The sequence below is a fragment of the Phascolarctos cinereus genome, unplaced genomic scaffold (genome assembly GCF_003287225.1).
Source record: "Phascolarctos cinereus isolate Bilbo 61053 unplaced genomic scaffold, phaCin_HiC Scaffold_5;HRSCAF=322, whole genome shotgun sequence".
Lineage (NCBI taxonomy): Eukaryota > Metazoa > Chordata > Mammalia > Diprotodontia > Phascolarctidae > Phascolarctos > Phascolarctos cinereus.
The window spans coordinates 152,903,375-152,972,398 of NW_027555958.1; the positions used below are offsets into that span (position 1 = coordinate 152,903,375).

Here is a 69,024-nt window from a genome sequence, read left to right on the forward strand (position 1 = left end):
TAGAGGTAGCGGATGGTACAGTGGATAGAACAGTGGGCCTTTCTCTCGGCAACTAGAAGAATTTGCTATTTGTCATTGCCATTATTAAAATTTACTACCATGTGTTTTAGAGTTTAAATCACAAGGTTGGTTTTCATTTTTTACTTATTTTTCTGGAGGTATTCTCTAGATTCTTTCAATTGGTGCTTTGTATTGTTTTCAAAAATTCTGAGCAATTTTCTTATTTTAATTTGTGCATTATAAAGTTTTTTATCACGTTCTTCTACAAAATCTATGTTCCTAAAATTTTCTAGGCACATCCTGTTTCTGAAATCAAAAGCTTTTGTTTATGAAGAAATCACGTGTTGTTTCAGTGCTATTGCTTTTTTCTTCCAGATTATCCTTCACTTCAGGATATTTCTATTCCAAATCTTATTTCTTCTTCCACTTATTTTGAGAGACTTGCCACCATAGATTCAAGTTTTTCTATTTTGCTAATTATTTCCATTGTGCAGGCCTTAAATTTTGCCATGTAATTTCTTATCACTTCTTATTCTCTTCTCTTCTGAAGTATTCTAGAAGAACTCATGGTTCCAAAATTTCCTGGGATCCTGCAGGGTTCTGTGTTTTTATCACATATATGTATACATGCATGTATATTTAAGCCTTCATGTATGTATACATACATATATATTTACATATGAGTATATATGCACGTATCTATATTTAAGTGTGTATGTACACATATATGTATATTTATGTGTATATATACATATGTATGTATTTGTATGTGTGTATAGACACAAACAGTCAATCCTCAACATCCATGCATTTAACTCACACAACTTCAAGCATTCTCATGCTTTTATTAGTAACTTCATTTTCACTTTGGCATTGGCAAGTGCACACATTTGAGGTTATGTGCAGTAGAGAAAAAAGTGAGAGGCATGATGCCCACAGGTTTGTGGACCAGCCAGTATCCTACTAAGCGCTTCACTGGTCTTGTTCACCCTACAGTTGTAAAAAATTCCCCAGGCATTTGCTGCATACTTTTATTGTTTGCCTTTAAAACTCAAGTTTTGTGCTGCAATTATGCCTGCAAAGTATAGTGCAAGTCTTCTGAGCTCTGAGCCCAATTGTGCAAAGTCCATAATGTGGCCTATCGAGAAAATAAAGGTGTTAGATAAACTTCGTGCTGGAATGTCTTCAGCGACTGCCTGCCTAAGAGTTTGGTGCTAAGGAAGTGATGATTCATTATATCTGCAAAAAGGAGGAAAGTATTTATGTTACTGTAGATTTTATGGTTATGAAAAGTGAACAATGTCTTTTTATTGAGAGTTTTAACACAAAAGGTCGCAGAATTCTAGGGAATTACTAGTGAGAAAAAAATGTTTTGCATGTTAGCAATTTTATTCTGCGTACTCTATTTTATGGGCTATTTCATGGTTACTGTGTTAGGAAAGGTGCAAATTATCAGAATTAATGTTTTGTTATAAAGAATTGTATGCAGAAAAAAATTTTTTTTAGCAATTTAGTGAAAGATTAGTTTTTTTGTGGTCACAGAAACCTAACTCCCCATTGAACATAGGTTCAGTGTATCAACATTCACATTTTTTTGACTTCTGCATCATTTTCCAGGAATGCTGCTCCCACAAAAGTTGAGGATTGATTGTATATACATACATACACACACGTCTGTTAATTGTTTCTATATTTTGGATACCAGAGCCTAATAAGAGAAATTGGATACAAAGATTTTTCCCCAACTGAGTGTTTCCCTTTTTATCCTGGGTGTATTAATTTTTTTACATGCAAAAGCTTTTCAGTTTCATGTAATCAAAGTTCTCAACTTTATTTTTTGCACAATTACCTCTAGCCTTTGTTTGACTTCCTACACATAGTTGTGAGATATATATATATAATCTGCTTCTTTTCTAGTGTATTTTTAGTATGATTTTCAATATGAAGGTCACATATATATATTTAGAATGTATTGCGGAATGAGGTGTAAGGTATTGATCTAAAACTAATTGCTGCTAAAGTGCTTTCTAATTTTCAAAGCAGTGGGGTTTTTTTCTTTCTTTTTTTTTTATCAAACAGGGAATTCTTTCCTAAGTGATATATCTTTTCCATTTTATCAGACACTAGATTATTGAGTTCAATTATCTCTGATTCTCCCTCATCTAGTCTGTTTCACTGATTTCTTTTTCTATTGTTTAACCATTATCAGTTGCATTTGATGACTGCTGTTTTATTATATAGTTTGACATCTGGAAGTACTATCCCACTTTTCACCTACCTCTTTTTTTATCATTTCCCTTGATATCTTGATCTTTTGTTTTTCCAAATGAATTTTGTTATTATTTTATCAAGTTCTATAAAATAACCCTCCAAAAAATTGATTAGTATGGTATTAAAAGTATAAATTAACTTTGGTAGTTTTGTCATTTTTATTTTATTGGCAAAGCAAAGCCAGATGTACTGAATATTCCTGTAGCTTTTTAAGTTGTTCTTTATTTTTTTAAGGAACACTTTTTAAATGAATCTATATACAAGACTTCTGTATTCTTTGGTAGACTGACTCCCAGATACTCTATGCATTTTGGGGATATTTAGAATGGGGTTTCCTCTTCCATTATCATAAGGGAGGCTAGGTGGCACACTAGATACAGTGCTAGGCTTGAATCTGGCCTCAGGCATTTACTAGCTGTGTGGCCCTAGACAAGTCACTTAACCCCATTTGCCTCAGTTGCCTCATCTGTAAAATGAGCTGGAGAAGGAAAGGGCAAACCACTCCAATATCTTTGCTGAGAAAACCCCAAATGAAGTCACAAAGTGTTTAAAACAACTGGATTTCTATTGTTGCCTCTTGAATTCTGTTATTATTATATAGAAATGGTTGATTTTCGAGGATTTATTTTATAGCCTATGACTTTGCTGAAATTAACTCTCTCAGGTATCTTGGCTAATTCCCTGGGATTTTCTAATTAAACTATCATATTATCAGCAAATAGGGATGGTTTTTATCTCTTCTTTGCTTATCTTTACACCCTGAATTTCTTTCTCATCTTATTGGTATTGCTAGCATTTTCAGAACTCTATCAAATAATAGTGGGGAGAAGGGACATCCTTGCTTTATTCCTATATTTATTAGGAATGTTTCTAGTGTATCTCCATTGAATAGCATGCTTTTCATTTTAAATCTATACTTTTATGATATTAAAAAAAGGTCTCTCTAAGCCTATATTTTGTAGGGTTTTTAGCATAATTGAGTGCTGTACATTGTCAAAGGTTTTTCATGAGATTATCAAGGGGTTTGGAATTTAAAAAAAAACATTTATATGATTATGTTTATTGTTTCCTAACCATCCTTGCAAAACTAGTATAAATTAAGGTTGGTCAAAATAAATTATTTATTGGATAAATTGCTAGTCTCTTTGACAGAATAATTAAACATTTTTTAAATTTATAGTCATCAGGGATGTTGGTCTAAAGTTCTATGCTTTGTCCTTCCCTAACTTAGGTATGAGTACTATATTTGTCTCATGAAAGGAATTTGGTAGTGTGCATTCTTCCTCAATTTTGGAGAATAATTTGTATAATGTTCTATTGTGTATTATTCTTTTTTCCCATTGTGTATTATTCTTTATCAATCAATCGACATTAAGTGTCTACTATGTGCCAGGCACTGTGCTAAGCACTAGAGATACAAAAAGAGGCAAAGGACAGTCCTTGTCCTCAAGGAGCTTACAATCTCATGAGAGAGACAATGCAAACAAATATATACAAAGCAAACGATATACAGGATAAATAGGAAATAATTAAATCAACAGAAGGAAGGTATTACTAGTTTTAAGAGGGGTTGGGAAAGGTATCCTGGAGAAAATGAGATTTTAGTTGGGATTTAAAGGAAGCCAGGAAAGTCAGGAGTGGAAGAGGGAGCCAAGTCAATCAATACAAGTCATGCCCCAATTGATAAATGGTCAAAGGATATGAACAGGCAGTTTTCATAGGAAGAAATTAAAACCATCTATAGTCATATGAAAAAATGCTCTAAATCACTACTGATTAGAGAAACGCAAATCAAAACAACTCTGAGGTACCACATCACACCTATCAGATTAGCTAACATGACCAAACAGGAAAATGATAAATACTGGAGAAGATGTTCTTTGGAACATTATGTTAATTGGAACATTAATGCACTGTTGGTGGAGTTGTGAACTCCAACCTTGTTGTGATCCAACTTTGACTCTTCATTATTTTTCATTTCCCCATATTCAAGCTGTTACTAAAACTTGTTGATTTCACCTTTACATCATCTCTCACATGTATACTCCCTCTTCTCCCCACCACCCTGGTACAGAACCTTATCACCTTCTGCCTAGATTGGTGCAATAGGGCAATAATGCAGGTTGGTCTGCCTGCCACAAGTTTCTCACCACTCTAGTTGACTCTGTTCAGCTGCCAAAGTGATTTTTCCTAAATAGCACAAATATGACCATGTCACTCCTCCCTGCTCTCCCCACCACACACACTCAAGAAACTCCAGTGGCTTCCTGTCACCTCCAGGATCAAATATAAAAGCCTGTTTGGCATTCAAACCTAGTCCCCCTACCTTTCTAGTCTTCTTACACTTCACACCACGCTTTCAACCCCCAGACTCTTCAGTTCATTATGACAGGCCTCCTTGCTGTTCCTCACCCAAGACACCATCTCTAAACTCAAGGCTTTTTCTCTGGCTGTCCCTCATACGTGGAATACTCTCCCTGCTCATCTCTACCTCCCAGCTTCCGTGGCTTCTTTCAAGTCCCAGCTTAGGAAGCCTTTCCCTATCTCTCTTACCTCTAGTGCCTTCCCTCTATTAATTATTTCCTATTTATCCTACATATAGTTAGTTTGTACATAGTTTTTTGCATGGTTGTCTCCTCCATTAGACTGCGAGCTCCTGGAGGGCAGCAACTGTCTTTTACCTTTTTTTTTGTAACTCCAGCCCATGATGTTGTTATCGTTCAGTTGTGCCCAACTCTTTGTGACCCCATTTGGGGTTTTCTTGGCAAAGATACTGAAGCAGTTTGCCATTTCCTTGTCCAGCTCATTTTACAGATGAGGACACTGAGGCAAACAGGGTGAAGTGACTTGCCTAGGGTCACACAGCTAGTAAATGGTTCAGACTGGATTTGAACTCAGGTCATCCTGACTCCAAAGTCAGCACTCTATCCACTCTGCCATCTCCAACCCACAGTAGATGCTTAATAAATGTTTCCTGGCTAACTGACTTAAGCAAAGACTGGATGACCATTCTCTGGATACTGTAAAGGGGATTGTTGTCCAGACCTAATTGGACTAGGAAGGTCCCTTCCAAGATGGAGATTCTGTAATTCTGTGGCAGAGAGAATGTTGGACACGGTGGAGGGATAGTTCTACCACCACAGGTTTGACTCCTGCTTTGGCATCTACTAGCTGTGTCACCAAATCACTTAATCTGCTTCTTCGTTTGTAATTCTTCTTGACTGTATCTCACCATTATTGTGGAAAAAGTGCTTTGCAAACCTCAAAAATATAAAGCATATATTAATGGGCAACAGGATCCGTTCTCAGACTTGTCTGGATCGTTGAATTGACCTCCCAGTGAAGGATGTGTCATTATTATCGTCGTCTTGAGGAAAAATAGCCAAGTGGCAGTGTTGAAAGACAGGTAGTTTCTTCGAGGCTATAGATAATGAAAAAATATGTTGAACATGTTTATCTCTGATATTGTGACAGCATCAGGTGGCCTGACCAAATGATCTCCAAGGGCCCTTCTAGCTGTGTCTTCTGAGGAGGTGGGGGAGGGGAAGGAGGAAGGGAGAAAAGCATTTATTAAATACCTACTGTGTTCCAGACCCTTTAAGAATATAATGTCATTTGATCCTCACACCAATTCGGGGAGGCAGGTACTGTTTGTTATCATCCCCATTTTACAGTTAAGGAAACTGAAGCGGACCAAAGTTAAGTGACTTGCCCGGTCAGAAAGCCAGTGTCTGAGGCTGCATTTGAACTCAGATCTTCCTATCTCCAGGCCCAGCACTCCGTCCACTGTGCAACTTAGCTACCTTCTTCTGATATCTGAAATATTAAACAGACCAAAAGATGACATGGAGAGTATTTGTTGGCGCTTCATTAGAACAGTGGGGCGGGCTGAAATCGCCAGCTTTTGCTGCACCTCCCTCTGCTCTAGCTTTGATTTTTGTCCTCAGACCACTGCAATTTTCACCTTCCACAGATTTAACTCCCTTAACCCTTCCCCGGCCACGTCTCCCTTCCTCGTGACTCTCATTTCCGGTGTTCTAGCCACCCCAGCCCCAGCATAGCTGACACAGGAGAAATAGGCTGAGGAGCCCATCCCGTTTTTCCCATTTTCTCTTCGGGCGGGCCCTTGAATACCCTTGGCCCAAACCTCTCCATTGTGTGCGCTCCCGTCCTTGTGCACTGTGGGAGTTGTAGTCTTACCTGGCCCTCGCTCTTCTCCCAAAAGCACGTTCCTTCTAGCACTGGGAGAAGGAGCCAGGAAGACTACAAGTTCCGTGGTGCCTTTCGCGTCCCCCTTCCCCCGCCCAGAACACCCTCCCGCCCCACCCCCACCCCCATGCAGCTCCTTCCTCCCTCCTCCCTGGGGCCTCCCTGCAGCTGGTCTGCGAGTGCTCGCGTTTTCCCGCACTCGAGTCAGCTGTTTTCCCCTAGGCACTCGGCAGGGTTTCTCCTTGCAGAGCGACCGCGCACCCAAGCCTCCTCTCCCTCCCGCGCCGTAGTCCCCGAGGGTGGGGGAAGCGCGCGCGCGCGTGAGTGCGTGCGTGCCGGCGTGCGGGAGCGCGCGAGCTCGAGCTCGGTTTCCCCCGGGTGGGCGGCGGCGGCGGCGGCGGCGGCGGTGGAGGTTGAAGAAGAAGCAGCGGCGGCGGCGGCGGCGGGAGGAGGCGGAGGAGGAGGGAGCAGCGGCGAAATGGCGGAGACCGTAGCGGATACCCGGCGGTTGATCACCAAACCGCAGAACCTGAATGACGCCTACGGTCCGCCCAGCAACTTCCTCGAGATCGACGTGAGCAACCCGCAGACAGTGGGGGTCGGCCGAGGCCGCTTCACCACCTATGAGATAAGGGTCAAGGTGAGGCCTTTTCCGTCCTCTGCCCTCCCTGCCCTAGCTCTTGGCCCAGGCTGACGCTCCCCTTTTCATGTCTCCCCTGCCCCCCCCATCCCACGGGGCCCCTAGTCCGCAATGGGGCGTGGCGCTGCGGGAGCGAAGGCGGCGGGGGGTCCATCCGTCGCTCCGTCCTTTCTCTCCGGACCCTGATTGTTGACATCAGGCCCCGTGGGAGTGGGGGTGTCCCCGAAAGGGCACGTTTGGCGTGGGGGTAGGAGAGAGGGGGAATGTCTTAGAGTCTGCGTCGGGGCGAGACCCCCCGCGTTGGAAGGGGAGGGGCTCCGGCTCACCCCACCCCACTCCTGGAGCCTCCTGCCCTTATCTCAGAGATGACTTTTAGGTTTGGAAGCAGTACTTCTCCGGGGGTGGGGGAAGGGGAGAAATGTCTTTCAAATCGACAGCTTCTAGGAACTGGGGTGCGGTAGGAAAAGAGCGGTATTTAATTTGAAGCCACCCCCGCTTTCTTGTCCTGGAGACCTGTTTCCCAGTAGTTGTCAAACTGGCTGCTCCAGGCCCTTCCCTTGAAGTTGGGGTATTGGTGTACAGGCCTGGAAAGGCCTTGGGGTGTTCACACCACCTCAGACCAGCAAATCGAAGGAAGTAATTTCACGGCTTTTGTTTAAAAAAAGAGAGAGAGAGAGAGAAAGGAAGGCTCACCAATAGATGCTGCTGATTGGGGTTTGAATTGAGGATTGAAGGAATGGAGTGAAAAGGCCCGGGACCCTTTAGCTCTTGGCCACCATGATGGTTAGGGGCCTAGGGCAAGAGTATTACACATCCCACAATCCAGGAACTAGAACTATTAAGTATTAATATATTTCCTTAATGTATTAAGGAAAATCTGCTCATTTAGGTAATATACACACACATTCTAATTTCGAGATTTGCACTTCACTGAATGAAAGAATCAATTGAAGTAGAAACACACACTTATAATTTCCTGACTAGTATTTGTTGGGGATAAATAATTCAGATGATTTGAAAGATGCTAATTGAGAACTGTGCTTCACTCTCTATAGTTTAGGATTAAAGAATTTACAAGGTAAGTATCTTTAAAAATTAATTGCATAAACTAATCTAGCTGTTAAAACATAACAAATTAGTTGATTAAAATGAGGTATAAGAAAATTTTGGCTTTAGATGAACTAAAATTTACATAAATAAGTTAGCATTAAGTTGTCATATTAATGGAAGTCTTTAAGAAGATGGCTTCAGCCACTCTTGGACTTCATTCTCCTATTTTAATGTTTCTGACTAATGTAAAATTTTTACCTAGGAAACATCTGCTTTTATTTTAAAATGAAACTTGCAGTTCAGTATTTCTAATTGTCTTGTTCTTTCTATTTGCTAAATAAATAGATGAAGTTTTATTGAACTTCAAGAATCTAAATATCACTTTCCTCAAATGGAAGATAATATGGTACATGTTGACATTAACCTAAAAACAGTTTTATTGAAGTTTTGTATTTACATCAGTCTTTTCTGGAGACGTTACTTCATCCTCCCTTTCCAAAATGAATCCTTCTTTATAATTAAAAAACAAAAAACATTTGGGGTAATAGTTGCATTCAGTGACATATAGCACATTTAGCCCCAATGGTAGTGTTTCCCTCACCTCCCCACTTCTGTCCCTCAAAGTATGTTTCATTATTTGTTCTCTAGGATTTCTTTCATTGATCTTTTCATTTACCTTGTTATACAATCATTATGTATGTTGTTTTTCTTATTTTGCCCTGCATCAGTTCATAAAAATCTTCCTATGTTTCTCCAAATTTTTATATTATCATGTATAATCATTATATTTGTATACCATAGTTTTTTCAAGGCATTGCAGAATTGATGGGTATCTACTTTGTTTCCAGCTCTTCGCTGTGACAAAAGTGCTTTTATAAATATTATGTTATATATTGGACCCTTGTTTTTTGTCTTTGATTTCTTACATGACAGTTAATTTAACGTCATGTGACAGTTTAACATAGTTGTCCCATTTGCCTTTATTCACCAATGAGTTTGCCTTTTTCTGACAAAAATCTCAGCAATCTTATTTCTGAGCTTCCATAGCTAGTATATCCTGCCACACAGATGAATCAGAATTTTCTTTTTATACTTCCTCATTTTTAAGACTGATAGTTCCCTTGAAAGTATTTGTTAAGCCTTTTTGTACTAAATGGAACCTTAAATTTTTTCTATTGTTAGTCATAGGATTCTTTTTTTTTTTAATTCTGTAAGGACCACAGCTTTTTATTCCCTTATGATTTCCCTTTCCTGTTTACCTTTTTATGCTTGTCCTGAGTCTTGTATTTAAAAGCCAAATTTACTATTCAGCTCTGGTCTTTACATTAAGAATGCTTGAAAGTCTTCTTTTTCATTTAATGTCTATTTTTTCCCCTGAAGTTTTGCTGAGTAGATGACTCTTGCCTGTAATCCTAGTTCCTTTGTCTTCTGGAATATCATATTCCAAGCCCTCCAGTCCTTTAATGTAGAAGCTGCTAAATCTTACATTATCCTGACTATGCCTTCACTATACTTGAATTGTTTCTGGCTGGTGCCAATGTTTTCTCCTTGACCTGGGAGATCTGGAATTTGGCAATAATATTCCTGGGAGTTTTCAGGAGGTGATCAGTGGATTCTTTCAATTTCTGTTTTACCCTCTGGTTCTAGAATATCAGGGCAGTTTTCCTTCATAATTTCTTTAAAGAGGATGTCTAGGCTCTTTTTTTGATCATGACTCTCAGGTAGTCCAATAATTTTTAAATGAGATCTCCTGGCTCTGTTTTCCAGGTGAGTTGTTTTTCCAATGAGATATTTCACATTTCTGTTTTTTTCATTCTTTTGGTTTTGTTTTATTGTTTCTTGATTTCTCATAAAGTTATTAACTTCCATTTGCTTAATTCTAAGTTTTGAGGAGTTATTTTCTTCAGTGAGCTTTTGTGTCTCCTTTTCCATTTGACAGTTCTGTTTCTAAGGAGTTTTTTCCTTCAGTGAATTTTTATGCCTCTTTTACCATTTGGCCAGTTCTGCTTTTCAAAGTCTTCTCCTCATTGACTTTTTGTATGTCTTTTACCGTTTGGCCTACTCTGTTTTTTAAGGTATTATTTTCTTCAGAATTTTTTGGTGTCCTCTTTACCAAGTTGTTGACTCTTTTTTCATGATTTTCTTGTTATCATTCTCATTTCTCTTCCCAATTTTTTCTCTACCTCTCATACTTGATTTTCAAATTTTTTTTTAGCTCTTCCATGACCTGAGACCAATTCATATTTTTCTTTGAGGCTTTGGACGTATGGGTTTTGACTTTGTTATCTTCTTCTAAGTGTGTTTTGATCTTCCTTGTCACCATAGTACCTTCTTATGGTCAGGATTTTTGTCTGTTTGCCCATTTTTCCAGCCTATTTCTTGACTTTTAATTCTTTGCTACAGTGGGGCTTTGCTTCCAGGGTGGAAGGTGCACTGTCCAAAGTTTCAGGGTTTTGTTCAGCTGTTCTCAGAGATACTTCTAGGGACCTGTAAGTTTTCAGTTCTTCTAAGTAGTATGATCTAAGGAGAGATGTGTTTACTACTCTTCTGACCTATGCTATAGTCTGTGAGCGACCACAGGCACTCTTTTCTACTCTGGCGCTGTGACAAGAGTCCCCACACTACTGCAGCTGAGAGCTTTGATTTGTTAGTGCGCATCCTTACTCTGAGATTGCCATCCAGGACCGTGACCTGGATCCACGTATGGTTAAAGCAACAGAGTCCTGCCTCAGTGCTGGCAAAAAGACTCCTGTAATCTGCTTCTAACCAGTTGTTTCAAATCCAGCCTTAGATGCTTACTAGCTTTGTGACTCTGGGCAAGTCAATTAACCCTATTTGCCTTAGTTTTCTCATCTTAGTAACATGAGGTGGAGGAGGAAATGGCAAACCACTCCAGTATCTCTGCCAAGAAAACCCCAAATGGGTTCGCGGAAGATTTGGACACAACTAAAAAATAATTGAACAGATAAACTTGTACTGATAATGGTTTGTACTATCTCACCTAAGTAGGATCATGGAATTTGTAGCTGAAAAAAACACTAGTGATCATCTAGTCCAGTACACATTGGTGTTCAGTAAATATTTATTAAACACCTGTTATGTGCCAGGGACTGTGCTAAGTGCTGGAGATACAAAAAGAGGCAAAAGATAGCCCCTGCCCTCGAACATCTTACAGTCTAATAGGGGAGACAACATGTGAACAAATAAGTACAAAACAATATATATACAGGATAAATAGGAAATAATTAACAGGGAAAATGTGGGAATTAAGAGGGGTATGATGAAGGCTTTCAGTAAAAGATGGAATTTTAATTAGGACTTAAAGGAAGTCAGGGAGGTCAATAGTTAGGAAGAGGAGGGAGAATATTCCATGTATGGGGTAAAGCCAGAAAAAATGCCCAGAGCTGAGTGATGGAATGTGTTGTTTTTAAAATCATTGTGTTGATTTTAAGTTTTACATGGTGGATCTCTCAGCTGGCCAGTGCTACCATGTTCCTCCTCTCTCAGTGACTTGCTAGAATTATCATTAAGGAGGGACCTACTGCCAGCAATGTCTTCTTTTTCCCATGCTCTAGTTCTTAACTTCTTCAGTGATTGTAACTACTATAATTATAAGACTTTAGGGAAATGACAATTGGCTAGTTTTCACCAAAAGAGGATGAACTGTTGAGTTAAACCATTTCATCCATCACAGATGAATCCACCATCAATCCACAGAGTTTGTGCCCAGAGTTGCGCAGCTAATTACTTTTACAGCCAGAACTACCAGGTCTGAGGTTTGAAACCCTCCCAAGTCAGTGATCTGTGTATTGCTATGACATGCTGCAAGTCTTCCATTCTCTTTGTGTTTGAATTCTCTAACCCAAGATACATCTTTGGGAGGCAAAGAAGTCAGGACTACTCAGAAGTGGTTAAAAAAAAAGTTGCCACAAGCTCCTAATTGCAACAAGTATATGTAGCTTCACCTATGTTAAAAAGAACTTGAGATGAGTGAATGGTGGTGACAAAGAAAAAAAATGAGAGAACATCAAAGATTAGAAGTGCTGAGCAGCAGACACTAGAAAGTGAGTCAGTGACAATGAAGAGAAACAACTGAACAATTCAGTTATCTGGGGATGGGAAAGAAGCTAGTTGTATGTTGCTAGCTCCTAAAGCCATAAATTACCATTCTGCAGGGAAAGGAAAGGGAACTTATATAGCACTTATTCCAGATATTATCTCGTTTCATTCTCATGTAACAACCCTGCAAAGTAGGTGATATTATTATCCCCATTTTACAGTTGAAGAAGCGGAGGCATACAGGTTAAGTGACTTGCCAAGGATTACAGGCATATCAGTTTAAGCAGTCCACAGGAAAGAGCATTCTTTTGCTGTATATGTTTGTACGTTGTGATTAAATTAAGTAATTGATCCTTATGCCCAGTGAACTTGGTAACAAACATTGGCACAAAATTGGATTGTATGACCCTGTAAGTGGACAAAATCCTGACTATTACAAATGTTCAAGCAAAAGATAAATGATCTGTCAAGATATTATATGAAGTGTTAATTGTATATGCTGGAGAATTGGACTGATGACATCTAATATCCCTTCCAACTGTGATTCTCTGATTATATGTCCCACATCATCTAACAGTATGGTTGATGTTCAGAGTTATGACACAAAACCACCAATAAAAGATGTGTATTCAGTATTCTCTTTTAAAAAGCTTTACAGATCTTTCTCTTTTCAAGTCTGGCTCCTTGTCCACGTTGATAGGAACAGTGCCAACCAGTGTGAGGGTGAGCATTAGGTGGGTAAAATAGTGGAGGGTTCAGAATGACAGCAGCGGCCTTCTGTCTTAGACTGACCCAGTGTTTTTGCCTTCCATGCACAGCAGTAATGTCAGCACTGTTAATGATAGTTATTTGAGGTTGGATCTGATAGGAGTGTCTGACTTGTGTTTTGTCTTGTGTGCAATACCTCATTTATCTAGGATTTCATCTTCTGAAAAACATATATTCTCATTTGATTAAGATGTTGTGTTAACTGACTTGTTTTAATTAAGATTACAGTTTTCAAATGATAATCCATTTAATTTAATATTCAGTATGACAGCATCCCAGTGTGGTAAGAGAATGTGAATATTGAACTAACATTTACCACTACCTGAAGCATATAGCAAGCAGTCACAGTTGGAGAAAGTTCCAGTGCCTCCTGAAATATACCTATGCTTAGAGATTCATTCCTTTGTGTTTAAAAAGTAAAATGGGGAATGTAACACATTCAACTTACTTATCTTGTGAGGTAATGCAATTTTTAAATTACAGAGTTCTTTGAATGACCCCAAGTAAAGGCTTATCCTTTTAATAAACCAGTATATTTTCATTCTTATGTGGCTTAGAGTTATAGGAACAGTATATCTATTCAAGTAAGTTTCACTCACCAATGAAGTAGGTATGATGTACAGTGGAAAGAGCATAGGTTTTGGAGTTAAGGGCACCTGGATTTGAATCCCAGCTTTTCCATTTACTGCCTGTGTGACCTTGGGGCAAATTATTTGGGCTTACTTTTTGTCATTTGTAAAATGAAAGTTTTGTTGTTCAGTTGTGTCCTAATCTTTGTTACTCCATTTGGGGTTTACTTGGCAAAGATCCTGGAGTAATTTGCCATTTCCTTCTCCATCTCATTTTACAGATGAGGAACTGAGGCAAACAGTGTTAAGTGACTTGCCCAGGGTCACACAGCTAGTAAGTGTCTGAAGCCAGATTGGAATTCAGAAAGATGAGTCTTCCTGACTTTAGGCCCAGCCCTTTATCAACTGTGCCACCTACGTGCCACTTTTTACTTTATACAGCTATTAATGGAATAGTCACTTATACATAGTTATATGTGGTATACATATACATACATAAAATATTTCCTAGGGGGATTATATGCAATACGTAAGTATACTTATCTATAAACATATGTAATATTATTCATCCCTTTTCAGACTGCTTATTGAAGACACAGACTATACATTTTTGCATCCTGAACCAACTAATACATAGGTAGATGTTCATTAAATATTGTTGACTGACTTTTTTTCTTTAATGTTTTTTTAAAAAATTGGTAATTTAAATATAGTTGGTAGCAGAATGCCTAGCTATGAATTCACTAAACATGTTTTGATTTGCCATGTAAACCTATTAGCATTTACTGGTTATATATGTAATTGGGGTTATAATCAATAACTAATCGGTGTGTGTGTTTTTTAAGTACTGTCTAACTCATGCCTACTTTCTTACCTCTACAGAATCTTTGAGAATAATTTACACATATATCAAGGGCATCTTTGAATCTTTGAGAACAGGAAATTTTTTTTGCAAACTGCACTCTATAATAAACCTTATCTTTGCAGCCTTACATATGACTAAAAGGTGCAGAGAATATGAAATAAATGAAATTTCACTTGTTTGACTTTTGGTAAAGAAAAGCAAATTTATTATATGCTTCAATGTATGTACGTACATATATTTACTTATAAGTTTTGTAATGTACTAACATTGTATATTTTATAAAACATGAAGAACTAAAATTTTAAAGAATGAGATGAAGATAAAAATCTTAAATATTTTGAAATTAATGATACCAAAACACCTTTTTTGTTTTCATTAAAAATGTGAATAACGTTATTTTTGGTGAATGAAGTGTGATTGGATATGTTTCTTTGTTTTTGGAAGATCTCAGTGTGTGTCTTGAGGGGGTGGAGCAAACATAAATAATGGTGTTGGTTGCTGTTTCCTTTTATCATTGTAGCCAAGCATTTGAATTGTTTTCAGATTTTTAATTTTCATTTTTTAATTGCAAAATACACAATACGGTAATCAAATAATAGGTTGTAACAGTGAATATAATCAGCAAGAGTGATGCTTCTGTAAAACATTCACCATACACATGGCAAAAACAACAAGCGAAAGTGGAATTGTCTCCAGTTTCAACTCAGCAGAAAAGTTTTCAATGTAAATGTATTCAAATATTTTTCTGTACATTGTTCTGTTTAATCAAGGATATTATGCTGTAATTTCCTTTTTCATATTAGGGTATTTTTTATGTGTAAGAAATATTAAGATGGTGGCTGGATAGGTAGATTGGGACAAGATTATGAAGAGCTTAAAATACCTGAGGAATTTATATTTGATTCTTGAGAGAACAACTGGAGTTTATTGGTAGTGGGGTGGCATGGTCAAAACTGTGCTGTAGGAAAATCACTTATTTAACTATGTGGAGGATGGATTGGAGAAGGGAGGGACTTGAAGCAAGGAGACCAATTAGGAAGCTATTGTAGTATTCCAGCAAGAGGTGTTGTTCAAGTAGAAAAGTGAGACCAACATAAGAAATGTCGCAGAGATAGAAATGACAAGATTTGGCAACTGTTTGGTTATGTGGTATGAGTGAGTTGAGGATGACGCTGAAGTTATGAATCTGGGTGTTTGGAAGGATTGTAGTATACTTGACAGCAATAGGGAAACTTGGAAGAACAATGAGATCTATGATTCAGATCACAACCCTTCTACCCCTGCTCATCCTCTGTGACTCAGTTTATGCCACAATAAATGAAAAGAAGCTGGGTGGGTTCTATGGCCAGAGCAGAGCCCACCCCCTGCCATGTACCTGCCACAGTTATGAAGTGATATGGGAGAGGGGAAGATAGATTTGCTGGGGGAACAGAAAGAGACATGTTCCTGGTGGCATTTGCTTTTATGAGTACCAGGGTGGGATTAGGTAATAACTTCTCTCAGGGTCTGGCATAGAAGGGGAAAGGTTGGGAGCTTGCACTGCAGCTTGAGGCATCTGAGTGGGAAAAGTATGGGGTGATAATGTGTGAAATCATAGAATGCCATAAACTCCAAAGAATTAACATTATTCAGCCGTTCCTCAGTTGATGGGCATCCCCTTAAAACTTCCAATTATTGCAACAAAAGATGCCTCTCAATATTTGTGTACTTTTGGGTTGTTTCCTTCTCATTTGGGGGGGTATTCTTCTGCAGATTTATGTAGCTGCAAGTCATCAAATGCCATAAACTCTGAAGAATTGGAGGTCACCCAAAAGTTGGTGGAAAGATTCACTTCTTCATAAAAAGCAATGTAAAAGACATAAAAAAAATCCATTTTTGGAAATGGAAATAGGATGGTCAGATAGTGAAGGTGAGGGATAATCAGTTGTTCTAGTCTCTTTTAAACAATAGAAGGGCACCCTCCCCTCTTAGATTCTAGTTCTTTGCTTTTTATTCTTTTCCTTTGGTGGCCCCTTTGGGATTGCAAAAGAAGACTTTCCTTATTGAAAAATTTGTGAACCTCTACTCTGACTGTTATACATGGTAATAATAATAGCTAATATTTATGTTTTATAGTTTACAAAGACCTGGTAGTACATGATCTTTTTTCCGTAATTTTTATAGACTTGATATGATTTCGCATTTTGTTTAAAGAAAATCTTTTAGTTTTGTATTAATTTTAGGCATGTTACTGTGATAGTCTGGCTCCCATTTTATACAGGAGGAAAACTGAAGATGAGAAGTTACAACTTGTCTGTGTTTACATGGCTAGTGAATGGCAGGCAGATCTGGGGCTTAAGCCCAGGTCTCCTGACTCTTAATTCATCTGTTTAAGTCCTCTGTTCTTTCTACTACCCCACATTTTCTTAAAGTTTTTTCTTAAATTACTAACTGGAAAACATGGCCATCAAAATAATAATACAAACATGGATTCATACTGACCAGTGTTGTAAAATGCAGCTACTTTAATGACAAATTGAAATAAAAAGTTTAAGGTCTGTTGCTGCTGTGAGATATTAGGTTTCTCTTGAGAGAAGGTAAGTTAATGATGAATTGATGATAAATCATTTTCCAGCATTGAATCTAGGTTAAATTTTAACAGAGAATGTTCAGTGTTATTGGCAAGCCTTTGAACCCTCCAACTCCTAACTCTGAGCAAGATCATGGGAGTAGTAATCTGTTTCTCAGTACTCCATATATTTAGGGGGAAAATGCTTACGCTTAGCCAGTGTGTGATTCTAAGTTATTAAAGTCTAGAAAGACAGTTTTGGGCGGGGCCTATATGTTTCAATAAATCAGGTTATCTAATTCACATGATTTATTTCCGTTATCTTATAGACATCATTACTTTGCATTTTGTGTAGAGAAAATCTTTGAGTTACATCTTAATTTTAGGCATGTTGCTGTGATGATCTGGTTCTAAAGGAAACTCAAAGAAGAGAAATGCAACCCCTTACTCAAATCTGATTATAGCCTACACACCACCAGTGGTAATATTTGAATACAAAAAGGATATAACATTGTATGTGCTAATAGGCTTTGCTGGCCACCCATTTTCTCAACTATCATTTTTAGTCAGTGAGAGGCAAAAAACCATACGTAGCAATTCTAGGGAAAACCATCCCTCTCCAGAATTACGGGGTTTGGGGCTAGCTCTGAGTAGCCTTGGGCTAGTAGGAGTAAGTACTCTGGAGAGCCTAGGGAGCCAAAGCCTTTTCAAAGTCACAAACCTAAGGTACTTAGATTGTACCATTTTAAGTAAGGCTGTAGTTAATCTAAATAGAGATGCACATAGGATTTGGTAGAATTCCTTTGGTGTCAGGCACTGAACTCAAAAATTCATCAGGCATTCTAGTTGTCTCTATTTCCTGTGGGAGAATGGTCCCAACTGGATCACATTTCATGTCATACAAGTTCATTTATGATTTAAGTGTTGCTCGTTATTTAAAATTATTTTTGAAAACCTACTGAAGTGTTGGAGTAGATACAAATCAATAGTACTTTAAAAGATGAGAGGGAGGGAATAAGCATTTATTAGGCTGTGTGCCAGGCACTGTGCTAAGTGCTTTATAAATATTATCTCATTTGATCATCACAACAACCCTGTAGGATAGGTACTATTATTTACCCCTGTTTTACGGTTGAGGCAATCAAAAAGATTTAGTGACTTGAATAGGGTCACAAAGCTAGTAAATGTCTGAGACAGGATTTGAGCTCAGATCTTGACTCCAGACCCAGCAAATGAAACACTTAATAAATCACCATAGCATATGTTACAGCTTAAATATAATCTCCAAGATAAAATATATGCTAACCTTAAACGTTTTTCCCAATCCTTAATTCTAATACCTTCTGTTATTTGCTGTTTATCTGGAATATAGGTTATTTGTATATCATTTGCATATTGTTGTTTCCTCTACACCCCTTGCATTGTCATCCCCTCATCTTTTGAAGCATAGTGCCTGGCACATAGTAGGCACTTAATAAATGCTTATTAACTGACTAAAAATATTTTGTTTACTCCTGTAGGAACTAACCCATTCTTATGGGCATTCACCAAAACTACTGGATAAGATTAAAGACAGTCTTTCTGCTAAGTTATGATCAGTGCTCTACTGTAGATTAGAAGATCTCATTAAGAATATGAAATTGCTTACTCAACTCTCAAACTAAAACCACAGATTGTGGGGTTTTAGCTATAGAGGTAGTGTTTTTAATAGAATTATAGTCTATATAATAGACCTACTCAACTCTTAACACTCTGAAAGTTTGTGAGTTCAGAGTTAGGCCCCTGACTTTCTAAAGGAGCAAACTTTCAAATGTGTTAATAAATAATTATGAGGAGAGTGTCAGAAATGGGAAATTTTTTTGATTAGGCTATTCTAGAAGATTCCAGTGGTAAGTTTTAAGTTGATTTGAAATCCAGTGAAGATTATGATATGATCATGCCAGTGCTGTTCTGTTCTCTGGGCTTCCTAGGTTTGTTTCCACAAGACTCAGAGCTAGGCATTTTTTCTCCTGCAGTGATCTTGGTTTGGTTTTGTTTTTTTCTTGGTTCCCATATCCCTTGCTGCTAATTTAAATTTGTCAATTTTGTCTCTTGGTTCTTACCCTGATTATTCCCTTGGAACATTCTTCATCTCAGTGTTACCTGAGCCATTTGATTTCTACCTAGTTCTACTTACCTTAGACCTACCAAGTTTTATGTACTTAAGGGTTATAGCCTCTCATCCTGAGAGGTTCTCCCTTAGGCTTCTTATGGTAGCAAGTTGTAAGGAAAAATTATTGAAACAAGTGTTCTTGACTTTAAATTTATTCAAATCGTATTCCCTTGTAGTTGTAGTTAAGGAAGGCAAAATAAGCTATGCCCATTTAGAATACTAGAGGTTGAGCTTAATAGAGTCATTCACAGCTAGTATTAACTGTCCCTCCGGTGTTTCTTTCTGGGCAGACTCCCTTTTATTTCCCTGGGCTCTAATAACATAAAATCATAGCTACAGATCTCGAAGGAACTTAAGAAACCATCTTGTCCAACACCCTCATTTTCTTTTTTTTCCCTTCAATTACATGTAAAAAAAATTTAACATTCATTTTTTATAATTTTGAATTCCAAATTCTCTCTTCCCTACCCTCTCCTTGAGAAGGCAGTTTGATATAGATTATACATATGAAGTCATGCAAAACATTTTTGTATTAACTGTGTTGCAAAAAAAAGGCAAGAAAAATAAAGCAAGTTTGCTTTGATCTACATTCGGACTCGATTAGTTCTTTGGAGGTGGATAGCATTTTCATCATAAGGTCTTTGAAATTGTCTTCACAAATATTGCTGAGAATAGTTAACTCATTTCACAGTTGATCATCATACGATATTGCTGTTACTGTGTACAATGTTTTCCTGGTTCTGTTCACTTCACTTTGCATCAGTTCATGTAAGTCCATGTTTTGTTTTTTTCTTAAAATCCTGCTTGTGCTTTTATAGCAGAGTAATATTCCATCACAGTCATCTACCACAACTTGTTCAGCCATTCCTCACCTGATAAACTCTTGATCAAAGTCTCTGTAATATTATAAAGCTTCTCTTCTTTCAGTTTCTGTCTTAAGAAGCACCTGAATTTGGAGTTGGGAAGACCTAAACTAAAATCTGACTTCAGATATTTGCTAGTTATGTGAGTCCAGATAAATCATTGAACTTTCTCCTTCATCTGTTTTCCAGGTCAGTTGTTTATCCAGTGAAATATTTCACATTTTCTTTTATTTTTCATTCCTTTGACTGTTACTGTTTCTTGATGGAGTCATTAGTGTTCACTTGTCTAATTCTACTTTTTAAGGAGTTTTTTCCTTCAGAAAATTTTTGTAAGTCTTTTTCCATTTGACCAGTTCTACTTTTTAAGAGTGCTCTTGTCGCTGGATTTTTATGCCTCTTTTACCATTTGGCCTATTCTGTTTTTTAAGGTGTTATTTTCTTCAGTATTTTTTGTACCTCTTTTACCAAGCTGTTGGCTTTTTTTCCCATAATTTTCTTGCATCACTCTCATTTCTTTTCCAAGTTTTTCCTCTACCTCTCTTATTTGACTTTTAAAATCCTTTTTGAGCTCTTCTAGAAATTCTTGTTGTGTTTTTGTCCAATTCACTTTTTTCTTTGAAGTTTTGCTTGTAGTTGTTTTGACGTCCTTGTTTTCTTCTGTCTTGATCTTTTTTGTTGTTTGCTCATTTTTCAAGCCTATTATTTAACTTTTAACTTTTTGTTGAAGTTAGGCTTTGCTCCTAGGTGGAGGGAGCACTGTTCCAGACTTTAGGTCTTTTGTGCTGTTATTTTCAGTGTGAGTTCCAGGGGTCGGTTAAGTTTTTGGTGCTTCCAAGGGGGTATGATCTGAGGAGAGGTGCAGTCACTTCTCTCCTGGCCTGTGCTCTAGTCTTTATCCAGGAAGGGACCTCATTTTCCTGTAGCTGCAAGTGCTAGCACTTCTGTTAGCCCTGAAACTATGACCCACAACTGCATATGGGCAACAGGATCCTGAACCCAAAGGGTCCCCTGTAATCTCTTTTGACCACTTGTCCAACCCTCTTACCATTTCTGGGCTGAGCTCCTGAAGCTGCTGCTGCTGCCTTTGCAGTGACCTCCAAGACCTGCTGCTGTCATTGCCATGCTTGGCCAGAGCTGTGCTCCTGGTATAACAGACCTTTTCTGCTGACCTCCTAAGTTGTCTTGGGCTAGAAAATTTTTTTACCCTGACCTTTTGTGTTAGCTCTGCCATTCTAGAATTCGATTTGAGGAATTCTTTTTTAATTGTTTGGAGGGACAGGGGCAGCTAGGTGGTGCAGTGGATAGAGCTCTGGCCTTGCAGTCAGGATGTCCTGAGTTCAAATCCAGCCTCAAGATACTTGACACTTACTAGCTGTGTGACCCTGGGCAAGTCACAACTCCGATTGCCTCACCAGAAAGCAAAAAAAAAAAAATTTTTTTTGGAGGGGAATTTGGCAGAGTTCAGGTGAGTTCCTGCCTTTCTTCTTCCATCTTGGTCCCACCCCACCAACCTCATTTTCCTTAAGTAAAAATTTCCTCATTTATGTGAGAAAATGGAGATGTGTGAAGATTAATTGACTTGCCCAACTCGCATAGGGAGCAAGTCTGGTTTGCTGTCACTATCAAGAGTGTCTTTAGGAATCACATAATTACCCTGACCAAATTATTTGAGGAGAGATGTGCTAGGGGAAAGGGGAGATCTTTTAAATTAAAACTAAATATTTTTAAAGGTTGTTTAGAAGTATGTTATCTATATATTACTTTCAAACCTGTTCTACTTGTCTGCTTCCTTGTGTTCTATAATATGCATTTTTTAAAATAGCCTTTTTGGGGGGGCATATCACTTTTGGTATTTACTCCTCTTTCAGATTTGTGAAAAAAATAAAGTTAATGCCTGCCCAGTATACCCCATTTCCATTTTTTTCCCTGTTGATTTTAAGGTATTGATTTTACACCAAGTTTTGTATGTATGTGTGTTTGTATGTGTATTTAACTCTCCTTTGTCCGTTTCAGATAAGAATGAGGTTCATCTAAGACATGCTTTCCTCAATCTTTCTTTCAGCTTTATAAGCTCTTTTCATATACCCCAAAAAGTCCCGTGCTGCCCTTCTTCTTTTCTACACTAGTGTATCTTTTTACCCTTCCTTGTGAGAGTGTGAAAAGGGGAAAGAGAGCAGAACCAGTCCCACCTCCTTCCTTCCCCCAACCTCTTGTTCTTATTTAAATCAATACACTTTGAAGACATTAAAGTTCTGAAGGATATTTGTTCCTTTTCCCCTGTTAGAATGTTAACACTGTGTCATCTTACACCCCTTAACAATTGATTGAATACATTTACCCTTTTAAGATTTCTCTGAACACTTGTATTTTAAAGTTTCTACTCAACTCTGATCTTTTCATCAGAAGTGCATTAAAGGTACATTTTTTTTTCTCTGTGGGATTATACTTAGCTTTGCAGGATAAGTTATTCTTGGTTCTAAACCCATATCTTTTGCCTTTTGGAATATTGTTTGCCAAAATTGCCTCTCATTTATAGTAGTAGTTGCTAAGATCACAGGCTTCATGTCATCCTGAGTGTGTCCTTTTGGTGCCTACAGTGCTTCTTTCTGGATGCTTGTCACATTTTCTCTTTAATTCAGAAACTAAATTTTGGCTATGACGTTCCTGGGACTTTTTTCCTTTTGGGGCTGCTTTCAAAAAGTAGGTTCTTTCTGTCTTCACTTTGTTTTCTAGTTCTAACTGATCTGTATAGGTTATTTGTTTGCTTTTCTTATAGCATCCAGGCTTTGGGGGAAAAATCCTGGTTTCTGATGATTTTTGAATTATTATCTCTCCTTGACATGTTTTCCAGATCATTTGTTTTTGATAGCAGATGTATCTTTTGATTTTTGTTGTAATTTTTTTTGCTGCCTTACAGAATCATTGATTTCTGTTTGGCACATTCTAGATTTCAAGGAATCGCGTTTCTTGATAAGATTTACTATTTTGTACTCTAAACTATTTGTTCTCCTTCCGCTTCTTTCATCCAGATCTTTAATTTTTGAGTTATACATTGCTTGCAGTTGTTATGGAGTTACTTTTTTGGGTGCGTCTCAAGATTTACAGTATTTGATGCTGATCGGGTGTTTGATTGAGTCACCTCTCCACCTTTAGTTTCACGAATGGGGCTTTGCTTCCTGTTGCACTTTTGGCCCCACTTGATTTCATCCTAGCTTCCTTGACTAACCTCTACTTCCCTGAGTTAATTCCCCGTATATCTTTGATGTCAGAGCCCTAGATCCTCAAGGCTCTCTCTGACATCATAGCACCAAACGTTTAGTAACCTCAGAGTCCTTTGGCCTGGGGTGACCCTATTTGAGTAGATACTATCACTGTCATGCTGTCTTATTTGCTAAGTACCACAGTCCCTTCCCTTAGTTTGTCTTAGGGGCCCTCTCACTCTTGTCTCTAGACACAGAGCTTGATAGCTCACAAGTGTCTCTCTCTAGTTATACTAGATGACTGCTGGCTTATTAGCCTGTATAGGCACTGGCTTTGCTTGTGGTCCACTTTCCTGTTGCCTGTGGGGTTTTGGAATTTTGTGCAGTTCTAGCTTGGAAGAAATAGTTTAGTGTAGTGTCTTATTGGAGTTCTTGAATATTTGGTCTAGTGTAGATTTCAGGTTTTTGCTGGAGTAAATGTAGGGGAGGAGGGCAGAATGCCTCTCATTTAGGAAGCCATCTTGTCCAGACATGGATTCCTTTCAGCTTAGCCAAGACAAATTATTTTAAGAATAATTTTCTTGAAGAAATTAAGAGAAAATTCTGTGAGTTTGAAGGTATACATATGTGTGAATAAACTTAAGCATAGAACTACACTGGTCTATAGTGTAGCTAAATTCTAGCCACATTTGAGAAAATAGTGGCATAACTTATGGAATAGTAACTTAGTTTTTTCTTCTCATTTTAGTATGAGGGATGTATTGGCTTTGAATCCAAGTGAGATTTATTCCTTCTCCAAGCCTGCTTCTAAGTATTCTCTCTGAGAATTGGCCTAAGAGTATTATCTCTGCCTTTAAACTGTACATCTCTTATTTTTATTGATATCTTGTTTTTATGTCACTTGAAATAACTAATATATCCAAATGTATGCTGAACATATTTTTCCTTTGCCCCCTACACACTATGCCATCCTTTGTAACAAGGTAATTTTAAATTGCTTTAAGAGCTAAGGAAGATGAAAGGGAAAGAAAAGTTGTTTTATGGCTTCTAATAGGTAAGTATGTTATACTAGCTAAAGTGTGAAACTAAGTTTAAACTTTTAAACTCAGTGCATCATCATATCGCTGAACTCTGACAAGTTGATAAAATGTCAGCCTAATTATTTTTGGGGGAGAGGGTTCCTCTGTCCTCTAGGTAGCATATTAATTCATTGTAGCTAATGGTATACGTTCACTTGTTTTAAGGTTTGTTTATTGCTAGGAGAAGCAATCACCATCTTACGTGATGATAATAATTAATTGTTCAGAAAATGAATATAGATTTTTCATTTAGTTCATGGTGTAGGTTTTTTAATGAATTCATTAACACTTGATTGTCCAGAGGTCACTTATCTAGCAATCTCAACTGTACAGAACACAAAGATACAATTGAACAAATACATCCATTGATAATTGCCTATTATGCTCCTAGGCACTGAGGATACAAAGGAAAAAAAAGTAACTGTCCTTTGCCTTAAAGGAGTTTACATTCTACTGGGGAGAAGTAACATCTATACAAATAAGTAAATAAATACGTATAATGCACAGAAGAGGACAGAAGGAGGTTCAGAATGAAATAGGGAAAGCTTTGAAAGTAATATATTGAATTTATTATATGCTTATTTTTAAAAGCAATCGGTATGTTAATAGAGGTGTGCAATTTCACACAATCTTTTCTATCTGCTTGATATATGGAAGTGCTCTCTTTTTGGTGTTTGGGAAGATGAGATTTTTAAAAAGACAGTTTTAAAGATAGCAAAAATACACATGAAGTAAACGTAAAGTAATTTTGGGTTGGGGGAGAGCACTAGATCTTTAAGAGGGATGTTCCATATTGAGAAGGCTGCAGGGGTACTTGCATGTTCCAGGATGAGACTCCAAGAGCTGAGGGAAGTTCTAGATTGGGATAGCATGGTTTGAAGAGCCAGAAATCATAAGATCCCCTGGATCCAATTGCTGTCTCTATCCAGAAGACTCCCAGAGCTATGTATTCAGACCTAATCTCTCATGAGCTTCAGTCCTGCATGGCGTTGGACATTTTGAACTGAGTATCCATAGACATCTCAGACGCAGTGTGTTCAAAACAACTCATTATCTTCTCCCTCAAGCCTGCCCTTCCTCCAAATTTCTTACTACATTTGAGGAGCTATCCTTTCATTCATCCAGTTCTAACCTTAGGGTCATTTTCAGTTCTACATGCTTACTCCACATTATCTAACCAGTTGCCTAATGCTATTGATTCTGCTTCCATTCTTCGTCCTCTCTCACCTGGACTAATGCAGTAGCATTCCAGTAGATCTCCCTACCTCAAGTCACTTCACACTGTAGTCTGTCCTCCACATAGCTGCCAGTGAGGTTTTTCCTAAAGTACAGGTCAGACCCTCTACCACCTGATGCCAGCACCTGCTCACTAGTATCTCTAGGATCGAAGATAAACTCCATTTGGCAGTTAGCTCTTTACAACTTAACATTGTCCTACCTTTCCAGTCTTTTTACACAGTATTCCCATGTACATACTCTACAGTCCAGTCAGGCTAGCCTATTTGCTGTTCCTTGCATATGATAGTCTCTCTCTTCTCTCTTTGCCTTTCCATTTGCTGTTCCTCATTTCTGCATTGCTCTGCCTCCTCAGCCTTTTGGACTCTGGTTTTCTTTGAGATGTAGCTTACATGCTACCGTCTGAAGACTTTCCTGTTCTACATCTCTCCCCTTCTTTCTCCCTACTGGTCTTGTTCCCTTTTCTCCAAGGTTACCTTGTACCTGCTTTGTATAGTTTTGTTATATATGTGATGCCTCCATGTTTCAGTTTTTGCAGTGTTAGAATGTAAACTCCTTTAGAGCAGGGACTATTTTGCCTTTGTCTTTGTATCTCAGTGCCTGTCACATAGTAGGCACTTAATAAATTCGTGTCACTTGATTGATTGCCAGTGCTGAGCTAGGTACTGGGGATATAAATACAGGGAATGAAACAGTCCTTACTGGTAAGGCACTTAGATTCTAATAAGACAAAAATGAAACATTTCCTGATAAATATTAACAAAGACTATTCATTTAAGTCCTCCTAAGAAGTTCTCTGTTAATAGAAATGAAATGTTTATTTTTCTTTAATTGAGTTTTATTAATTCTGAGAAAATAAAATAAAAAGGTTGACCTCGAGGGCCTTTGTGGTTTTTTCTAGTTCTAGTTCTGTGATCCTCTGACAGATATAAACTTGTTAATGCATCCCTGGCTTACCCTCAGCAAATTAACTCATATTGTATACAGTGGCTAAAGGTTTATAAGGCATTCTCTGTACAACCTTGATAAATAAGTAATAGCAACATATAGAAGAAGTAAACTAGAAGTGTTATAGACTATATTGTAGTAGTTTTGGTGTCTATAGCCTGAGGCATTTTTGACCAGTATTTTAAGTTCTTTCAAGTTCCAAGTGTGGAGACCTTGCAGACTTTTCAGGTGGAGTTATGAATGGATTTCCCTTTGTTCATAATTTATTTTTCTGTTTTATTGGAGAAATTGCCTTGTTTTATGAGATCATTACTAAACTCCATTCCATGAGAGAGTTACACATCAAAAACCCTACTGGACCTTGTGCATGGCATCTTATTGCTGGTTACTAGATGAAAATGTGGGAAGATGTGTTAGCACTAATTGAAAATTATACCGTAAAGGCCACTTTTAAAAAATAACGGGGAATTGTAACAGTGGAAGGCCATGTACTTGGAAAAAACTGAACTGAATACCTTGGCTTAGTGACAATCTACATTTCAAAAGAGTCTCCTGACTAAAAGCTTTTTCTTTACTAAATGACTTATCCCCAGATATATTTGAAGTTCATCTAGGTTATAAACCATATCTGCAATTATTCATGCCATACCAGATTGGGTAAAAGTAGTATCAAAAGTTCTGAAGGGAAAGGTAATGGCTGGAGCACTTCTCAGCTTATCCTTTATCTTCAGATGCAGATATGGGAAGAAATGCAACCATTTAATGAGAACTATAGTGAGGCATCCATTTACATCTCTGAGGATTGACTGAATAGAGCGAGGCCTGTTGAGTATACTTTTGATGTAGTTGCCAGTCTCTTTTAAGATGTACACGTGACACTATCTGAAGAAATATTAGAAACAGCTAGTAAACATTTTTCTAATATCTATTGTTAAACTGTATTAAGATGATTACATAAAGAGGTTTGGTCTTTCTGCTCAGGTTGTTGGTTATAATCCAGCCACATATAGGGTGTCTATGAGCTATTGACTTTAATAAGTCACCTTCCCTAAACAATAGTTAGCTTCTTGAAGCCCAAGTGGAAGGCAGTTTTCTATGTCTTACATCTATACTGAGGTGTTCCAAATTCTGTTTGGGTCTCGATTGAGATTAATCAGTAGTGGTTTTAAAAACAACAAAAACCTGGTTTCTCTTAGACCAGGGGTTCTTAAACCTTTTGGTTTCAAGACCCCTCCCTCCCTTACGCTGTTAAAAATTATTGAGGACCTCCTTCCAAAGACTTTTATTTTTTGTGGGTGGCACCTATCAATAGTTACTGTTTTAGAAATTAATATGTTGGTATTATTATAAAAATAGTTTTGATCTCACAGCTTTCCTTAAAGGGTTTCAGGGACCCTCAGGTTCCCAGACGATACTTTTAGAACTGATAATTTTAGACAGTTACCTCAAGTATCTTGAATAATGGACATTAATATGTCTATGAACATTTCATCATTTAGAGTTTATTTCAAATACTGTGTATGCTATTTCTCCAGTCTCAGTATAAGGAAAGAAACAGAAAGTGGATAACATGAACTTTAAAGTGTTTTTAGAAAATTATTTTGCTATTTTAGACCAAATATATAGGCATCCTGAGGAGGAGGGAGAGTAAATATTTCTAAATGCCCTTGATATTTTGTATAATCCAGCTTCTATAATTTACTTCACATTCTTCTGAACTAATGAAAAGCATTATCCCGTTTTATGGTCAGGAAAAAAAGAAGAAAAAACCCCAACTTGCCTGGAGTTACCAAGAGCAAAGTGCTGGCATCCCTTAATATTAAGAATGTCTATAAGGGGTAGCTGGGTGGAGCAGTGGATAGAGCACTGGCCCTGGATTCAGGAAGACCTGAGTTCAAATCCAGCCTCAGACACATAACACTTACTAGCTGTGTGACCCTGGGCAAGTCACTTAACCCCATTGCCTAGCTGGAAAAAAAAAAAAAGAGTGTCTATTCAAGTTAACCATAAAGTAAAATTTTATATATTGAGCCCTTTTGCCATTGACTCCAATTTTTAAATGAGAATTGCAGGGTTGTTAGTGGCAAGGGAAAAAGGGAGTTAAAGTATTAATCTATCCTTCGAGAAATTGGGCAAATGACATACCTAAAATAAACACATCTGTAGGAAACAGAAACAATTCCTTATTAGCAGTTCTCTAAGTTAAAAATTCAGCTACACAAATTTCTGTATAGAGACAATTTTACATTCCCAAGTTATTTGGGAATTATTTCATATGCTTCAGAGTGTGTGAAGAAAATAAATTGTAATGAAATTAAGAATTTAGCTTAAGCTTAATCTAATGAGATTTGGCAGTATAGGAGAAGCTAATTGGCAGAATTTTAATTATTATTTTCTCTGCCTCCTCCACCCAGACTTCCCAACAAGTACAAAAGCTTTTGAAAACAGAATATTTAAAGAACTTCATATATGATTTACAGTCTGATGCTTCTGTGACTCCAAGCATTGGTACAGTTATTTGTGATGCTTTTACAGCTTTAAGGAGACAAACCATAAAGGGATGTCATATGCAGCTTAAAGTTCAGAGTGATTAAAAGAGCTTTCAAACAGTAACAATAAGATGGGTCTGTTTGCCAAGTGTGGGAGAAAAATATAGTTGTTAGGAAAAAAATTAAACTGGTATTTTGTAATGTTCTCACTTTTATTTTTTAAAGTGGAGAAAGTGAAGGAGAGGTTAGAGACTAGGGTTCGGTAAATCATTTGGTAGTGCCAAGGAGTTTAGTGCTGAAAACTTTCTTTTCAGGGCCTGCAGTGGTAGAGGCAGTAGTGCTTTCAGAGGCAGTTGTCAAGCCAGTCTCAGCAAGAGTTACTTTCTTCTGTGACAGCTGTGGGGAACAGGTTGGAGGCAGAGACTGGTGGTCTGGGTGGGGAGGGCTACTGTTCCTAGGTTCTTGGATCTAAGACGTGGTTTGATTATGGCCTGTAAAAGACCCAGTCAGCATGGTTATGTGATTTCTTCCATGCACATTTAAGTTCAAAAGAATAAAGAAGGCATATGGTAAGAGGAACCCAGAATTGGACTTTGGAAAGAGATGAGCAGCAATTGGACTAAAGCTTAGCATAGTATAAAGCTGAACTGGTTAACTATAAGGTCAAGATTTTGAAGGAAGGAAAGTGAGGCTAGGGCAGGAAGATCAGCCTGTCCAAAGCAGGCAAGGGATAGAGTACCTGGAAGTTGCAGGGAAAACAGAGAATATGTTTAAAAGTGTCAAGGCACAAGGAGAAAAGAAGTTAATGATCTGCTAGGGAAATTTCAGGATTCTGGGTAGTAGAAGATTTGTAGCTGGTGATCAGAGCAAGGTTATGACCATCCCTCTGTGTGGCTGTGGTACAGTGAAACTGCAGATTGTGATAGTTGAGTTTGATAAATTGGAAAGGTAGGGTGTTTGAGTCCCCAGGCATAAGAACAGGTGTTAGGAAGATTGTGAGCCAGGCATTTAACAATTTGAGGAAAATGAATAGTGATATGGGACCTCTGCAGTGATGCCACAACAATGTATAGTAAATGAAGGGATCCCCATCATGTGAATAAGGGATAACAAAGGACAGCCTGTATACTCCATAGGTAATTCATTGTCAAGAAATTAAAAGGAAGGCCACTAGCTCATTAGGTAGATTTCTGGGAAGGATTTATAGGAAGACATGGACAAGAAAGTAGATGAATAAGAAAACATGGATGGATTGTGATCCTTCATAAAGTTGGAGGAATATCCAAATAGATAAAGTAACATCTAGTGCTTTCCATACATTCCTCCATTTGATCTTCCTAACATCCATGTGGAATAGATGTTATGCTGTACACCACGTGGAGTACAGTATTATCCTCATGTTATGGATGAGAGAATTGAGGCTTGTAGAGATTGAGTGACTTGCCCATAATCACAAAGCTGGTAAGCATAATCTAAGATTTGAAATTGAGTTTTCGTGCCTCTTAAGTCTACCACTCTATCCACTAAACTGTATTGCCAACATTAAAGAATGGAGAATTTTGAATTTTAATGGTGAATAAAGTATATTTAACAATAAATGGCCTATAAGTTCAATAGGGCAATGATACTCTATCAATGATGACTTTTCCCACCTCAGACCTCACACAGCACTTTGTTTTACACTTCTTTGACATACTTAGAATACTATATGTTGTATAATCTGTATTTATGTCTTATTCCCTGTTTAGACTGTGAGCTCCATGAGAAGCCTTGATTATCTTAGGAAGAATGTAAAATATAAAGCTGAAAAGCAGCTTTGTGAACTAGGATCACATCCTTAGTTTAGATTTGTGATCTCATAAAATAGTGACAGTAATAATAACTAGCATTTATATAATGCTGTAGAATTTGCAAAGCATATGTTACCTTATTTGATCCTCATAACAGCTCTGTGAGGTAGATGCTTTTATTTACAAATGAGAGAATTGAGACAGATTTAAGTGATTTGTCCAGGGTCACAGTTAAGTTAAGTATCAGGTGAGATTTGAGCTCTGGTCTTGCTGATACCAAATCCAACACTATCCATTGCATAAAAAACAATTTTTATTCATTGACTTATATTCCTAGAGTCACTTTGGGCACTAAAGAGTTAGATGACTTGCTTGAGGTCACATTGAGACTAGTTGTTATCCACTGTACCACTGGTTACATTTCCTTTGGAAATGATGATGTTCTGCAAATTGTTTTTATATCCATTTCCTTTTTTTTTTTTTTGCATCAATAGTTTGTTTAATCCTCGTTCTTAACAGACAGTGGTCTGGCTTTATAAAGATGGCATTATCTGTTAACATTGAAAAGAAAGAGAAATTGATCATATTTGTTGTTTGCTATGTTCTCTGCTGACTTTTTCCCTCAAAGAAAATGTTAACGATTTATAGATATGAGGTATATCTCTAGACTACAACCCTTCATCCTCTCTTATGCCTAAACCATGTATACCACGATACTTCTTTGGAATCTTCGCCTTTGCCTGTCTTTCTGTTGAAGTCACCAAGTATTAAATCATGTTAATTTAATTTGGGTGATTATTCAGAGTTCTTCAGAAGAATTTTTCTACCTCTTCATCTTCTGAAACAGGTGTTGGCACATAAGCAACAACTGTTTTTTGTTGTTGTTTTTTGCTTTTTGGTGAGGCAGTCAGGGTTAAGTGACTTGCCCAGAGTCATACAGCATAAGTGTCAAATGTCTGAGGCCAGATTTAAACTCAGTTCCTCCTGATTCCAAGGCCCGAGCTCTATCCACTGCGCCCCCTAGCTGCCCCAAGCAACAACTATGTTGAGGAATACAAGCAAGATAAGATGGCCAGGTATCCCACAAAATGATGTTTCTTGTTGTTTCAGGGTGCACAGTAAAACCAATTTCACCAACTCTTTTATTTGTCCCTCTAAGGTGAAGCTGTGAATAATTCTTCCATTCAACTGCGGTTTCCTTTTTTTGTTTGTTTTCTTTTTTTGTAAGGCAGTTGGAGTTAAGTGGACCTTGCCTCGGTCACAACAGCTAGTAAGTGTCAAGTGTCTGTGACCGGATTTGAACTCAGGTCCTCCTGAGTCCACGGCCAGTGCTGTAATCACTGCACTACGTAGCTGCCCCCTTTTTAAAAAATTTTTTAAATTTAATTTGATTTTTTTTTATTTTTAGGCAGTTGGGGTTAAGTGACTTGCCCAGGGTCACATAGCTAGTAAGTATCAAGTGTCTGATCTGAGGCTGGATTTGACAGTTTCCTTTTTCTTCCAGTTTCATTTACTGCGAGAATGTATGTGCACTCTGGCCTTGGAGTCAGGAGGACCTGAGTTCAAATCCAGCCTCAGACACTTGACACTTATTAGCTGTTGTGACCTGGGCAAGTCACTTAACCCCAATTGCCTCACCAAAAAGCAAAAAAAAAAAAGTATGTCCATTCATTGGTCATAGGATAAGGATCTCACATTTAAAGTACTGGTAGCGAGTATTTATAGATGCTTTTAAAACTCTATCATTATTGGCACCTTGTACACAGCTTCCCCTGCCTGCGTCGTCCCCCCACCCCCATTCTGCTGTCATTGCAGGAGTGGAAAAGGCATGCCCAGGACAGAGCACCTTGCATGTGCTTCTATGGCCAGACTACTGGAAAGCTTCTCTGTACTTGACAAGGCTGGTTCTTGGAAAGCTAACGTAGTCTGTTACTGGTGTCATCTTTGAGCTCTTTTTCCAACATGGTAAAACTTTCCAAAGGTTACCTTCTGCAGGCATATCATTCAGCCAGGGTAACTTCCATTCCATGCTGAGGCAAAATTATGACTCTCTAGGAGTCCCCATTAACCTAAGAAAAATCGGGGACTCTTGGAATAGAAAAGAGAACTCTTAAATGTGAAGACTTTTGGGTCTCATGTTAATGTTTAGCAATGCTAGTGATGCTATGCTATCTCATATGCAGTCTAAGCAGGTAATTTGGAGCATTTTCCTCTTTCCTAATGCATTCTAAATAATTGAGTGACCACGAGTTTGTAATCAGATGTGGTAGTTTAATGGTAAGGTTTCAGTAGTTCTTTTGTGTTAATCTTCTAGTTTTCTAATAAATTTTACCACTTTAAATCTGGTTGGTTCATAGAAAGGTAGTAGATAAGTAACTCATTCTTGCTGAAATTTGAGGTGTTATATCCAAACACTGTTAGGGTAGCAAGGGTAGCAAAAGAGAAAAAACTGAGGCAGGAAAAAAATTCATTAAAAATACTTGAAAACTGGCTTTGTGATGGACCGTTTTTGATTTTGCTCTTTTGGAAAAAGGAAAATCTTAGGGGAAGCTTTCTTACATATGTACTCTCAAAATGGTGAAAATCCCATATTAGAATGAGTCAGATGTAATCATGATTGTGTGTCAAAAGTTCAAAGGGGAAAATGGAGGGTAAAATGAGCTGAATTGGCACTCTTACCCCAACTTTGTACCTGTAAGCTTGATATGTTGTTTCAGAGATTAACTTTACAGACTTCCGTGCCCAGAAGTATGAAAATTCTTAGGGAACTCTTTTCACAGGCTTGATCTTAAGGTATTGAATAAAAGAGAGCAGTTAATCCCCTTTGTAAGGTAATTTGAGAGGAGGGAATTCAAAATGTAAAATCTCACCTGCAGAAAACACTCAGTATTGTAAAGGCCTTTCTGTCTTTAGACACTTACAAAGACTTAATATTTTAATGCGGAAGGTTGAACTCAGTTAAAAAGCCAATAGGTGAAATTAGAGAGAAATAATCCAGTGCTTTATTTCTGGGAATCATCATCCTGCGCTCTGGGGGACCTAATTTCATTCCCTATTGGGCATAAGAATACTCCTCTGTACAGAAAGCCAGCATCTTTGAATATAAGCTTGACTTTTAGCATAATAAGAGTCTTGTTAGGTGCAGTTTTGCCCTTAGTCATTAATACAATGAACAAATGTTGTGGTTACCTGGGAAAGAAAACTCAAGTGCTTTTAAACCTCTTGTGAGATTTGGTTTCGTGCATGAAACATATACAACAGCATCTGTGTAGGGCTCCAAGCTGTAAGGTATATAGTGTAGAAGCTAATACACTTTGGAAAAAGTTGAGAACCCTATAAAATGAGTTTAAGATCCTGAGCACAAAGCTTTTATTTTTACTAAGCAACATACTGGCTTCCCAGCAGCATTTTTATTAAGCATATAATTAGAATTTTATTAGGCTTTTAGGAGCAAGTTGGGTTTTAATGCCTATTGGTTTTGGTTGGCCTTTTGTTTCATACTTAAATCTCTAAAGTCCTTCTAGTGACAGTTGATTTGTACCTTCTATCTTCACTACAATTTGTCATTCTAAAAGTAGTAAAACTATTTGATCTTAGTCTCATATTTGCCGAAAGAAAGAAAACAGACCTTTTTTTAGGTTATATCTAGTATAACAGAGGGGGTTTTCCTACCCTCTGAATCTTTATTAAAATTCCTGGAATGATAAATATTTTTTGTTGTAAAATAAAATATTAATGTCAAATAGCAAATAACTGATATTCCATAAATCAAAAATGACCATCAATCCATTAGTTTCTAATTTACATCTCCCCTAAGAGAAGGGAACTAGTAGATTACCTCCCTTCTTAAAAGGTAAAAGATCCTGAAAGGCTTTCATTTGAACTGTCAGAAATCGTAAAAAGCTTCTGTGTGAGACTGCAAAGACTACAAGTTCCTAAATGTTTTCTTGCATTTCTGTGTAACCTCAGAGTGTTAGGGATCATGTTTTCAGTTTTACTTAAAACGCTTAACTTGCCCACAGCCTGTTAGAGCCTGGATCTGTAAACCTGATCTGATTTGCATGGCTTCTTTATTTTCCTGCTAGTGGGATGACTGAAGATAAATTTACGTGTTTTCTTGTTATTTCATACTATTTTAGTGACATTGGAGAGTCGGTAGTGTTTTATTCAAATCTTCCTTTATTATATCAGACATATAGTATCGTATTTGTAATATAAACAAAATAATTTTGTTTAAAAAAATTTTTTTAATTGCACGTAAGAGTCTTAACTGAGGAAGTAAGTAGAAATTGATTGTAATCAGCTGTTGTCTTCCTATACTGCAGTTATTTTTGAGATATTTTACTGCTTCCTGAAATGCAGGAAAGCATTTAAGATACGTATAAAACATCTTAGATAGCACGATCAGCCACAGTCATGAACAGAAACAACTTTTTGTCCAGTTGTTTGAACTTTATGCTCTTTAAATAATGTTCCCTTTAACAATTAATACAAAATCTATACTTTCTGCCTTTTCAAAGATGAAATACTGTCTCTTTAGGCTATTTAACAGTTTCTTTCCTAAGTCAAGTTGGCATGGCACTTCATACAACTATACTGGTTTGATAGCTAGACATATTTTTCTTCTTTTAAAAAAAAGGTTTTTCCCCCAAAGCATATAATGTAAACCCTTTCACTTTTTTTGTCTTTCAGACAAATCTTCCTATTTTCAAGTTGAAGGAGTCTTCTGTGAGAAGAAGATACAGTGATTTTGAGTGGCTTCGAAGTGAATTAGAAAGAGAAAGCAAGGTGAGAATTGGGGTAGAACAACATTCTTATAATGTTATCTCTAAGCAAAATGTTTTGGTTTTGTTTTTTTTTTTTTGCTTTTTGCTAGGCAGTTGGAGTTAAGTGGCTTGCCCCAGGATCACACAGCTAGTATGTGTTGTGTGTCTCAGACCAGATTTGAACTCGGGTCCTCCTGACTCCAAGGCTGGAGCTTTGTCTACTGTGCCACCTAGCTGCCCCAGCAAAATGTATTTTTAAACTAAAATATTAAAACTATCAGGAAAATAGTCTTGATTTCTGTTTTGTGTTTTTGAGGATGTGTCAGCTCCTTAATAGAAAATGAGGAGCTAAATGATGAATTTGGATTTTTTTTTAATGTTCTTTGGTTTCGTTTTTATTCAGTAATATCTACAAAGATATATGAGATCCATAGTATGCTGGGCCTAATTAGGGGGAGACATGGCTGTCTTTGAATCATCTCATACATATTGATTCCTTTCCCAAAGTGGTATTTCTAGGTGCGTGTGTGTGTGTGTGTGTGTGTGTGTGTGTGTGTGTGTGTGTGTATGTGTGTGTGTATGTATATATGTCATCATAATACCCTATGTAAATGTAAGCTGCTGCTGGCATCATCACTATTGTTGTTCTTGGTTTTCTCCCCCAGAGAAGTGTGGAATAAGTATAATATAATTCTAATAACTTTTAAGATGATCATCTTTTTTTCTTTATTTAATACTATGGCTATATACTTGTTTATAGTCCTTATTCTGTCCATTTAAGTCCTTCAAAGGCTTTGTATTGGAAAAACCTTTCCATATCTAAATGGAAGTAATGATTTTCTCAGATACTTTCATGTACTACTATACCAGTGCTTCATTCAGAGTCCTCAGTTTCTCCTCAGTTTAAAGTTTTCAGTTTAAATATGTATTGCTTAAATTCTAGTCTTCTAGTGGATATGTAATCTCAGATTTGAATATTCCCAGCATTGTTATAGATCATAACCCAAGCATATCCCTCCCACTCCATTAGTTCACTTAAGGGGTACTTACTCCCACCTTCCATGTGTTCCCTTGACATTGTGACAAGCTATTTGGTTTTTATCATTGGGCTTTTAGTTGGTCTTTCTTGATGATGTGCTTCTTTGATGGCACCTTTTACATTGCTTTTCCTAAGCAGTTTCTTGCTTTAATGTTTTTGGCATGTTCGTGCCCACTGTGCTTTTCTATGTTGTCCTTTGGGTGGTCATTAATATCAGTTTAACAAAGACCATACTGTGCTAGGATTTACCCGATTATAAGATAATTTTTGCCAAGTTAAGAATGCAGATGACAGGGGCAGCTAGGTGGTGCAGTGGATAGAGCACTGGCCCTGGAGTCAGGAGGACCTGAGTTCAAATCCAGCCTCAGACACATAACACTAACTTTGTGACTCTGGGCAAGTCACTTAACTCCAATTGCCCTCACAAAAACAAAATAAAAGAATGCAGATGACAACAATATATGACTGTCTTAAATCTTGAATAAATTTTACATTGAACTGTGCCTTGACTATATTAAAATTATTCTGTACCCTAAAATTAGAAGCAACTTTACAAGCCACTGAAGAACCTGTTATTTCTGATGTATACAAAATTAGCAAATGCAGACTTTCTGAGAATAACTTTCAAATTTATATCTTGACTTCTCAGTTAAGCTATGGATTTTCATTTCCAATTGCCTTATAGATATCTACATTCAGGTGTTCTAGCATTTCAAATTCAGCATGTCCAAAACTGAATTAGTTTTCTTCCATACCTTTTCCCCACTCTCTCAAAGGAAAACCTAATTATCTTCCTTGCCTTCTCCATTTATGTTAATGTTTCCACCATCCTTGAAATCATCCAGGCTGAAAAACCTCGGAGTCATCTTTGATTCTCCTCTCTGTCACCATCCCCATCTCAAGCAGTTGCCAGCCAGGTCTTATTGATTCTGCCTTCATAATGTCTTTTGCCTTCATCCTCTCCTTTTCTTTCCCATTTCCTAGTGGGTCCTGGTTCAGAATCTTAACACTTTTCACTTGAACAGTTAAAATAGCTTTCTGACATGTTAGTTGGTGTAGTAGAGAGATCACTAAATTTAGAATTGGGAGGTCTTGTGTTCAAGTGTCAGCTCTGCTATGTAATAAGTTTTGTGACATTGAAGAAATATTTCACATCCTCTCAGCTATAGTTTTCTTATTTATAAAAAAAATGGGTTGTTAGCAAAACTCATAAATTTTAAGATGTTACGTAATTGAGTCTAGTCTCCCTTCTTCTGTGTTTTACATTGTTTGAATGTGCAAACATGAAGAAGTAGCACTTCTCCTTCACAAGGCAAACACCTCTGTGTACAAATGATCCCATTCCATTCTGTCTTCTTCAGCAGATTGCTTTCTCTGTCTGTTTTACTTTCTCACTGCTCTTCAATGGCTCTTTGTCTACTGGCTGCTTCCTTACTGCTTACAAACATGCTTTTGTTGCTGCCATCTCCAGAAACCTGTCACTTGATCCATCTTTCCCAGTTAGATGTAGTCCTATCTATATCTCTCCTCACTTTTGTGTCTAAACTTCTTGAGAAGGCCATCTGCAATAGAAGCCTTCACTTACTTTCCTCTCTCAATTTTTTGCAGTCTAGCTTCCTTATCACTTAATGGAAACTGCTCTCTCCAAAGTCCCTAATGATGCTAAATCTAAAGAATGACCTTTTCCCAGTCTTGATCTTTCTTTAATTTCTTTCTTCTAGCCTTAGATACCAATGATCACCCTCTTTTCCTTGATAACTCTCTTCTCTCTAGGTTTTCATGATGCCTCTTCATCCTTCTTGTCTGACTTCTCCTTCTCTGCCTCCTTTGCTGGATTTTCATTCATGTCATCTTGGTAACCATAGGAGTCCCCCAAGGCTCTGCTCTGTCCTTGGCTTTCTTTTCTTTTCCCTCTGTTCTCTTTCACTTGGTGATCTCATCAGCTCTGATGGTTTCAGTTATCTTGTCTATGCAAGTGATCTTCAGGTCTATCTATCAAGCCCTAATCTCTCTCCTGATCTCCCGGTTCACATCTCCAATTGCCTATTAGACATCTTAAAATGGGATGTTCTTAGACATCTTAAATTCAGTATCTTCACAACCGAATTTATCTTTCCTATGATACTCCTCCACCCCCTTCCCTTGTCAAGGATCCAGGCTGGAAACCTAGGTGTCACCCTCATTCTCTCTCACCCTCCTTCCCCCATCTAATGATCTGTCAAGTTCTGTTGTTTCTGCTGTCATAACATTTCTTGTATATTCGCTTCCTCTGACATTTCTGCTATCTGGTACAGGCCCTTATCACCTCACACCTGGACTATTGTAATAGCCTTCTGGTTGGTGTCCTTGCCACAAGTTTCTTTCCATCTCCAGTCTGCTGTCCCCTCAGCTGTCAAAGTGATTTTCCTCTGAAGTACAGATCTGACCAGGTCAGCAATACCCTGTAGCCCCCTTACTCATCATTTAGTAAACTCCAGTCTTTCCCTGGCCCCTTGCTACCCTTCTTACAACTCACTCCCTTCCAGGTACTCTGAGATCCAAGCACGTTGGCTTCCTTGCTGTTTCTGGTACATGATACTCCATTTCCCAATTCTTGTGTGTTTTCACTGGCTGTCCCTCATGTCTAGAGTACCCTTCCTCATAACCACCTCTTGGCTTCCCTGATCTCCTTCAAATCTCAGCTGAAGCTTCACCTTCTGTAAAAAGCTTTTCCTGGTCCTTCTCAATCTTAGTGCTTTCCCTCTGCATTCATCTCTAATTTATTTTTATATACATGTATATGTATGTACACATACATATATATCTCTATCCCTCTATATGGATATATCTTTTTTTTACATAGTTGTTTGCATGTTGTCCTCCCCGTTGGACAATGAACTCCTTGAGAGAGAGCAGGGATTATCTTTTAGCTTTCTTTCCCTAGTGTCTAGCACAGTGATTGGTATATAATATGTGCCTAATAAACACTAGTTTATTTCACTGACTGACTACGTAATCTTCCTAAAGCTTAACTTTGGCTGGGTTACTCCCCTGTTCTGGTATTCAAGGTCTACCATGACGTGGCGCCAACTTAACTTTCCAGTCTTTTATGTCATTGTCATGATATGTAGCTATGAGAAGACCGCTGCTCTAGAATCAGAAGGTCCAGGTTCAAATACTGTGTCAGATACCACTAGTGTTGTTCCCTCTGGCAAGTTACTGAACCTCCTTGAGCCTTGGTCTCCTCACTTGTGAAATAAGAGGTTTGCACTAAATGGCCTCGGAGGTCCCTTTTAGCTGCAGATCTAAATGTTACCATGCTGTAATCAACCTGCACTATTTTTCATTCCTTAAATATAACCCACAGTTTTTTTCTTAATCTCTGCATGAAAATACGTGCATTCCTTTGCCTGAAATACTCAGTATCACCTTCTGTCTCCCCCCACTTATTATCCCTCATCTCTACTCTACTTTCCATCTCTTTTTATCGAAATCGTGTCTTCTCAAACTCAGTTCACATGTTTAAACCCACCATTTAATGTTCCAAACTTTTGCCCACTGCGAAGCCACTGAACTTGTTATTTGTCCCTCCTTTCATAATATCTGTTGTAGTCCTACATTGTTGTTTGGGTATGTTTCTTTTTTCACCTATAAAATATAATTCCTACAGATTGAGTAGTGTTTGAATCAAAAGTGCGCCCTTGGTGATGCCTTGTACATAATTTTTACTGTTGTTCAGTCATTTTTCAGTTGGGCTAATATACACTCAAATTTTGTGGTTTGGAGGAAGCAATCATAAAACAGTTCCTGCTCTCAAAATACTTGTATTCTGGTTGGGTGGGACTAAGCTGATAATATGAAAGAGTGAGAGCAATTGAATGTTAACAGCTGCATAGGATAGACTCCAGGGTAGTTTGTTCAGCAAATATAGGTTAAACATTTTCTGGTTGAGAAGAAAGATCATCATGATCCCAGATAGTTAAAGAAGGCTTCATTGAGGACCTGACCCTGCAGAATGATAGACATTGCATGCCGTTAAGGTAGAGCAGGGAGGTAAGAATGAGGATGTGCTGTGCTCTGGAACTAGGATGGAGATTGATTTTATTGGAATAGAGGGCTTATTTTACAAAGTAGCAAGAAAATAAGATTGACTAAGGGCCTGGAAAATCAAGCAGATGTTTGAACTTTAATACAGTAAGTAAAAAGAACTGTAGTAGTTTCCTAAAGCAGGAGAGTAGATTTAATGTTAGGTCAGATTAGTTTGATAAGAGTATGAAGAGTGGAATAGAAGAGGGATGGGAGAAAAGTGGGAGATAAATGTGACCATCTAGATGTAAGCGTTTGAGGGCTTGGACTAGGCTGAAGGAAATGGGTATGGAAGGATATGGGCAAATATGAGACACATTTTAAAGGGAAATAAAAACAATATCTATTACTGTTGACTCTTCCTTCATCTTCATATCCAGAACTGACTCAGACATTTATTAAGCACTTATGCTGAGCACTCGGGATCCAAAAAGATAACAGCAAAATCATCTCTGCCCTCAGCTCACATTCCAACAGGGGAGACAACGATTGCATATGTAGGCAAATAGAAAACTCACTGTGTTTTGTAGACTGGCAGAAGATGAGGGGTGATTCCAATGTTAAAAGTAGTTTTAGTTGTATGTCCCACTGCTACCTCAAATTCTAGATGTCTAAAAGTACACTCATCTTCCTTCCTTAGCAAACTGCTCTTTCCAAGTGGAGATAACCAGAAAGAAGTTGGAAAGACACTAGAAGTTAAAGTGTATTTAACCACACCTGTGCTAAGCAGTCCAGCAGACACAAATGTGAACATTTTTTTCTTGCCTTAATTCAAAGCATGGACTTAGATTCTTGGAAGCCCTTTTGTTTACCTTCCACTTATCTCAAGGATCATTCTTGTTTACTTTGGTGTATTTTTCATAGAAAACTCCAGATCCTAGAACCTTTCAGCTAAGAGAAACACTCCACCATGTTACAGATGAGAAAACTGAGGTGACTTGCCTGTGGTCATCCTATAAATTAGTAATACTGTTAAGGGGAAACTTTGGCCTCCCCTTATTATGTTATTTCTAAAATCTCAAATTATAAGTAAAGAAAATGTTTTTGACAAAGGATAATCCAAATTCAATTTCTTAACCTTGTGATATCGTCATCTTGTGTTACCTTTTGCCTTTTATAGCCTTTCCTCTTTTGCCAGGCTTTGTTCCCTCCTCTTATTCTCTGTAGTAGGTGATGAAGCATTCTTTTGCATTTTTCCCCCATTCTTCCAGGCAATTACACTTTTCTTTTGCTAGTCACTAAAATTTTTTAAGCTTAAAAAAAAATCAACCCTGACATGAGTCAGGCATTTGGCAGTAGGTAGTTTGGACAGGAGGTTTTCACATTTGGAATTTCCTTAAACAGTGGTTCTCTAATTGTTCACCTCCAGAAGGTAGTGCTAATAATCTTCACCCAATTGTTTTCCTTAGCAATGATCTTTGTAAACTAGCTAAGATGATGTGATGTTGCAATGAGGGCTCACACTAGCCTGGAATGGAATACTCTACAGATCAGCACTTCTCAGCTTCAGAACAGCATGAATTAAACTTTCTTTCCTTTCTCCTCTTCAGGTTGTAGTCCCACCCCTTCCTGGGAAAGCATTTCTGCGTCAGCTTCCTTTTCGAGGAGATGATGGAATATTTGATGATTCTTTTATAGAGGAAAGGAAGCAAGGGCTTGAACAATTTATAAACAAGTAAGTACTCACTATCCTTTAAGGCAAGTGCAAGTAACCTTTTCTGATATGGTAGTAAACATATACAATTTTTTTTTTACAGCCTACAAGTACCAGTTTTGCATATTGTATAAAATATTGCATTTCCTTCTCGACTTGACAGCCATTTCTAAGCTTGTGTAACTTTTGCATAATTTAAACTTCAAACATGTAGAAGTATCTAACAAGTTGAATGATGTGTACTATGTTAAATATTAACACACTTGAGTGATTGAAATGAGTATCTTTGTGTTGACCTAAGTTTTGTATTTGTTTTGCTTGGTTAATTTATGCAAATTACTACTGAAATTACAGCATTTTAAAAAATGCAGTTTTACTTGTGTGGATCTTTCTGATTTAAGGTATGTTCTATCATGAACAATAAAACTTACAATGCACTTGCAATCATTTTGTTTGATTGCAGATGGAGGTATTATCAGCATGTCTTGTGTAAAGGTGCATGTTTTTCTTTAATTTTCATGGTAAAATGTATTCTTTTGAAACTGTAAGAATACTTAGGATTGTTTTTCTCAATTTGGTCTTTTACTTTAGAAACCCTTAATAGACTGCATACCAAAATTTCTAGCCGTGTATTTCATTGCCATTTGAATTGTAGCTCTTTTAAAAGTGAAGGTAATAGGAAGATTTATGAAAGGGAAAAGGCCTGACTATAATTGTGCATTGGCCTTAATAAAGAGCTTCCTAGACTTATTGTTAGCAGTAAGCATTTCTTCCCTTAAAGAAGAGTCTTGGGAAATATGCTTGTGTTACATATATATTCAGTTGTTAAAGGAGGTTGGAGAGTTTTGATGGATTATCCCTGGTAACTTTAGGATATGCTTGATAAGCAAAAAAAAAAAACACCACAAAACAAAAACCCGAAACCAGAAAAGAAGAGAGTTGCACAGAGCCCAAGAACTGTCTTTGCAGTTTCTTGGCACAGTTATTGTTGCTCTCTTTTGTGAACTTGTTGCCCTTCTGGGAAAGACATTGCAGCCCTGGGAATTTTTTAGTGCCATGTAAGAGATGTTACAGAAGCTGAACAGTCCTGTTTGATCTCATCTCACTTTAAATCTCATCTGCTATGGTAGTGGTAGTGGTAGTGGTAGTCATAATCGTAGTCATAGTAGTTGATGATACTTTAGCAGGTTTTCTCAACTTTAAATGAAGAAAGGGAAAGAGAAATGTGCCTTGATTGATTCCTATATGTGCACTGAAGTTTTTTGTCACTGGAGACTTTCTCTGGATTTAAGGGAAGGTATTGAATGGTGCTGCTTTTTTAATGTGAAGAAATAGATGTCTATGTAAGCCCAAATGTAGTCTCTTTTCCTCGTTTTTTGTGAAATCCTGTGAATTGAGTCTCTTGTTATTCTTATTTCTAGGGTTGCTGGCCACCCATTGGCACAGAATGAACGTTGTCTTCACATGTTTTTACAAGATGAAATAATAGATAAAAGTTATACTCCATCCAAAATCAGACATGCCTGAATGCTGTAAAAAATCTATGTAAAAATAAACAAAACTATTACCATGAATATTAGTGATTCATACGCACCGGTGAAGAGGTTCTCGCTAATTTTAGCATGCTGCACAGAAACAGGCCAATAAGCCTCCAGTATACTAACACTCATTATGATGCTCAGTTTTGCTTTGTTTTGGCAGTTAAAACAAATTCATTTGCTTTAGCAAAAATTCCTCTTTCTACCTTTTAAAAAAATAGCTCGAGTGCTGTTTTAATTCGGTGCACACTACTCGTCTCCCTCTATCTGCTGTGTCCCGACTAAAGTTACTGACTTGGCCTTACTGGAATTTGCAGTTTTCTGTGTCACATCTGCTTCTTGTGTATGATTGACTAAAATGTTTCTCACGCTCTTTTTGATATGCAGTGTCACCTGTTCTAATTTATGTGTAGAAGCACTAGGCAGTTGTTTTCCAGTACCCCACATGTGAGAGAAACACTTGTGTGCAGAAAGTATCTTCCTTCAGGCTTGTAAAACACTTTCTATGGAAGACTAATGAGGGAAATCTTTATATTCTGTATAAAAAACAATCAAATTTATATACTAAAATCATTTGTCTAAAAATTTAAGTTGTTTTGAAATAAAAATGAAAATACATTTCTAATGTGTATTGATTGTTACTTTGCTTCAGGCCTTTCTTCCTTTATGGTTTTATTACTTCATTTGTTGGGAGGGATTGTTTACTAGTTATATATTCTCCTGTAACTTCACTTCTCTTTTAAAAAAAAAGTGATATCAGATACACTGCTGCCTCCGAATGGGGTAACTTTTAAAAACAGCAGTGCTTTAAAGAAGCACTGCCTTTTAAGGTTTATTGAATAATTTATGAAATGCTTATTTGCAAAATACTATGTAACCTCAAGTCATTGTTAAAATAAACCTTTGAGTTAGGCATAGTGCATCTTTTTTTTTTCCATTTTATTCCAGCTAATTTGAGTAACTTATCTGAACTACATTCCATAGTCACAGTATTTTTTCCTGTATCTGATAAGCCATGTTCCGTCCATAGTTACAATATTTGGGCAGCAAAACATAGTAGCAGTCTGCATAAACTGAGGAAAGCTGTGGACAAAAAAATGATACTGTTGAAAACTGTGCCCTGGCCAGTTCACAACAGGCATAAGAAGCTCCTGTTTGTATATCAGCAAAATTTTGGAGAAGAGAGAACTCCAGGATCCCTTTGGTCATTAGGGAGTATTTACGTGAACTAGATGATTAAGTAGATATTCTGTAATAATGAGATACATCAGTATATGAAGTCTATATAAGGAGCAAGTTGGCCCAAAAAGTGCAAGAGGCTTATCCCTCCCTCAAAAAAAGCTGAGTCAAATATAGATAAATATCACTAAAGGATACTAATTTCCTTGTAGAGGGTCTTTGGGGAATCCATTAAACTGGGATGTATCCCTTGCCATATTAGAAACCTCAGCAATGGAATTGCTTTGGAATTTTGTGGCATCTGTCGCTATTACCAGGCACTTGATTGATTGCAAGTGGAATGCTGCTTGGAACAAGCTGTTGAACCCCTTTAACTTAAATAAGTTTTTCACTGTTTTGATTTTAAAAAATGACTAAGGGATATCAGTTGTGGGTTTATAAAACAGTGGGGTATTCTTGAGTAAGTTGCTTTATTAGAGCACTTTGGAAAGAGTGTTGATATGGTTGGACTTGACTCTATAGAGGTGTATCAATGTCATTTCCATTATGACCCTGAAATACTCACACCCCTGAAAATATACCACAAAGTCCTTTAAAGTCAATTTTGGGTTTTCAGAATATAACAAAAATAGCTGGATTTGGCATCAGAGGAACTGGGGTTAAATCCTAGCTCTGCTACATTCTGTACTTCAGCTATAAAATGAGAAGGGTTAGATTAGGTTATTCCTGTGTTCTCTTCCAACTCTAAGTTGCTATTAACTATCTTCCTTGGTTTCTCCTTTTGTGCATCTAAAATCCAAGCAAAAGTAGTATCTACAGAGGAAATGTACATAATGATGAAAGGTTGGCTTAACTTGAAGTATGCTTTTGTCAGCACTATTTCCACACTTGAAAGTAATGGGTTATTAATGGAACCATACCTAAAAGGGGTTGTTCTTAACTGGGGGCGGAATGTGATTTTTGTCATAATCTTTCCTATTTGGCATCATTAAATGGACTGTAAAACCTAGTTTCAGATTAGGTTTCATTTGTGATTTCTCAGATTGGGAGGTGGTCTTTTATCCACAGCCATTACGCCAAAGTCTACAGGATTATGGTGGAGGGTGGACTGCTATCTTCAGTTTTTCCCCTTCTCTCCCTCTTAAGCATTTTTAAGGTGTGTAGAGAAATTGCTTGATGCTGAGCAGCTTCCAAGTGCCAATTCAAGCCCAAATGCATGTGGACTGTCTGGTGTGACACATTGGAGGGTCATGGGATTAATGTGTGACTTAGTTCTAATTTTTTATTTTTCTTCTTAAAAACAGCAGTTGTCCTCAATAACACTTTAGAAAAAACCCTCAGTCCCCCAATTTGATGATGCAATGGAAAGAACAATGAATTTGAAGTCAGAGAACCTGGGATCAGATCCCAACTCTGCCACTGATAATCTATGTGAACTACTACAAATTGCTTAATCTTTTTGGGGGCTCCTATGAGAATCATGAGTGAAAGCCTCAAGTCTTCAACTGATGGTAACATGCATTCTTGTACCAGGTGTGGTACAATGGTCTGAATGATAGGGTTAATGTAAAGAGAAGCATAAAGTGTACCTGTAATAGCTCATAAGTGATACCTGCCAAGCAGAAGAAGGCAACTGATAGGAGAAAAAGGTTCCTAGAAAGACCTTTAAATCATTCACAGAAATATCTGAAATATACCCCTTCCAAAGCATGACCACATGGAATAATTTAGAGGAAATGGTATGGGGTAGTGAAATATAGTATATTTGGCACTGAGGGGGTTCTGCAGTCTATGCCAACCCTTGTACTACTTGAACTTTAAGAAAAAAATACAAACGCTTTTTTTCCCTTAATTTTTTCAGTGAGCAAAAATGGATTTTTCTCTCCTTGCCAACCTCCCCAATTGAGAAGAAAAAAAAGAAAAATCCCTTTTAACAAACATGCAAAGGAAGAGCTGCAAAATATTCATGACCACTTGAAAAAGTGTCCCAAATCACTAGACCAAAACAACCCTGAGGTTTCGCTTCACCCTCTGCAAGTGGACAAAAATGGCGACAGTCGACGTTGAAGGAATTGTGGAAAGATAGGCACATTAATACACTGTTGGTGGAGCTGTGAATGGCACAACCATTTTTGGAAAGCACTTTGGAATTAATGCACATAAAATGACTAAAATGCCCATACCCTTTGGACCAGATACTCCATTATGGGGCTTGTACCCCAAGGAAGATAAGAAAACTGCCCCCATTTACTTCAGATATATTTAGAGCAGCATTCTGTGATGGCCAAGAGTTGAAAGCAAAATAGATGCCCATCAGTTGGGAAATGGCTGAATTGTGGTACATGAAATGTAATGGAATATTACTGTGCAGTAAGAAATGATGTATGTAGTGAATAGAGAAGCATGGAAAGATCTACATGAAATGCAGATTGAAGCATGCAGAGCCAAGAAAACAATCTATACAGTGTTATAGATAATATATACAAAGAGGATGAACAACACACCAAAGAAAAATCAAAAGTGAATGTAACAAAGTTATACAGATCAAACAGTACACAGCCGAGAACAAAAGAAAAGTCAGAAGGAAGTCCAGAAAAGCAGTGTTTGGAAAACGATGTGTAGTGTTTATTACATAGTTTTTCACAAAAGTAAACTGTGAAAGGGAGATTCATAGTTTTATTTTGAATCCTCTCTTTATATCGTGCTGTGTAAGTGAAACTTGTGTTTTTGTATATAAGTTCCAAATAAATAAAATTATTTTTTTTAAAAGATCAAGCAGGACTAAAATGAGATATGAGAAGACACTCTCAGCCTACCCTTGTGGAGGTGTTAGACACTGCACACGTTTTCAGATTTTTTTGAAAGTATTGATCTGGTTGCGCTGACTTCTTTTTCCTCTCTCAAAAAATATTTATCATATGGGATGACTCTCTGGGATAGGGGAGGGTAGGGATACATGGATAACTGCTGACGTAAGAAACGGAAAATATCAATTAAAGCTCACTTAAAAAAAAACAACACATGCATAGTTAAGCAAAGCAAATTCTTGCATTGGCCAAAGCATGTCAAATTCCACATCCTCAGTGTTGTGCACGACTAGTTCACTCGGCTACAGAGCCTACCTAGGACCTAGGATTTCCCAATCACCTGAAGAATCAAGACCAGCTTGATCTTTCACTCTGAGCACTCATTGATGAGGCGGGAGAAAAGATGGCAGCAACTCTGTTTATTTTTAGCAAAGCACTTATATAGTAAAATAACAGGAACTCTTTCTCAAGTTACAATGACATATAACCCATGCTGTGCTCAAGGACAGTGCATGCACAGTCCGTGCACTTACCTACCACCAATCACAAATACACTGTTAATGACTAATGAGTAACTAGGGAAGTTAGAGATACATAGAATGGAGCTCCGAACCAGGTGACCTTTGCTCATAGATCGATAACCCGAGAGGGGCCTCCGCCCATCACTGAGACCTCATGAACAGCCTGTGGCCCTCTACATCCTTACAGATCCCCAACACCTCAGGTCATCACCTCTCAGGACATGGGCAGCATGTTTCATCATTGGCTTTCTGGAATCGTGGTTCCACATTGTGTGGGGCAGAGTTCTTAAGTCTTTTCAAAGTTATTAGTGTTGTTACTGTACAAATTGTTCTGCCCATTTCATGTTGGATCAGTTCAGGTCTTCTCAGGTTTCACCAAAACTCGCTTTCATCATTATGACATAATATTATTCCATCATATTCATATGCCATAATTTGTTCAACCTTTCCCCAATTGATGGAAACCTGCTTGGTTTCTAGTTCTTGACTACTAGAAAGAGAGCTGCTATAAATATTTTTGTATGCATAGGTCCTTTTGCTCTTTAAAATTTTTTTAAAATTTTATTTCTTTTATAATTATTTATCTCCAACCCCCAACTACTTTGGAAGGAAAAACAAAAAGGAGAACAAATTCCCATGTAACAAATATGCACAGTCAGGCAAAACATTCTGTCATTGGCTGTGCTAAAAATAACTAAATAAGCAAATAAATTAATGAATAAATAAATGCATCTCTCATTTTGTACACTGAATCTATCACCTTTCTGTCAGGAGGTAAATGGCTTGTTTAATCATTGGCCCTCTGGAATAATAGATGATCATAATTACAGCTTTCAAAGTTGTTTATCATTATAGTGTCGTTATTGTATAAATTGAGATATAGGCCTAGTAGTTGACCTGGCTTCCTAATCTGCATATCCAGGCAGCAGTAAGGGTTTGGTTCACATGCTGTCATATTTTGCAAGCCGTATTTCAGGACTATGTTAACCTTAAAAAAAAGTGCATAGTACAGACTTACATATGTGCATGAATGTATATATGTATATGTGTGTATATTTATAGATGACTATGTATATGTGTATATACATATATTCATGCTTTATTGTAGCCTTTTTTACAGAGGTGGGGGGAAGGAGGGAAAAAATAAAGTAAAAAGTACACAGCAGAGAACAAAAGAAAACCTAGAAGGAAGCAAAGAAAAGCTGGGCAGCTTTGAAAATAATATGTAGGATTTATTATATAGGTTTTCTTGAAATGGAAACATTGTTTTCTGTTGAATCCTCTCTTGTGGTCTGCTGTGTACATAGCGATGTGTTGGGTTTTTTTCCTATTCTCATTGTGTACTTAAATGTAGAATAATAAAAAAATTTACAAAAAAAGAAAAAAACTGATCAAGATTACCATGTCGAATACCATTTTAAAGTGATACTAGGCTGCTAGTGTATTGATAGTGGAGGAAAGCTGGAATCGTGTTAGGACTTGTCTTCCATTTCACAGAATCTCAACCTTAGAAAGGACCTCAGAGAGAAGCTAGTTCAAGCCATAGCTGAAAAGGAATCTCCTCATATGTGCCCATCCAGTCTTGGCTTGAAGATACTTAGTGAGAAGGAAACCATTAGCTCTTGGGCTGTTTCAATTGAAGTACTCTAGTTTTATCTCTGTTTATCCATAGCTTGGGTTTGCCTTTTCTGAACCTCCCATCTACTGCTCCTTTTTCTGTCCTCCGGCACTGAGCAGAACAAATAAGTCACACCTCCCCTCTCATGAGCTTGCTAAGTTGATTTTTGGACTCAAGTGTAAGAATTTATATTTACCTCTATTCAAGTATTAGATTTGGTTCCATGTTACAACTTTCTGAGAACTGTTTGAATCCGGTTAGCTATTCTTTCCTCTTTGTGTTATCACAAAATTTGATAATCATACCCTCTATGCCTATAACCATGTTACTGATAAAAATGTTAAGCAGCAAAAAGCCAAGAATTGATCCACAGGCCACTCCACTGGAGCCTCCCTTCCAAACTGGCATTGAGCCATTATTGACAACTCTTTCAATGTGTCCATTCAGCTAGATCCAAATCCATCCAACCATGTGATTGACTAGTTTATGCTTTAGACCTATTCCACAAGAAAGACTTGAAAAACTGTCCAATGTTTTGCTAAAATCTAGGTTAACTCTCTGTACCAATCCCTATGTACCAGTCTATTAACCTGTCATAAAAGCATATGAGGTTAAGTCTGGCATGCTTTGGTTTTTTGATCTCTACTTTTTCTCAGTGCTCACTATCCTGTTAATGATAGGTTCTAGAAATTTGTCAAGAATTGAAATTAAGCTTCCTGGCCTATAGTTTGCAGATTCCATCCCTTCCCCCCTCTCCACTTTATCTCCCCTCCTACCCATCCCACATACTTTTTTGTGCTTGACGCTTAGTATTAATAAATACTTGATTGACAGGTTGCCTATTTTGCTAGCTACTAGCTTTCCCTTTTGCTCTCCATAGGTTCTTTTGAACCTTTTAGCAACACTTTTTGTGGTAGCAAAGAGCTGGAAAGAAAGTAGATATCTATTGATTGATGAATAGCTAAACAAATTGTGGAACATGAATATTGTGGAATATTATTACACTATAAGAAATGGTGAATGAGGGGCCAGCTAGGTGGCACAGTGGATAGAACTCCAGCCTTGGAGTCAGGAGGACCTGAGTTCAAATCTGGCCTCAGAGACTTGATACTTACTAGCTGTGTGACCCTAGGCAAGTCACTTAACCCCATTGCCTAGCCAATAAATAAATAAACAAACAAACAAGTAATTACACAAATGGTGAATATGAAGAATTCAGAAAAGCATAGGAAGACTTCCACGAATGACTATAGATTGAAGTAAGCAGAAAACAATATACATAAAAACCCAAACATGTAAATAGAAAGAACAATAACCAAACAAAATCCTAAATACTATGAAATTATAATGACCAGGAAGCTTCTCCTGGAGAATTGTGAAATGCATCTTCTTCCCTTCTGTGAAGAGATGAAATGACTATGGATGTGCAATAATGCATATGCTGTTAAACTTGGTTGGTGTTTTAGCTGATTTGCTAAACTGCTTCCCCTCTCCCCCTTCCTCTTGTTCAGTGAGGGAGGGATATATTTGGAAAGGAAGATGATATAAAAACAAAAGTATAATTTTTTTAAAAATGTGACCCAGATGGATAAGATTTTTTTTCACTTATAAAGCCTTTATAATATATAGAGATTTCCCTCTTGGAAATAAAGTGCTTATCTGTGGAAAGTTTTCACTTTTTCTAGAGAGAAGGAAAGGCATCTCCTGAAATTTGGTTAAACTTCATTCCCCATGTGCAACTATTTGGACCAACAAAGAAGAAAGGGATTTGTTGAATTTATGGATGTTATAATTAGGTCTTGAAACCTATTAAATGGAGATAATTTTGTATTTAAGGATACAATCCTCCCCCTACTCCAACTCAATTGATGTAGTCACAGAATTTAGTCAGGGATCATAAGGTTTTAATGTGATAACTAGGTGTTAAACTAGCTATAAAATTGTTTTTTTCCTGGTGATCCCTTTATGAGCCCCTTTAATGAATCAGAAAGGGGGTCTGGATATTGGCTGAACAAATTGGTTTTACCCCTGCAGGCTTACCCCAGGTAAGCCCTGGAGGCATGGAGGCAATTGAGACAGTTGAAGAGAGAACTAGCAGACTGGGAAGAACTCAGCCCTTCACTTCCTGGAAGGGATACTTTCTCCTGACCACCATAAGTCATAGCATTAGCATCAGATTTGCTCACCCAGAAGACACCCCTTCAAGCAGTTGGAGACCTGGTTTGAGAAAGTTGGAGGCCTGCTTGAGTCAAAAGAGACACAATTTGAAGCCAAACCAAGGATACTGAGAGAAGCCCATGGTAACGGAGGGAGAATATTTTGTAACACCTGTCCTTACTATGTATAAATGACTTTGCTAAGAGTTCATTGAGCCTACTGGCTGGCGCATCAGCGGAGACTTTAATAGGGCAGTTCTACCAACTGCCTCCAGAGCCTTGAGGTGGTAACTGCCCTGTGAAAAAATAGGGTAGAAGGGGGTGCTACATGTGATCATTGGAGAGAAGGCAAACATTTAGATTAATTGATATGATAGCTCACACCTGTATAGCCTTTATATTTACAAAGAGCACTTTGTTATCTAACAATATCTAGCTATGTTATCTAATTTGATCCTTGGAATAACCTTGTGAAGTAGGTGCTATTATTATATCCCTTTTACAAAAAGGGAAACTGAGGCTGCAAAAACTTAAGTGACTTGCCTGCCCCATAGTAAGTGCTCAGTAACTGCTTGTTGACTTGACTTGGCTCATAAACTGGGCAGGATTTCAGCTCGAGTCCTCCAGACTAGCTCCTTCTCTCTTGATATGCAAAGTTAAATGTTAATTCTAATTCCTGTTGGAAGCTAATTTCATTTCTCTGCTGTCACTAAATAAATAAATAAATAAATAAATTAGAGCTTTTTATTTGGGGAACCACAGTAGTTTATTAAAAAAACACCAAAGGGGGGCAGCTAGGTGGTGCAGTGGATAGAGCACCGGCCCTGGATTCAGGAGGACCTGAGTTCAAATCCGGCCTCAGACTCATAATACTTCCTAGCTGTGTGACTCTGGGCAAGTCACTTAACCCCAATTGCCTCACTAAAAAAAAAGGGGGGGGGCAACTAGGTGGCACAGTGGATAGAGTACCAGCCCTGAAGTCAGGAGGACCTGAGTTCAAATCTGGCCTCAGACCAAACACTTGACACTTACTAGGTGTGTGACCCTGGACAAGTCACTTAACCCCAATTGCCTAAAAATAAAAAAAAGAAAAAAGAAAAAAAAACACCAAAGGAAATTGAGTACTTGTTTTATTCGTGTCTTGTTTATGTTTTTATTCTCTTCTCAAAACTGTATCAAAAGGGGCAGCTAGGTGGCAAAGCAGATAGAGCACCGACTCTGGAGTCAGGAGGACCCGAGTTCAAATCCAGCCTCAGATGCTTAACACTACCTGTGTGACTCTGGGCAAGTCACTTAACCCCAATTGCCTCACCAAAAAACAAAACAAACAAAAAACTTTTATCAAGAGGTTAGCCAGAGCTAATTGTGTCTCAAAAAGTGCATATTTCATTTGTTAGAAGTTTTTTCAGAGATATAGAGCCAATTTTTTTTTCAAGTTTATGTCAAGGGGAAATTGTGTGCATGTTGTTCATATAGAAGATGTCCTTCTCTTCCTTCTCTCCATTACCTTTAAAAGGGACTCAGCCTCATGCTGCTCCTGCATAGTGTTTAAGGCTCCTATGTGAGCTGCAGATAAGGGAATTTATTTCAAGAAGTGGAAGGGAGGTGATTCACCTTTTGGTTTGTAAATATATGAAAGTGTCTTCAAGGTCTTATCTGGTTTCTGTCGGCATTTATATTAAATGATAAATTAAAATTATAATAATTTTATGTAAAATATATAAAATTATATAATATATATAATTTATATAAAAAATAAAATAAAATTTTAAAAAGCAGTCACTGCCAGAATAGGAAGTGAATTCTTTAAATCAACAAAAATTACAAACAAACTTTTGTTAACCTTTGATTTATTAAGTGCCTTGTCTATGCAAAACATTGTTAGGCACTCTAGGGCAGCCCTGTGTCAACGATACTCTTGAGTGTGGCCCAAACTAGATTAAAGTATAATTTGGAAACATTTAACAAAATAAATAATACAAAGTAAATAAACAGTTAAAATAGATAAATGAGGAATAATAATGTTAATAAGTGGTTTTCTAAGTCAATATGTGACTCTTATGTTCGATTTAGTAGCCCAGGTGACACCATGGCTCTAGGGCACACAAAGATGAGGGGCCCTTCATTCCTGGAGCTTGCTTAATCAATCAATTAGTAAACATTGATTGAGCTCTTACTATGTGTCAGGCTTCCCCTAAGCACTGGGGATGCAAAGACAGAAGTGAATTGGTCTCTGCCCTCGAGGAGTTTACATTCCAATAGAAGAGACCACATTTAGATATACATACACACACGCATACTGTACAAGATGAATTGAAGGTAATTTAGGGATGGAGTGCCCTTGAACAGCTGGGATGTGAGGAAAATTTCCATATGGGGGTGGCCTGTGAGGTGAGTCTTGAAGAAAACCCAGAATTTCAAAAGTCAGAAATGAGGAGGGAGCGCATTCCAGACATGAGCAACAGCCAATGCAAAGACATGGAGATTGGGATATGAAACATCCTTGTAGGTTCAGAATAGCAAGTAGCCCAGAGCTTGGGGGAGTCAGTCAATAGGCCTTTGTTAAGCAGGCACTGTGCTAAGTACTAGGGAGATGCAAAGAAAGATTAAAGATAGTCCCTACTCTTAAGGAGCTCCCAGTCTAAAGGAAGTTAAGTAATAGGGTAACAAGACTAGAAAAATCAGGAAAGGTAGTTGAGGAGAAAGGATTTATACATCGACAGAAACAAATCACAATAGAGGGTAGCATCACAAGAAGCAGTGAGCCCTCTGAGAATTCAGATTCGGAGAGAAAGGGAATGGTTTAAATTTTTTTTTAATTTAATTAATTTTTTGTTACATTTTAAGTTCCAAACTGTCTCCCTTCCCACCCCACACTAGAGAAGGCCAACATTTATATGTGTGTACACACATGTATACATATGCACCTATAGATACATACATGTGTATAGTATATACATGCATGTACATATACATATATAACCATATTACGTATGCTTCTATTTATCAATTCTTTCTCTGAAAGTGGGAGTAGTTTAAATAGGAATAAGGACATACTGGCTATTTGTCAGACGCCCTTTTATGAATGAGGCCTCTCTGAAAGAAATCACAGAGAGTCTCTTTGATAATGCCACATAAAACTCACTCCATGTGCCATCTGGCAAGCATTTTGTGAACCTTAAACTGAGGTACTATTTTAATTTCTAAATCAGTGTGATTTAATGATAATGGCTCACATGTATATAGGACTTTACAATTTACATTTTGCTATGCTTGCAGTAACCCTGTTAGGAAGGTAGTGGAAGTAATAGCATCTTCATCTGAAGCTAGAAAGTCATGATTACATAGCTGGGAGGCGTCAGAGCCGGGTCTTGAACCCAGGTTTTCTGTATTTAAATCTAGTACTGGTTCTACTACCTCCTGATGTTTCTGTGCCATCGTGGGAACCACAGTTCAGTGTCCTGGGCATCAGTGCCCCCGCTCTGAGTCTCCCAACCTGCTACTAAGTAGTTAGCAACTTCAGCAGGGAGGGTCCTTCTTTAAGGGTTGGGAGACTAATCTTACCTATACGTGTGTGGTTGCCATGATAACCAATTCTCTTATCAGAATGGCAACCATGAACGTGATTATTATTTTAATCTAATGCAAGGCTAAAACATTTAAGAGAATTTAATTTTAATGCTGGAAAAACTATCCCTGTTTGGCAGAGGTAAACACTGCGTCTTTGTAATTGCTTTCTTCATGCTTCCATTTCATTTCTAGCTAGATTATACCTTAATCCAGTTGTTTTCACATTCAGTAAATCCAAACCGTGTTTAACCGGTTTATTCATGAGTGACTAAAGTGAAGAAAGTTTTGTCTTTTCAACTCAAGTGGGGATTTACTCTTTGCTAGAAGGGAGGGTAGGGAGGAAGGGGGTCCTAAGTCTGTAACCTGACCAGTTTCTCCTGTGTTTTTTTCTTTTTCTTTCTGTTTTTTTTTTTCCTTCTTCCAGTTTGCCCAATCTTGTGAGACAGGTCCTTTGTGGTCTTAGTGCAGAGAGAGCAACCCATTTGCTCTCTGCTTTTATGAGCACCTTCTCTTCTTTATCATTCTAGTCATAGGACTGTAGAATCATAAACTTAAGTCTAGAAGGTACCTTAAGGACCATTTAATCTAATTTGCTCATTTTACAGATGAGGAAACTGAGGTGCAGAGAAGTTAAGTGACTTCTTCCAAGATCACATGGATAGTAAGTGGTTGGTACTACTGTTACTTCCTAGCATTTATATAGAGCTTTAAAGGGTGCACGTTAACTTACCTGATTCTCACAACAATCCTTGAAGTAGGTGCTATTATTATCCCCATTTAACAAATGGGAAAACTGAGATCCAGAGAAGTTAAGTGACTTGCTGTATCACATAGCCAGTAAATGTCTGAGGTAGCATTTGAACTCAGGTCTGCTTGATCCCACAGCCAGCACTCTATCCGCTATGCCTCCTAGCCCCTACCCAATAATACAACGTATTAAATACACTATTGGTGGAACTATGGACATTTTAGAAAGCAGTTGGGATGATGTGGTGTGGTTGCTTGTAATGAACTGCTTTCCCCCTCCCCCCTTCCCTTCTTAATTCTCTTACCCTCAACACTAGCTAGGACTGCTGCAAACTAGGAAGTTGTGGTGCAGATCTGGGATAGTTGGAGTTAACTTTGCACCCAGGTAGGTGGGGGTCCTTTGGGCAAAAGGAAAGGAAATAAGTATTTATTAAGCACCTACTGTGTGGTGGCCACTGTGCTAAGAGCTTTTATAAATATCTGATTTGATCCTTACAACATTCCTGGGAGGTAGATGCTATTGTTATCCCCATTTTACAGTTAAGGAAACTGAGACAGACCAGTTAAATGACTTGCCCAGGATCACAAAGCCAGTAAGTGTCTGAGGCTGGATTTGAACTCAGATCTTCCTGACTGCTAGTGCTCTATCTATTGTACTACCTAGCTGCCAAGAGGAGTATAAAAGTAGTTTTTTGAGACTGGTGGAGAGCTCCTGAGGCTCCAAAGAAATAGCTTGTTCACTTCCTGGAACTCAGGTCCTCCCAACTCCAGGACTGGAGCCTTTACCTACTGTGCCACCTAGCTGCCCCGAGACACATTTCTTCATAAAAGTTGAAAGGTCCCTACCTAGCACCATAGGTGGAAGGAACCTAGCCCAACCCCTTTATTTCATAGTTGACTAAATTGAAACCTAGACAATTTTAATGTCCTAGCCTTTTCCAAATTCTTTCAGGCCCTCCACAAACAACCTGAAAAAATGTGTGTCACTTCATACTTTCTCTCTAGTCACCTATCCAGATATAGGCATTCCTTAGCTTTCGGGAGATGTCTAGAGGATATCTATGGTCCATAGTCCACAGTGGTCCATAACTTACTAGAGAGTCACATGCTCTTCCCTTTCTCTTCCTGATTGCTCACACCATTGCTGGTATGAGTGTCCTAAAGAAACCAGCAAGTAAGGAAACATTGCTCCTTCTTCATGGCAGAGAGGTGGGGAACATATCTGAAACGAATTTTATAGACGTTGTCAGAGAAGGTCTGTTAAGTGCTTCTGACTCCAGGCTCAATGATTCTGTGCATTAAGCCTTGCTGCCTCCTTTATTTTTATTTTTTGGTCTAGGCAATGGGGTTAAAGTGACTTGCCCAGGGTCACACAGCTAGGAAGTATTATGTGTCTGAGGCTGGATTTGAACTCAGGTCCTCCTGACTCCAGGGCCGGTGCTCTATCCACTGTGCCACCTAGCTGCTCTGCCTTGTTGGCTCTTTATTAAAGATACAAAGCATTCTCTGGGTTGATTTGTTTTCCTTGACTGCAATTATGACTTTTAAAAAATTCCTGTTGTTTTATAAGGTAGGGTTCCTATTGGGGGAAGGAGTGAGTTAATGGGACAGAAAAAAAGATAATAGAAAACAAAAATACTCCATAAAACAAAAGATTATACAGAATAGGACAAAAAGGTTAAGATGGGACACAAACAGGACAATTTTGTTAATATAACTTAAAACAACCAAGTATATATTGGAACATTTCTGTTTGTTGATGGTTACATTCATAATTAAAAAGAAAAATTTAAAAGCAAAAGGCATTAATTAATAATTTCTTCAGTACCACCTTACACTTTCCATATTGGCTAACATGACAGAAAAAGAATATGACAAATGCTGGAGAGGATGTGGAAAAATAGAGACCCTAATGCACTGTTGGTGGAGTTGTGAACTAGTCCAGCCATTCTGGAGAATAATTTGGAATTATGTTCAATGGGCTATAAAACTTTTTGACCCAACAAAACCATTACTAAGTCTGTATCCCAAAGAGATCAGAGAAAAAGGAAAAGGACCTATGTATACACAAATATTTCTAACAGTTCTTTTTGTGGTGGCAAAGAATTGGAGATCGAGGGGATGCCTATCAGTTGGGGAAGGACAGAACAAGTTGGGATGAAATACTATTGTACTATAAGAAATGATGAGGGGGATGGTTTCAGAAAACCCTAGGAAGATTCTATGAACTGATACAAAGTGAAGTGAGCAGAACCAGAGGAACACTGGAACAATGTGGTAACAACGATCAACTATGAAAGACAGCTACTCTTATCGATATAATGATCCACAACAATTTCAAAGGACTTAGGACGAAAAATGCCTCCTACCTCCAGAGAGAGAACTGATGAACCCAGGGCAGACTGAAGCACATTTTCTTCTTGCTTTTTCTTTCTTTTGCAACATGGCTGATGTGGAATTATGGTTTGCATGACTTCATATATATAATGGATATTACTGTTTTTGCCTTCTCAATTTGGGGGGAGGAGTGGGAGAGAGTGAGAGGCTTTGAAGCTGAAAATGAAAATTTTGAAAAATAAAATAATTTCCTCAGGGAGCAAAATTTAGCCCCAAGTAAAGGAATGAACAAGTTGAAACATACATCAAAGGAAAATCTAGTGACTTTTCTTTTATTTTATGCTCTTTGGTGAGGCAATTGTGGTTAAGCGAGTTACTCAGGGTGACACAGGAAGTGTCAAGTGTCTGAGGTTGCATTTGAGCTCAGGTCGTCCTGACTCCAAGGCCGGAGCTCTATCCACTGTGCCACCTACCTGCCTCTAGGCAAAAGTGACTTTTGTTCCATGTGGCCTCCTCTTATGAAAGTGAAAGTATCTGAGCCTTTGCAAGATAAAGTTAAAGGAACATCTCCTTTATCTGTATGGAGATCAAAGGATCGAAGGCTATTTTCCATTTTGCAGGTGAAAAAACTAAGTGGACAGTTGAAAAGCATCCCTAAGTCCTAGATGCTAGATAACAACCCAGACAATAGTTGTGTAAATACAGGCACTGTATACTACCACTTTTCCCTGGTGGGAAAGAATGAATGAGCAGCATTCCATTCTCCACTACCCAGTTTTCTTTGAGTGGACCATCCCTAGATTGCATACCTTTCAGGCAGAAGTAGAGAAATGCTGAGTTTGGGTAGAAAGAGTGGATCAGATTTAGAAGGCGAGTCATAAACCCTGTAATGAAAACAAGAAAGTTAGATCATAGCAGATAGAGCCGGAAGGACCTTAGCCCATTGATTTGATGTTTAACCGTGTCCCTTTACAGGCAAGGAAACATTTTTACATTTTATTTTTCCTCCTGACTCAAAACCAAACTGACACCCCACTTTTGAATTTGGGGAACAAGTGAAGGCCTTCAGGTAAGCTCTAAAGTTGTAAAGCTAGAGGCCTTAATTCCTCTGCTGGCATCATCTTCTGGAGGAGAGATACTATTTCCATGGTCTTTGCCTGCCAAATAGGGCAGCTATATAGTCTGTCAACCTAAATTCCCTCTGGTATTTGTTGCTTAAATTTCCTGACGGCTGTGGGTCTGGTGTTATGCAATAAACAGCTCCCATTTTCCTTCCCCAGAGGCAGCTGTGTTTCAGATGCTAGGGAGATGGCTTTTTATAATAAGGCAAAGCCCAGTTGGGACTATGTAGGATGAAAGAGGATCCAAGAACAAATATAGGCTATTGAGTTACCCTGTGGGGTTTGGAGGGAACTACAGAGAACCAGTAATTGCTAAAGAGGTCCTACTTGGCCACTGATCCACTGGCTATACTTTGGGAAAGACTCTCCTGGGACTCAGTCTTCCCATCTATCAAATGGGATAGTAAGGAGTATCTGCCTCTGCCTCCTGAGAATAGTTGACTAACTGCATGTACTTAACTTACATTGCAAGCTACGTGGAGCAGTGGGTAGGACTTGGAGTCAGGAAGATCCACATTCAAATCCTGCTTCACTTACTAGCTGTGAGATCCTGGACAATACATTTAAACTCTCTCAGCCTCAGTTTCCTCATCTGTAAAATGGGGATAACAATATGAAGGCCGTCCTTGGGTTATTATGAAAAACAAATGAGTTAACCTATGTAAAGCACCTTGCAAACCTTAGAGATCTTTATTGATGTCATATGACCCAATATCATCATTTATTCAGTACTCCAGGCATCTCCCTTTTTCTGCTTCTAATCCAAACTTCCATTTCTTCTGAGTTCTGCTAGGTTTTAGGACACCTGACTGCCTGACTCAAGAACACTGGACTTGAGAGTCAGAAGACCTGGGCTTATAACATAGCTCTACTGCACTCTACTAATACTTCTGGGCTTCAGAATCTTTAACTGTTATGGAGGGGACTGGACTAGAGGGTCTCTAATTCACATTTCCATAGTACTCAAAATGCCAGCCTCCTAAACTCCTGAAGGTAGGGAGGGAGTGCCAGTATTTTTAGTCCTATTTTACAGATAAGGAAGGGCCAGTTAGGTGGCATAGTGAATAGAGGGCAGGGCCTAAAGTTAGGAAAACACATCTTCCTGAGTTCAAATCTGGCCTTTGATACTTACTAGCTGTGTGACCCTGGGCAAGTCACTTAACCCTGTTTGCCTCAGTTTCCTCATCTGTAAAATGAACTGGAAAAGGAAATGGCAAATCATTCCAGTACCTTTGCCAAGAAAACCCGGAAGTGAGGTCATGAAGAGTCAAACATGATTGAAATAACTGAACAATAAAATATGAATAGAATGTGAATCCTTCCTATTTAATTTTCAACTGGATAATATTTTTCATTATATATCCACATATTTCCATCCTGTCCCCAGGAATCCAGTGAAGATATTTTTGGATTGGGGTGTGTGTACTTTCCCAGGAACCTCCTGGGAGGATAAGGAAACACCCCCTGTCGCCTCCTCCTCCTCCTCCCTCCTCCTCCTTCTCCTCCTCCTCCTCCTCCTCCTCCTCCTCCTCCTCCTCCTCCTCCTCTTCTTCTTCTTCTTCTTCTTCTTCTTCTTCTTCTTCTTCTTCTTCTTCTTCTTCTTCTTCTTCTTCTTCTTCCTAGGCAATGAGGTTAAGTGACTTGCCCAGGGTCACACAGCTAGTAAGTGTTATGTGTCTGAGGCCAATTTGAACTCAGATCCTCCTGACTCCAGGGCAGGTGCTCTATCTACTGAACCACCTAGCTTCCCCAGCCCCTACCTTCTTGCCTGAATTATGAGAATTTGGATTCTTTTAAAAGATAACTTCTTCAAACCTCTCTCACTTCAGAAAGTTCAAGCCTTTGGGTCTAAAGTTGCTGCATGACCATCCATCAGATAAATAATTTATTCTGTGATTGGTAGGTATGAGGGGTTTTTTTAAATTTGTTATGTCATCAAGTTATAATTTGCATCTAGAGGTTTTAATAAGGCTATTAATGGCATACCGATGTATTGTGTTGAAATACCCTTTTTGAAAGGAAATACTGCTGTTGAATCCTGATCCCAAATTCTGATCCTGCAATGTTTCATAGACTTAATGACTCTACTTATAAGGTTTCAAGTTGCAACGTTCTTCAGGACTGATTTCCTTTTGTGACTCAGAGTTCCACTACCCCTCTAAGGATCCATGTTAGTCTAGATTAACAGGGTACTTATCTTCAGGGGTTCCCTGTGGCTTTCTGGATCAAATATAAGCTTCCCAGCTTGGCTTGTAAGCCCTTAACATTCTAGTTCTATCTCCCTCCTACCTTCCCAGACTAATTTCACATTACTTCTCATTTAGGTATTGATTGTCCCAACCAGTTTGGTCCATTTGCTACTCTCCAGACAGGATATTCCATATCCCTCCTCTGCACTTTTGTGTAGTTTATAGATAGACTCCTTCCTCACCCCCTTCTCTTAGAATCCTCAGTTTCCTTTAAAGCTCAGCTCATGGGAAGACTACCCTGATCCCCTAGTTGTCAGTGTATGTAGCTGGGGCGTATGGGGCGTTCAGGGAAGAACAGCACCTCTGGTGTGAGGGCTTGCTGAGTCCTTTTCATCCACCTTAAGGGAAATTTTATATCTCTAAACACTCTCACAATAAAAGAGAGAAAGAGCAGATATATGCTTTGGGTATGAAACAACAAGCAAAAAAAAAAACAACCCTAGAAAACTAACAAATTTAAAACTACAAATTAAATATCAAATTAGAAATCTTAAAATTCAAAAAAGAGACTCACAAAATTGAAGGAAAAAAAGAAGACAGCCCATTGAATTAATAAATAAAATTAGGAGCTTTTTTTTGGGGGGGAAGGAAGGGAAAACCAATAAAACAAATGGATCATTAGAAACCAATTTTTCAAAAAAGAAAGAAAACCAAATTAGAAAAGCAAATTACCAGTATCAAAAATGAAAATGTTGAAATCACAACTAGTGAAAAACAAATACACTGATAGGCACCATGTTGTCCAACTATATGCCACAACTACTGACCATATAATGAAATGGATGAACATTTACAGAAATGTAAAATGTCCTGATTAGTAGAACAAGAACTAGAAGACTTAAAACCAAATTTTAGAAGCAGAAATTGAACAAGTCATAATGAACTCTCAAAGGAAAACAAAGAAATCCAGTACTAGATATATTTAAAAGCAAATTCTATCAAACATTTCAAGAACAATGAATTACAATATTATATAAACTTTGAAAAAGTAGGAAAAGGAGTCCTAGTAAATTCCTTCTATGATACAAATATGATATTGATACCTATACCAGACAGAGTCAATACAGAGAAAGAAAGCTATAGACCAATATCCCTAATGAATATTGAACAATAAAAATAATACAATTATACTAATAGATACATAAAAGCTTTCTTTGAACAAGATACATTGCCCATTCAGCCTACTAGCGTTTATTTACTAGAAAATTATTAAGTGCCTAACAAATGCCAGGTGTTGTGTTAATGTTCAACACCCTAGAAGGCACAGAAATAAAGGGATCTTTCCTTAATATGATAAATAGAATCTTTCTAAAACAAAGAGCAAGCATTATTTGTAATGGGGACAAACAAAAGACTTTTTAGTAAGATCAGGTGTAAATCAAGAATGTCCATTAGAGTTATTATAACATTAGAAATTCTAGCTATAGCAATACAACAAGATAAAGACATTGAAGAAATAAACAGTAAAAAAGGAAATCAAAGTATTGCTTTTGACAGATGATATGCTAGTTTACTTAGAGAACCCTAGAGAGTCCGCTAAAAAACTAATTGAAACAATTGAAAACTTCAGCGAGTTTACAGGATACAAAATAAACTTACATAAACCATCAGCATTTCTCTCTGTTACCAACAATATCTAGTAGGAAGAGATAGACAGCGAAATTCTATTTAAAATAACTACAGAAATCCAAGATACCTGGGAGTCTACCTGCTAAGATACACAAGGGAACTATTTGAGTATGATTCTGAAATGGTATTTACTCAAATAAATGTGGATCTCAATAATTGGAGAAATATTCATTGCTCATGGGTAGGCTGAACCATAATAGGGTAGGCTGAACATAATGAAAATGGCAATAATGCCTAAATTAATTTACTTATTAAGTGCCATACCAAACAACCAATGGATTAATTTATGAAGCTAAAAAAATTTCATCTAGAAGTAGAAAAACTTGAGAATCTCAAAGGAAATAATAAGAATAAAATTGGAAGGAAGCCTAGCAGTGCCAGATCTCAAACTATGCTACCAAGCATTAAGCATCAGTATGATTTGGTACTGGCTAAGAATTAGAGAAGTCGACAGGTAGAGCAGGTTAGGCAAGCAATATACGGAAATAAATGAGCCCAGTAGCTTAGTGTTAGAAAATCAAAGATCCCAGCTATTGATAATTTGCAGAGAAGGTGCCAGTCTTCATTGCTGAAGGGAATTTTTTCACTTAGAATTCCCCAGGATGAAATCTCAGGCCCAGTAAGAAAAAAAGAGTCAGTGGGGCAGCTAGGTGGCACAGTGGACAGAGCACCCCCTGAAGTCAGGAGGACCTGAGTTCAAATCCAGCCTGAGACCAAACACTTGACATTTATTAGCTGTGTGACCCTGGGCAAGTCACTTGACCCTAATTGCTTAAAAAAAAAAGAAAAGAAAAGAAAAGAAAAAAGAAAAAAAAGAGTCGGTGAGATCGTGGTCTTAATTTTGAGGGTTTAAGATGAAGACTCTTCTTGCCTCTTTTCTCTTCCTCTTTTCTTCCTGAGAATCTGTTCTGCTTTGGCCATTAGAAAGACCTTCCTCCTCGTTGTCTTTAAGAATAGTCATCACCTACAATGAACTCATGCAAGTAGCTGGCCAAAATAATAGTGTAACCTCATTTATCCAACTCCCTGCCCCCAGTGGAGTTAAGAGCATTCATTTTAACTGGGCCTGACAGCTTGCACCAAAGGACTTCAACATCCTGTCCGTTAGAGAAAACTCTTTGTATTTTATCCTCCAGCATCTAGCATACCTCATGGCACATAGTAGGTGTTTAATAGTGCTTGTTCTTTGGTTGACCTGAATTGTTTCCTACTGGAGAAGTCTCAAAGTGATGACTTGACCAAAAGGGCTTCTGTCCTATGTCTGACCTTTAATTCTCTCCCGTGTTTGGAAAGAGATCTGAGACACAGTCCCAACCCACGTGGACAGGCGAGGTTGTCCTGTGCACTTCCCTTTAGAAGCCTGGGAAAGTAGAAAGTGAATGGAACCTGGTATCCAGAGATCTGAATTTATACTTGAACTTGCTACTTCATGCCTGTGAACCTTGAGTAAGTCATTTAATGTCTCCAGGTCTTAGTTTCTTTGCCTAGGGAGTTGGATTAGATGGTAGAGATTTCTGTGGATGGACTATTTTTTTACATTTCAAAGAACTGGGAGGGAGCTAGGGAAGAGAAGGGCCAGCTAGTGACCTCAATAAGAATCCAGCCTGGAGCAACTGCTTGTTTTTGATATTTGTGGAAGCTGACCAAGTCAGGTGGTCCTGCGATTGTCTGTATCTGAAAAGCATTCTCGTCTTACAAACAGGCACATTGACAGGGACACATAGCCAGTTACTGGAGCCGAAGCTCATATTGCCTTCAGTCCTGTGCTCCCACCCCGGCTCCCCCTTTTCCTTCTGCACGCTCCCTTACAGAGCTCAGGCAGCTACCAATTATAAGAAAACCCTTAACTCTATTTCTGAGATCCTTGATTGATAGCCCTGGTGAGTAAAATTATAAGCCTTAATGAGAGCATTAATTTCTGGGGAAAGGGAATTGATCAGAAGAGGGTTCTCAATCACAAGTGCTGCAATCAGTGGGTCGAGTTCAATAATGGCCTCAAAAAGGGAATAGAGTTAAAAGAATTAACTTTTTTAAAGGTCATCAAAGGGTATAAGAAAGAAAGAGAAAGACAGACAGAGATGGAGGCAGAGACGGATATAGAGACACAATGAGACAGAGAAGAGACAGACAAAAACAGAGAAAGGGATATAAACCAAGAGCAAGGGGTGGGAGAAAAGGAAGAGAGATGCAGAGAAAGCAAAAGGGAGAGAGAGAAATGGAGGGAGAGAGAAAGGCAGAGAGATAGAGAGGAGAGAGAGAAAGAAAGGGAGAGAGAGGGAGACAGAAAACTAGAGAGACAGAGACACAGAGAAAGAAGGAAGCAGAGAGGGAGAGAAAGGGAGGGAGCAAGAGTAAAAGGGTGGAGAGAGAGAAAAGGAGAGAGAAAGGGAAGGTGGGAGAGAGACAAGAGAAGAGAGACAGGGAGCAAGAGAAAGACAGAGAACTAAGAGGAGAGAGAAAGAGGAAGGGAGGGATGGAGGGACAGGGGGAAGGAAGTGACAGAAGGGGAGAGGAAGAAAGAATGAAAAAAAAACAGGATGGAGGGAAGAGCTGAACATGAGAAAAACTGAATAAAGTTTTTTATGGGCAGGACCAAGAAAATAATATATACAAATGATCGCAACGTAAACAAAGGCAACAGTAAGACACAGCCAGACTCTAATGAGCAAACTTCGTCCTGGAGAATATATTTCATTCTTCTCAGTAGAGAAGTGGGAAGCTATGGGTGTGACGCTTATACTATTAGTGTGGTCATTTTGCTGGTCAGTTTTGCTGAAATATTTTTATTTGTTACAAGAGAGAACTCAATGGATAGACCAACATTGACAAGTGAATATGGTATAAAAATAGAAGAAATCAATACAATTTAAAAAAAAAATTTAAGTTGATAGATAAGTTCCCTTAACAGGTCAGTCTCTTTAAGCAGCTCTTCCTATTCTTCCACATCATTATTTTTTTTTCTTTGTATCTTCAAAATTTCATTCCTGAGGACTTCCCATCCCCTTGGGCCTGACTTTACCTGTTGAATTTTAGCCTATGAGGTCTTGAATATTCTTTCTCTGAACCCTTTGAAATTTATTTTCTTAAAATCAAAGGTTCATAGCAGACTGTGCCCCATTTTGCTCTCCTTCTCTATCACAAATTCTAGTAAGTGGTCCTTCTCCGCCAAGGTCCCAATTATTTTCACTTGAGGAGACAGTTTGTCCTTGTTGATAAGAATCTGAACCAGCAGGGCAGCTAGGTGGCTCAGTGGATAGAGCACTGGCCCTGGAGTTAGGAGGACCTGAGTTCAGATCCAGCCTCAGACACATAACACTTACTAGCTGTGTGATTCTGGGCAAATCACTTAACCCCAGCTGCCTCACACACACACACACACACACACACACACACACACACACACACACACACACACACACACATCTGAGCCAGCATAGACATTGCCTCCATGAGTCCTCCAACCTTGTTGATTCATGATTATCATTAAAGTCAAGACTAGAATCTATGAGTTGCTCAGTATTTGCTAGAGAGAGATCTCCAGCAGATATCAAGATTCCCAGAGTCCTGTATTTTGCCATCAAGGAACTACTTCTGAAATGGAGATTTGATTATTTTCAGTTTATCTTGTCTATAGCCTATTTGTGTATAATCATTTGCATGTTTTCTCCCTCATTAGTCTGTGAGAGCAAGGACTGTCTTTTGCCTTATCCCTGTTGCTTAGCAGAGAACCTAGCAAATAACAGGCATTTAATAAATGTTTATTGACTGACTAACTGATTAACTATCTATGCCTCATATTATAACGTAAGCTCTGTGCCTGAGGTCAATCCGGCTCCATTGATCACCCTACTAAGAACACTTTTTTGATTGAATCCATTGATCAAAACTAGGTGTGAGGCCCAAACTCCTCATTTAGCACCTTCTTCAGTCAGTTAAAGGTTTTGGATGAGAGATTTGGTCATGTCCCGACCAGGGGGAGATTCATAGGGAAAGGAATGGGGACCTCCAGGATCAAGCTAGAAAGAACTTAATTCTACAGGGGCAATCAGAAATAGAAGCTGGCGCAGTGCTGTGCCAGAGAATGGAAATATTTTCCCTTCAGGCATCTCTGACAGCTGATGCCACTGATTGTGCCCACCTACTCCAGAACTGAGGGAAGTTCCAAGGGAAGAGAAAGGAGTAGATATTTCTATAGCACATACTATGTACCAAGCAAAATGCTTTGTAAGTATTTTCTCATTTTATCCTCACAACAACCCTGCAAGGGAGGAGCTGTTATTATCTCTATTTTACAATTGGGTAAATTGAGGCAAACAGAAGTTAGGTGACTTGCCCAGGGTCACACAGCGAGTAACTGTCTGAGGTTGGAATTTAATTCAGGCTTTCCTGGCTCTAGGCCCAGTGCCCTATCCATTGCACTACCAGCTGTCAACAAAGTTTCAAGTTCCAAGAAAGGTAGGAAGGGGCCAGGTCATGAAGAGCTTTAAATGTCAAACAGAGGAATTTATGTTTGATCCTGGAGGTAGTATGAAGCCACTGAAGCTCATTGAGGAGAGACAGGATTTGTCAGTGATGACCCACTGCAAAATCAAGAATTCTAAGTCTCACTGTTAGTAAGTCTCCTATGAGTAAATGTAGTTGTTTTCTAGTGATTATCATTGTCTTGATGGCTCCCAACTGTCTTAACAATGTGCAGCCAACTTGGATCTACCTAAGACAACACTGGTACAAGCAAGGCAGTTGACCAAACCCTTCAAAGCTTCTTCACAGCTCATCTCAATGGTCTCAAAATCAGGTCAATTACCCTTCTTGACCTTCTGCTCTGAGTTCTTGATGACCATATGTTCCAAAGTGAAATCATTTGAAGGCTCAGCAAATAAGCACAATTCTTCACATATTTTCTTTAATAGTTTCCAAATCTTATAAAGTACCTTTTAATTTATGAAAGTTCTTTGGACACAGATAGCTGGTAATATCACCTACCATAGCCTTTAGGAACACCAGGGTAACTCCCAAAAGATCAAAGAAAGAGGAAAGAGACACTTATGTACAAAAATATTTATAGCAGCTCTTACTGTTACAGCAGATAACTGGAAACTAACAGGGTGCCCATCAACTGGGGAATGGCTAGATAAATGGTGCTATATCAAAAGCCATTCCCCAATAGATAGGTGCTTAAAGAATATAAACAAACAGTTCTGGAAAGAAGAATCGCAAACTATTAACAATCATATGAAAGAATGTTCTGAACCACTAATAAAAAGGGAAATGCAAATTAAAACAGTCATGAGG

General features: G+C 38.1%; 1 protein-coding gene across 1 annotated transcript; it reads left to right on the forward strand.

Annotated features, from left to right (window-relative positions):
- The first annotated feature begins 6,604 nt into the window (after positions 1–6,604).
- Positions 6,605–44,416, forward strand: SNX3 (sorting nexin 3). Its single transcript, XM_021008203.2, has 4 exons — positions 6,605–7,120; positions 35,429–35,524; positions 42,157–42,281; positions 43,682–44,416. Exons 1-4 carry the CDS (start codon positions 6,608–6,610, stop codon positions 43,785–43,787), a joined length of 840 nt encoding a protein of 279 aa, XP_020863862.1. The 5' UTR covers positions 6,605–6,607; the 3' UTR covers positions 43,788–44,416.
- The last annotated feature ends 24,608 nt before the right edge of the window (positions 44,417–69,024 follow it).

Bases quoted from the DNA above. Each gene is read 5' to 3' on its own strand.
- SNX3 (XM_021008203.2), top strand. From the start codon at position 6,608: ATGCAGCTCCTTCCTCCCTCCTCCCTGGGGCCTCCCTGCAGCTGGTCT. The intron at 35,525-42,156 runs GTGAGAATTGGG...TCTCCTCTTCAG, and splicing joins AATTAGAAAGAGAAAGCAAG to GTTGTAGTCCCACCCCTTCC. The intron at 42,282-43,681 runs GTAAGTACTCAC...TCTTATTTCTAG, and splicing joins CTTGAACAATTTATAAACAA to GGTTGCTGGCCACCCATTGG.